General features: G+C 37.3%; 2 protein-coding genes across 2 annotated transcripts; one reads left to right on the top strand and one right to left on the bottom strand.

Moving 5' to 3' along the window:
* Positions 1 to 5139: 5139 nt before the first annotated feature.
* Positions 5140 to 5805, bottom strand: LOC137408054 (uncharacterized). Its single transcript, XM_068094442.1, has one exon. It carries the CDS (start codon positions 5803 to 5805, stop codon positions 5140 to 5142), a length of 666 nt encoding a protein of 221 aa, XP_067950543.1.
* Positions 5806 to 34234: 28429 nt separating this feature from the next.
* On the top strand, positions 34235 to 68532 carry LOC137408355 (probable UDP-sugar transporter protein SLC35A4). Its single transcript, XM_068094851.1, has 9 exons — positions 34235 to 34465; positions 50024 to 50088; positions 51054 to 51159; positions 51332 to 51487; positions 55577 to 55635; positions 56677 to 56739; positions 57396 to 57546; positions 58217 to 58375; positions 66515 to 68532. The coding sequence occupies exons 2-9, from the start codon at positions 50048 to 50050 to the stop codon at positions 66743 to 66745; spliced, it is 966 nt and encodes a 321-aa protein (XP_067950952.1). The 5' UTR covers positions 34235 to 34465; positions 50024 to 50047; the 3' UTR covers positions 66746 to 68532.
* The last annotated feature ends 3557 nt before the right edge of the window (positions 68533 to 72089 follow it).

The raw sequence follows: 72089 nt of genomic DNA, 5'->3' as shown, positions 1-72089 counted from the left end.
ATACGATGTGAGTATTTTAGACAGCGAATATCTAAAAACACAGCTCGTCAGCAATAAGGGCATTTGAGACGCTGATCATAACTGCTTATATCAGATAACATAACCCTAAAACATAATTTTTGAAAGTGTACTCATTTTTTGTTATTCATCTTTGAAACAAAAGGAAATCAGCTTGTAGCAGCATAAGACAGAATGGACGATATATGATGCTGGTAAAAGTGTGATAAGCTTTTTGACTTTATACTCATCTTTTTGAGCTTAATTGGGGCATGAGTTGATGGTCTAGTTTTTGGAATAGTAAAGTCAACATAGACTGAGAATCGTGAATGCTTAATGCTTGTGAGTGTGTATGTGACATGACATAGAAGCACCGGAGCTACTGCGAAAGTTGTGCGTGTAATAAAATATTACAAAATATCTTACTCGCTGATTACTAATCTTCTTTTGTGATAAAAACTGATTCTTCCTCGATTGTCTACCAAAGCTTCAGTTTTGGTTTTCATGGCTTTCTAATAAAATGTGTTCGTATATGATGATATCATAATTCATTGAGGTTAAAGTTGATTATTTGAGATTTATTGATAACTAGCAAACAGGGTGGCAACTCCCAAGTCTCAAATAATAAATTAATAACTATTAAAACTAAATATGACAGTGTCGCTTATGAAAAGTGACGTTGAATCAATGTTAAAATGTCAAAACTGAAAAAGTGCAGCATGGATGTCAAAGCCTTTTATTTTTGTGTTACAATAGCAGTTGTTTTAAATGTACAAACTTTCATGCAATCACAAAATTATATACATGCGATTAATGGAATAATGAAATGACTAAAATGTTGGCCAATGTGGAGCTCAAATCCAAGAAATCTAGCTCATTGTACTCATGTCCCAACCTAATTAACTAAACAACCACGTTGTACCACTTCAGAATAATTGCACCAATCCTTATTCTCTGTGCTTTGTGACAAAAAAAGTGAACACACAGATGGACAACAGCTAATAATTTATATAGATAACCCAGTTATAATGTAGAGTTGTAACCATCTGTTTATCAGTTTCTGTGTGCAAATTGTTAGATGCCTGTGAGACTGCAAATGTTTAGATATCTATGAGAAAGCAAATGTTTAGATATCTATGGGAAGGCAAAGGCTTAGATATCTATAAGAAGGCAAAGGGTTAGATATCTATGGGTATGCACACAAGGGGTTAGATATCTATAGGAATTTTATACTTACTAAGCTAAGACAACAAAATGCCATGTAGTCTTTACTCATTGTGTGATATTGGAAGTCCTTATAAGCATGACAACAGTGACTCTACTGGAGTTATGCTCTTTATTTACTGCCTCTGCTATATTCCTAGTCAGCCAGATTGGCAGGCTCGTTGTTAAGTAGCTGACGACTTATTTGGTACTTGAAGCTATTTGCTATTTGCCATAAAGTCTTAGTACCAAGTTACCAAGGTGCTATATATTTATATGGTCTTTGACAAATTTAAATATTCTAATTGATTTTTAACAATGACATGCATCGTTGATGCCATGTATAATCAAGCCAAAACTACCAGGGAATTTGCTGTTGTCTGTTTCAGGAGGACAAAATAACACCACAACGACTCGAGGTAAGCAATCAAATAATTTGCAGGCTACCATAAATGAGGTCATGACCTACTATTACGCATATACTAGCTAGAACAGATAACTTCAAGTAATCAAGTGCACACAACTCAATTTTTGATCATATTAAAAGATTTTCTAGCTTAAGAGTTACTAGCCGAATGCCCGGCGTTGCACGGGTATTACAAAACAGCTTATAAACAATGGCAGGTAATGTAGTTGCCTGCTACTTGCCATTAGCCTGGCACATTGCCAATGGCTAATTTGAGTAAGCTGGTATCCGTATTACTAAACTTACTAATAAGAGCCATGAGAGCAAGCTTAAGTGACGTAGCGACATAGCAGAGTCGCTATGCATATTTTAACACAAATAGCGACTCGTATCACCCTATGAATTAGTTGCATCTTGCGTAGCTTAATGGGATAGCTTATTGTCTCATGAACAGGAGGTTCTGAGATCAATTCCTTTTTGATACGGGATTTTAATTGCTAGATACTCATCAGCTACAGCTGGACAAACCAAACGACAGACTCTGAGACTTATATATGTAGATGTGGCCACTCTGGATACTTAGATAACTGCCTTTGCAACAATGAGTGAAGTTTAATGTCAACTAAACAAATATTAGTTTCCAATTGGTTGAATATCAACTCCTTCCAAAGACTTATTTTACCTATATGTACTTTATGTATTGGTGCAGGAGCAAGCAGGATGCCAGTTTGGGGAATTGCTGCAATTGTTACCACAGGATGTGTTGCTCTTATTGCTGCCATTATTGTTATCATCATAGCAACTGTAAAACGAAAGTGAGTACAGCGTGCCAAAATATGTTTATACTCACATTTGGTTGTGTTTTTATTGTCACTGTATAACAGCTGAGATCTGGAAACAAGAAATAATTCTAACAGATCTTTTTTAGTACTTATCTGTAAGCTTTGATATTTTTCACTCGATATTGTATGTTTATTTGAGCTGTGTAATTGTGCTAAGTAATTGGTTATACACAACTTAATGCTGGCTGGGTTTAATCTAGGCCCAAGGTTGGTGATTCACAAGATGTCAACTGAGGAATTCAAGTCTTCCACTGCGCAGTCAGTAGTGTGTTAGCTTCAGCCTGTGGATTAAAAGAACTCAGCACTCTTTAAAGGTCATTTAATAAAAAGACAGGTCGTAAAGCCTCTATTTTTAAGTTTATGTGACTCATACGTGCTTCATGCTGGCAATTAAATGCAATTCATGATGATGTCAGACTAACCTGTCTAGCAATTTTTTGATAGCTACTGTCATTCTATATACTTTTTATAAAATATAATTTTATATGATGTATATTTTTGTAGAAATGTAAGTAAATAAAAACTTTTTATTATTCTATTTTTATAGCTTCATTATATAAGTCTATGCATATTCTTATAAATGTGTTTTTATTCATTGGCTGTAATTTTTAAACATTTATAATTTTGATATTATGAATATCATATATGTAGTATTGTGATTTTAAAACACTTTTAGTGGCAGCTGCTAATTATCTAAATACAGTTTAATGTAAAAACAAACTACGGATTACTAAACAGAAAGATAGCAAAAAGTTCCCCAAGAGACCTTGAAGACATCAGTACAGAGAGAAAACAACTACCATCTAAGATCTCGAGTCTTCTTGAGACATTTATCAGCTTATTCCAGCTTTTAGTCCAACTAACTAAACCAACCTAATTTTTTTTAATTCATGAGAAAGAGCTGCATTTATGGGATTTTTGATTGGATTTATTTTTACCAATAAAACAACCAGTCATGAAAGCTTATTGAAATCACCATTTTACTTAGGTATATGTACAGACATTAATAGGCAAAAAATGTGTGACCAATATAAGCGCATAATACGACATACAGACAGTGATGTAATGATACAATTTTATTCTCAAGTAGAATAGCATAGCATGTCATTGAATGTGCTCTAACAAGTGTTAATATTGTGTAATCTGTAGCATTTTGTGTACATGGGAAGATAGCTCTAAAAGTACACACAACAGACTTTCTTGTTTACAAATGCTGATTTCGGTCTCATAGAAATCTAAAAACTCTTTAAAACTCTCAGCAATTTTTGAAACCTTATTTAACGAGGCACTTTTATTGTAGTAGCAAGAGTAAAGTAACGTTAGTTTATGTTTTATGTTTAGTTTATGTAGCATACATTTGTTAAGATCTGCCTTGTGCATTTATGTTTAGTGTTGGCGAGGTTGGGATGTTTTCGTCTAATCACCTAAATCTATATATATATATATAGATATATATAGATTTAGGATATAGATAGATATATAGATAGATATATATATAGATATATTTTATAGATATATATATATATATATATATATATATATATATATATGTATATATCTCTCTCAAAGTATATGTGGATCTGTCTGTCATTCTGGCTATAGCTATAGCCAGAGTTCTCATTGTTTATAAGACAAAACACTTTTCTCATGGTATGAAGTTTGAAAGTTAGAATGGCGAATGCTGTTATATGTTAAATACAAATCAATTTTCTGTCCAAAGACTTTTTTATTACTCGGGCAATGCCAAGTAGCACAACTAGTCTTTTACTAAAGTAGTTTTTAAAACTACCCACAGCATGTTCTTACAATGTTGTTTTAGTGTAAATATGCAGTTTATGGCACCTGAAGTCATTGAGACCTGAGTTAAATTTAAACACAGTGTGAGCAGAATTAGCTAGTATATTTTATTGTGTCTGTGCTTGACCTAATGTAATTGGTTCAAGTGTTTGCAATCATCCTACTTACTACTAATCAGAATTCATTCTATGACAATTTTATCTCTCTCAACAAATCAATCAATATTTAACATTACACGTGTATAACTAACAGAGCGCTTTGAATTTTGTTAAGCAGACCTTAAATATGTCTGAGAATTAAACTTGTTGTTCATCTGATTGCACTTCATTAGCTGTCAAAGACCAGGTCAGCAGTGGTATCCAAGTGCTGACCTAGTTCATACTGATTCATTACTAAAGAACACACGTTTAGCATTGTTAGGTGAAATAATATGTGTCAGCGTTGTACTAGGTCCTAAGGGTTAAAATAACTTGGTATAATAGGGCTTTGAAAAAGTCTCTTTTCATGTACAGAGTTTTGTAGACTGTTTACTTTACATGTGTGAATATAGAAAGCATGTTACACGCTACTTTAGCAGTTTACCGCTGTCATTAGACACTGGGAGGCAACAAGTTTTGTCAGGCGGCAGAAGGCTCGTTGAGAATGTCTCTCCTACTAAATATATTCAGAAACTATGCCGTGTTTGTAAGTTTCTATCTTAGCCTTTGCTCATAGCGAGTATATTTGTTATTGTGCCAGGACTAGTGGCCTTTTATTATACTTGCTCGATCTTTTATTTTTTTACAAATAAACTATTGCAGAAAGTGCTTCTTGAATGAAAGAAATGAGTTTAAAATGATACCCAATAAAATCAAGGGCTACAAGCTGTTGAAGTAATCCAAGTTGTAAACTATTTTAATGATATGTGTAAGAAATAGCGACAGCAATGGCATCAGGAAAGGCGACAGAAATGGTGACAGCAATGGCGATGACAATAAAAACAGCAATAATGATGGCAATAGCGACAGTGATGACGACAGCCATGGTGACGGAAATGGCGACGGCAACGGTGACGGCAATAGCGATGGCAATAGCGACAGCAATAGAAACAGCTATAGCGACAGCAATAGTGACAGCATTAGCAACAGCATTAGCGGTGGCAATGGCGATGGCAATAGAAACAGCAGTAGCGACAGCAATAGCCACAGCAATAGCGACAGCAATAGAAACAGCAATAGCGACAACAATAGCAGCAGCAATAGCGACGGCAATAGCGACAGCAATGGAAACAGCAATAGCGACAGCAATAGCGACAGCAATAGCGACAGCAATAGCGACAGCAATGGTGACAGCAATAGAAACAGCAATAGCGACAGCAATAGTGACAGCAATAGAAACAGCAATAGCGACAGCAATAGAAACAGCAATAGCGACAACAATGGCGACCGCAATGGAAACAGCAATAGTGACAGCAATAGTGACAGAAATAAAAACAGCAATAGCGACAGCGATGGCAACAGCAATGGCGACGGCAATAGTATTATTAATTGGTAACAAATTGTGACTGGTTAGATTTTTCATTAGTAAGTTGACATTATTTGTTATTTGTCATTGATCCGTTCGGGTTTTTTCTTGCTTTACTAATTGTAGCTAGTTTGAATGTGATCCCACGACCAAACATGAGCAAAGCGATTGTTTGGGAGCTTTATGATAAATGCATATGTGCACACAACTCCCGAAAATTATTCATCAACGGCCGTTACCAAACCCTTGTACCGAAATCCCATCAAAAAATTTAACCATTTTTGTGTAGAGTCGTTTAAGTATAATAATGATACAAAACACATATAAAACTATTTAAATATGTTACCAAGTCTTTGAAAAATTGATGCAATATCTTAAAACTAACCCATCTGATCGGATTATACATAAATAGACAGATTAATTTGGCCTAAAATTGCCAATAAAACTTGACAAACTTTTTTTAATCAAAATTAAGACCCGCCAACGAAACGCCGACAAGGCCATGCGACAAAGAGTAGAACCATTAAATCGTGCGCATTTCACCAAAAAAACGTGCACATTTCACCAGTCTATGGCATTGTCCAATTGCCAAAAGTTTCTGTAATTAATGTAGAAGTACTCAAAAGTAATCGTTTTTTTTGCCGATTCTAGAGGACTTTGACATTTTGGACACTTATGAGTACTTTAGTATTTCAACTGATGTCCAAAGCAGTGAAAGTAAAGGAAATGACAATGATATTTTTTTAACGATTCTTATAAGATTATTACAATATTTAATTGTAAGAATAATTATTTGATTTTATAAGATTATTATAAGATTTAGTTATAAGAATAACCATTTGAATTTACAAGATCGGAGTATATAGTGACCAATGGTGTGCAATATGTTACTGTTATTATTTTTCTAAAGATTTTGTTGATGATATTGCGGCTGTGCCCAATATCGCGGTACTGCCAAGCCGTTTTCAATATCTGCAAAATTAAATAATAGGTCTACATTTTCTTATAGATATACATCTATTTCTATGACAACCAGCTAAATTCTGTTTAGATTTTTAAATTCAGCATAGTTATTTAGATATAAATACAGAAATCTAGATAAATATCACAACTTCTTGATATTGGTTGCTATGACCAATGATATACAGCCCCCCAGCAATATATATATATATATATATATATATATATATATATATATATATATATATATATATATATATATATATATATATATATATATTAGAGCTGCACAACAATTATAAAAATTGATCGCAATTAATAACTGGTCTGAACCAGTTAATCTTCGATTAATCTTAGAATTAATCTAGCAAAAACCTGCATATTCAAAAACAAATAAAACAGCTACATATAGAATAATTATATTTTAAACAAATGTTAGCAGTAGTATATGTTATGTACAATGTACGTAAGTTACAATGTAACAATTATTATGAGTATGAAAACTGTCCATGAAAGTCCATAATTAAGTCAGCCAAGAGTTGAGGCAGCACAGTTTATTCACATTATCTGAATAAAGAGATGCCCTCTTCCTACATACAATATTGCCAGCTTTAGAGAATAGCAGCTCACAGGGGACAGTAGTGCCAGTAGTCAGTAGTCAGTAGTATTAGTTATTGTCTGCGACAGCTGGTGATGAATTCTGCGCGGTAGGATGAGAATTAGTTAGAATATATTTTAATGATGATGTGCTGTGGTGGTAAGCAAATTCTTTCTGGCATATACTGCACACTGCTTTCTTGTAAACAAGAAAGCAGTGGAGGAAGACATTTTTCTGCTTTCATGTTCCAATAAAGTGTCAATCTTATATTACTAATATTCTGAAGCCGAAATATGATTGTGATTTTTTTAAATGAAAATACATGTATAATTCACTTATGAAAGTTTTTAAAAATAAACAAAAACAAACTGTAAGATATTAAATAATACTGAAATCACTTTTGTTGTTATTACCTACAAACATGTTCAAACATCTAACAACATGGCCGTTTACGGCTAGATCAGCATGGCGCTTGCGCATTGTATTGTATAAACAAGTTTAATGTTAGCGACTCACTGTGTTTTCATAGTCGAGTGCAAAATAATTGTGGTTCAATTTATTGGTTAAAAAGTGTTGCTTGTCATAATATTTATTTGCTAGTAAATTAAATGGTAGTAACCCGCTACGTTAGTATTACTAACGTATGGTACTAAACAGTACAAAGGAAAGGAACCACATCAAGATCATCACCTCGGTTGCATTTTAATTGAAGATTAATTGGCCCAGCTCAGTTAATCGTTTATTTGTATTGGTCGCCGTTAATCGTTTAATTAACGCGATCATTGTGCAGCTCTAATATATATATATATATATATATATATAATATATATGTATATTACACAGCAGCTTGCCATTTTACTTCTAATATTGCATTTCTCCTATTGCAGGGAGAGAGATATAAACATATAATCTTTTCCTTTCATTATTGCTGTTTGTTGTACATAATAACACCCAGTACATTAAAGCTACCATGCAGCTACCATTACAGTTATCCTATTGCGCTGCGGTGCTATTTGACTGCTATTGCATTTTTCAACCATCAGTACCCTTTCTTTTTCCATTATCACTTTGGTCGAGGGCTGTATGACTGGGGAATTTCTAGTAAATAAGTATAGATATTTGACACTAGTAAAAGAAAGTTATGCGCGAATGACATCTATAGTTGGTATCGTTGTGATAGTTGATATCAGCTAATGTGTTCAAGTTGCGGCATTGCGCACTTTTATTCTGTCAGTCTCTTTGCAATCGTAAATGTGACAATTGCACTTTCCCTTGAGCTGAGCGGTTTAGCTGAGATCAAGTTGATCTATTTTCATCTTGAAACATCCTGGCAATCAGTTCACCTTAAACATCATAAACAATTGTAAATGATAAAAGATATCAATATTTTCTGATAATATTCACTAAAATTTTTATACAAGTCAACTTTTAATTTTGATTTGTAATTTATGTCAGAACTGCTAAACAAAGTGGGATCATATACTTAACACAGTTCCTTATAATCCTTCGAAACTCGGCTTCAGCTGAAAATTGGAATCTAAAGTGTCTTCATTTTTAGTTTTGTAAAGTGAACAACCTTAGACGAGGTGCTAAGATGAGCTGACCTTTACACCCATATTGTAGATGTGTTTATGGAGTTCTTATGCCAGTGCACAGGAGATAGCAACTCCCCAGAATTATGTAACTCCTGATGGTACAGAGTGAGTTTGGTTAAGCTATTGATGTTTGAAGCTTGAATCAGTGAGAACCAAAGGATGGAGGTGAAAAGCAATAAGAATATGAAGTATAACATGAATTTGGTAGCAATATAAGTTTTGTCTGCTCCTGACTGATTATGTAAGAAGCGGTGGCAAATAGTTATTCACCTGTGTCCAACTTTATCCATAAACCGTTGTACAAGGGCAAACCTGATGAAAGTTATTCCTCTATCCTCTGCCTTAAGCGCTCTCGTAATATGAGGTAGCAGCCCACTCCATTCCTTTTGCTACAAGTTCAGTTCAACCGTTCAACTGCCTCCTTGTTATTTGAAGGCTTTTTCAATAAAGTCAAACTATAAAACGGGATGAAACATAAAACAGCCAAGCAAGAAGAATCTCTTAAGGTAGAGTTCTAAAAGGACTTCCTCTCTCTCTCCCTCTTTCTCTCTCTCTCCCTCTCTCTCCCTCTCTCTCCCTCTCTCTTCCTCTCTCTCTCTCTCGCCCTCTCTCTCCCTCTCTCTCCCTCTCTCTCCCTCTCTCTTCCTCTCTCTCCCTCTCTCTTCCTCTCTCTCTCTCCCTCTCTCTCTCTCCCTCTCTCTCTCCCTCTCTCTCTCCTTTCCTCTCACAGTCCTCTCACAGTTCTCTCACAGTCCTCTCACAGTCCTCTCACAGTCCTCTCACAGTCTTCTCACAGTCCTCTCACAGTTCTCTCACAGTCCTCTCACAGTCCTCTCACAGTCCTCTCACCGTCCTCTCACAGTCCTCTCACAGTCCTCTCACAGTCCTCTCACAGTCCTCTCACAGTTCTCTCACAGTCCTCTCACAGTCCTCTCACAGTTCTCTCACAGTCCTCTCACAGTCCTCTCATAGTCACAAAATTCTACTAAAGTCACAATATTTAAATGAGACTCTTAGTCTCCTTTAAATTTTATCAGCAATTTTTGCACATTTTAAGACTTTTAGAGCCTTCTGAAACTTAATGTTAAATACCAAACCCTTTCACTTATCACAATTGTATACTTTTAGTTCTGTAGCAGTAGTTCTGCCTGTACATCAACTGAATATATTCTTTTTGTTGACTCTGACTTTGAACAACTGAGTGCACCACTTGTGCTAGACCACTCCAGCACGTGCATTAACTGCACTCACTTAATGGTGAACACTATTTCAAGCTTTATTCATAGTCTTTGTTAACCTGAAACATACTTCATTAATATTTTATAAATACTTTTGTATATAATTCATTTGAGTATCCACCTTGGATGAATGTTTTTGAATATATTGAATAGGTTGCCCAATAAAGAGCAACAATAACAAAGCAGTAGCCACGTTTACATTAATAGCAAAACCACTTCGATAAGAATGGACTGAATAAACTTAAAATAAATTGGACCATAGACTGTTACCATATCCTTTAAAAAGTCATTAGTATGATGTATCATTCTGTATGTGCATTATAAAGTCTATGCAATATTTTGTACTTTTGTAGACTGAGGTTTGGAACGATGACTGATTTCTCCCGAGACGTACTCGACGATGTTTATGATTTGCAGGCCGATTTGTTCATCCCTGGAAACCTTCTCGCTGCTGACTTTTCATCTCTCAGAACCGTAAACACTACTAGCGTTGAGGTACTCATTGGAACTGTAGGTTTCAGAGGCTTTGCAAATGGAGCAGGGACTGCTGCTCAAGTATCTTACCCTGCGTCTTGCCAGATTACAACAGACATTGTTCTAATAGCTGAGTACTTCAACCATTGTGTTAGAATTCTCAATCGAACTAATGACAACACAGTTTCAGATTTTGTAGGAACTTGTAACATTTCTGGATCTGCTGATGGCGTTGGAACAGCTGCTTTATTTACTCATCCAGTTCGAATAATCCAAGATATCGATAATCCCAATTTGGTTTATGTTGGGGAAGAATCCGGAAACATACGCCTGATCGATGTCGAAACTCAAACTGTTAGTACATATCTACCAGCTGGATTTACTGCTCTGCATTCTTTTCGGTTCGACACATATTATTGTGGATTCATGCTTATCGCTGATGATTACTCATTTAAGCGCCTAAATTTAAACTCATTTATTTTGACAACGTATGGTACCGACAGAAATTATACTGATGGGAGCTTGCATTTAGGAAGATATGATTCTGTCTATGATATGGCAGTTCTCTACAAAGATACATACATCGTCGTAGACCAAGTCAACCACAAACTGCGACTCATAGACACAGCCAGCTGTCAAGTTACCACGATACAAGGAACAGAGACCGCAAATGATTCATATTCTGTGGTGTTCACAAATGGTAATCTTTATATCGGGGGTCAAGGATATATTGTGGAGTTGCCAGGTTAGTAAGCAAGATCTATGTAATTACTAGTAGCTTTAAAACTATGAAATTACGTGTTATGCATATCAGAGGAACTTCTTTTTATTGTCGATGATCATCCTTCACGTGATAAACCGATTAAACGGACTGATTTTTCTGTTTTGGGCAATTCTAAGAACTCAAATTTCACCTCGGCAGTCGTAAATCAAACCAATGGCTCATAGAAATCAAATAAAACAATTTAATATCTTGTTCCTAATAATAAGGAAATTTTTCTTAACAACAAAAGTGTTCATATATGTTATATTAAATAATATTTGCAATGTTAAGCAGATTATAATGTTCTTTAGCATTACAAATTGCCAACATTGTCTAAAATATTTATATGTATATATATAATTCTATATATAGAAATCTCAGTGTCCGTCTGTCCAGTTATAGCAATCTAGTTAAGTAATGAAAAATTTACTCTGCAGAAGATTTGACCTTGGAACTACAGCATTCAACTGAGCATTGCGATCAATAATGGTGAAGATATTCACTAAACCTGTTAAAATACGTATATACGCATTGTGTCACAGGAAACGATTACCAGCTGGTCTCACTAGGTCAGTGCTTGGCGTTGCACGAGTAATAAAAACAGCTTATTAACAGTTGCAAGTGATGTAGTAGGTAACGTGATGTTTGTAAGCTGTTTTTTATTACTCGTGCAACGCAGGGCATTCAGCTAGTCTATATACAGTACATAAATGTCAGTGTCTGTCCGTTATTCAGTCTAGCAAGCTATAGCTATTAAAATGGAATGAAGAACCCGCAAAAGATTTTATCTCAGAACTACCCATTTTCCAGATGACTAGCTAACCAATTGAGCTTTGCGTGATGCATGAATTCATTGGGTGATATAAGTCGCTATCTAGGTTAAAATGAGCATAGCCACTGCTTTACGGCGCAACGTCACTAAAGCTTGCTTTCACCGCTCTTATTAGGAAGTTTAGCAATACAGATACTAGCTTGTTCAAAATAACTATTGGCAATGTACCAGGCTAATGGCAAGTGGTGAGCAACTATATTACCTACCACTGTTTATAAGCTGTTATTAATACCTGTGCAATGCACCTGTTCAAAGCCACACTAAGTACAGTGGAAAAAATACTGCCTTGCACAAGAATCAAGCTGAAATATTCAGCTTCATGGACAGACGCACTAACCACTGCACCACACAGTCACATCCACCTGTTAGGAATAGTTGCGCTTATAGTTATTACACATCATGATAGCTTATGGTGAACGAGACTGCCAGCCTACTAGAGCAGAATATTACTTGTGAGTTACCTCAACTTTTAACCCTTTCATAGGGCTATAAAATGTGGAGAAGTTACTTTTAGTGTATCAAAGCGATGTCTTTGTAACAATTTAGATCTTATGCGTGCCTTTCAAAGAATTGAAAATGAAATGAATCGATATACTTAATAGCATGCCGGCTAACCAGTTTATGATAAATAAGGTAAAAACGTGACTGCACTGTGTCTTCCATATATTTTATGGTATATATCATCATACCTGTTTAGCTTTAACTCAGTCTAAGGAACAGTCTATTACTGCTGAAATATTTTCAAAGCAAAGTCTTTTATTCCACAATAGTTTATAAATGTAGATTATTTCAGTTGATGTAGTTTTGAGTGGAGCTGGTGAGATGACCACTTCTGGCCCTGGATGCTCTCCTGTAACGTCCAGTTCAACAAGGACTGCTGCTGAGTTTGTAGATGACCCGAGCTGTGAGCAGCCAGAGACTACTAGCACAACCACAGGCAGCACCACTAGTACCAGCACCACCAGTACCAGCACCACTAGTACCAGCACCACCAGTACCAGTACCAGCACCACCAGTACCAGTACCAGCACCACCAGTACCAGTACCAGCACCACCAGTACTAGTACCAGCACAACCTCTGCTACAACAACTTCAACAACAACTGCAACAACAACTACTACTGCAACAATAAATGCTATCCAAAGCTCTACCGCTGGTAAGTCATGCATTCTTCTTGATAACTTAGAATATTACAGGTGTTCAAAGTACCCTTGTGTACATATCAGGGTAACTTTTGTGTACATATCAGGGTACCTTTGTGTACATATCAGAGTATCTTTTGTGTACATATCAGGTTACCTTTGTGTATGACCACAACAACAGAAATGATGACAACAAACATCACGCTAAACTCTACCATTGGTAAGTGATACTTTCTTGACGTTGCTGGTAGTGCCTGAGTAATGTCATAGTTTCTAAATGGTCACATTGGTTACTCTTGATTTGATTTTTTAACCATGATTTTTCACAACTGTTAAATGCTGTAAAGTTCGCTCATTCACTTCTTGATGTAAGTGGTATTCTTTTACATCTGTCTGTGTTGGTAATTGTCATACTTTTTTGTTATTTCCTCCATTCAACTCAGAATTTAGATAAATCTTATTATTTGTATGAGAAAGACTCTACATCTATGTATTGATTAACTTGCATTTACAAACTAAAGTAAAGAAATGGAGTAGATAATACCAACTCGTCATAGATATAGATAGTAGCTACTAACAACTAGCCATAGACATAGAGAGTGGTTCAGTCTGGGTAGCCATGGATAATTTCTACTAACAACTAAACATGGGCATGAAAAGTGATTAATAACAACTATGCATAGACATAGGAGTGGTTAGTAACATCTCTAGATAGAGTCAGAGAGTCTTTTATATTTGCATACCTTTTCTGTAGTGCTGACGCAAAATTAAGATGAATGATTATTTTTGATGAGTGTTGCTGAAGCTTTGTGTACAGTACATCATAATATGCATGTACGTATTTATATACACTAAATAAATGCTCTGTGTTAGCCGGGTAATAAAAAAGTTTTTGCACAGAAACCTTCTTTTTTTTAACAAATACAACATTTACCATTCTAACTTTTGAACTTCATATCATGTGAGAAAAGTGGTTTTAAGCGGTTCAAATAATTTAGGAGAAAAACTAACAATTAGTACATGGAAATATGTGTATAAAAAAGGTTACTGTTGTAGCAGAAGCTTATTGTATTCAAAGTTTTCATGAATAATACTGGTACCTCTTGATACTGGTACAAATGTAAAAATGAGATATCAGACTTTCTTTGTCTGATACTTTATCTTACTGAACTGAGGAGTGCAGAGGCAATTACTACTCTAGATACTACAATTGTTCGCGGGAAAAGCATTTAGTTTTTACAGATTTACAGAAACTGGAAATATGAATATAACGGTGCATTTTAAAAACTGAAGTAGCTTATTTGAAAATTACAAATTAACAAAATTGTTAATTGTGAAAAAAAGCTTTTAGAAAAATTTCAAAATTATAGCAAATGCAAAAGGTAATAATTATTAATAATAACAAATGCACATTTAGCGTGTGCAATCTGAAAAAGGATATACTGTACAGTATATGGTAAGAGTGATGAGTGTAATAAGAACAGCTTAGTCTTGTGGTTACGCGTGCCTGTTAGTAGACTTGTTAGTAGACTTGTTGGTAGACTTGTTAGTAAACTTGTTGGTAGACTTGTTAGTAGACTCGTTAGTAGACTTGTTAGTAGACTTGTTGGTAGACTTGTTAGTAAACTTGTTGGTAGGCTTGTTAGTAGACTCGTTAGTAGACTCGTTAGTAGACTCGTTAGTAGACTCGTTAGTAGACTCGTTAGTAGACTCGTTAGTAGACTCGTTAGTAGACTCGTTAGTAGACTCGTTAGTAGACTCGTTAGTAGACTCGTTAGTAGACTCGTTTGTAGACTCGTTAGTAGACTCGTTAGTAGACTCGTTAGTAGACTCGTTAGTAGACTCGTTAGTAGACTCGTTAGTAGACTCGTTAGTAGACTCGTTAGTAGACTCGTTAGTAGACTCGTTAGTAGACTCGTTAGTAGACTCGTTAGTAGACTCGTTAGCAGACTCGTTAGCAGACTCGTTAGTAGACTCGTTAGTAGACTTGTGATTTGAATGTCACGAGTTTAAATCCAGTTTGAAGGTGATTTTTTGTTAAAAAAAAACTTCATTTTTATTACCGGACAGACAAATGACAGACACACAAACTTTGAGATTTATATACCGGTATATACAATGTACGTGTGGTTGCCTAGAGAAATTATGAAGGAAAGTTATTTTGTTACAAGCCTTCTTTGTGCTTTGCAAATGGTAAAAATAATCATTCTTTAGAATGAAGTCGAGGTTCCATCAAATGGTGAGTTGTAAACGGGAATCGACGCTAAAGAAATTGAATCGTAACTATTGCATTTAATAAGTTTCTCTCTCATTTATTTCAGGAGGAGAAAATAACTCAACAACTACTGTAGGTAAGCCAGCACACCAGTAGTTCTTGCAAACAGGTTCATGACTCATATAACTGAGAACTTGGCTTAGCAAACTTCTGCGAGGCCAAAGCATGTTTCAAGTTCCAAGGTTTGAAGTTCATAATTTAGCGCAGATTGATTCGACGCCTGACAGTCTTCCCTTACCAAAATCCTTTTACCTTAATGAATTTCAGTCTCTATGTTTGCATCAGATCATACTGACCTGTGAGTCTATACCTATGTGAGTACCTACGTGACCCATTTTCCCTTCCACTCTCTCTTTTCTCTACTACCATTTCATCTTTATTCTCTGTTTTCTCTTGCATCTGCCCTTTTTTCCATTCTTCCTTCTTTCTTTTCCTTTGTCAAGCCTGTACTTTTATACACCTGTTTGAACTTGTGTGTATGTGTGTGCACAGGTATGCACTAATGTGCCCGTGTGCCCTTGTGTGCGCGTGTGTTCCCTTGTGTGCCCTTGTGTGCCCTTGTGTGCCCTTGTGTGCCCTTGTGTGCGCGTGTGTTTGTCCCACCCACCTGTCCTTCTCCTCGTTTTTATCTTTTTATCTCTCAATCATCTTTTTTCTCTTCCTTTGCTCATATCTGCTTTTCCTTTTACAACTACTTTTTTGTTTATGCAGGGGCTAGTGGGCTGCCAATTTGGGGAATCGCAGCAATTGCTGCCACAGGATGTGCAGCACTTCTGGCAGCCATTATTGTTCTCATGGTGGCCACCGTAAAACGAAAGTAGGTATTATAAGGTACCACAATTTTGCACTCATTTGCTCCTGTTAGTTGCCATTGCTAGTTGCCGTTGCTAGTTGCTATTGTTAGTTTCTATTGTTAGTTGCTATTACCAGTGGAAATTGTTACTTGATGTTGCTAGTAGATAGCATTAGTTGCTTTTCTTTCTATCAACTGAAAATCAATAGTGCAGTTCATACATTAAACGACCAACTCTCACACAGTTCAAAGTTTTACTAGCTTCATTTAAACTTTCTATTTTTGTTTATCCATGTTATTGTCATTGTTAATATTTATGTAGACCCAGAGTTGGTGACTCACAAGTCCTGAACTGATGAGCCCACTACAAGTTCTCTGCGGTACGATTGATAATGGAGACGCTGCACTAAACCTGTGGGCAAAATGAATTGAAGACCCTAATGCTCTCTGTTGACACTGTGGGTTATTGCATTGGATAGCAGGACAGATTTTGTAGTCTAAGATTTGAATTTTTAATTAAGCATGTCTGCTTTAACAAATTAACAGGATGTAACACCTAACTTATCAAACCATTTTTGATTGGATGTTGGCATCTTATACATGTATATTCTTGATATACATTTTACTTTGAAAGCCATATTGCCATACGTGTATTTCTGAGAGCATTCATGTAAAGTTTTATGCATCATTTCATAAAACTATTTGTTTTTTAATTTTGCATTTGATTATTTATAATTTTGGTGTTTTTAAACGTTTTTTTCTATATATTTAAACTATGAAATGGGCTGAAATATACAACAAACAAACAAAAAAGTCCACTTCAGGCAGAGTTCTAAATGGGGCTCCTCTCTGTTCTCCCTCTCTACCTCTCTCTTCTTCTTTTTTCCTCTCTCTCCCTCTCTCTCTCCCTCTCTTTCTCTCTCTTTCTCTCTCTTTCTCTCTCTCTCTCTCTCTCTCTCGCTCTCTCTCTCTCTCTCTCTCTCTCTCTCTCTCTCTCTCTCTCTCTCTCTCTCTCTCTCTCTCTCTCTCTCTCTCTTTCTTTTTCTATTTTTCTCTTTCCCCTCTCTCTCTCTCTTCCTCTCTCTTTCTCTCTTCTCTCTCTTTTCTCTCTCTCCTCCTCTCTCCCTCTTTCCCTCACTCTCTCCCTCTCTCTTCTTCTCTCTTTCTTTCTCTTCCTCTCTCCTTCTCTTTTCTTCTCTCTTCTTCTCTCTTCCTGTCTCTTCCTCTCTCTCTCTATCTCTCTCTCCTCTCTCTTCCTTTCTCTCTCTCTCTCTCTTTCTTTTTCTATCTTTCTCTCTCCCCTCTCTCCTCTCTTTCTCCATCTCTCTCTAAACAGTTTTAAATGGAGTTCTTAGTCTCCTTTAAAATCTAGTAGCAGTTTGTGAGCATTTTAAGACTGAAGAGCCATTAGAATCCAATGTTTGCAATCCTATTAGAAGTAAAATCTAATGTTTTTGATTGCGTAAATAATCATTTAAGAAATTTCTCTTCTAAGTAGTTGATGTTGAAACAGGTTTTTTCTATAATGATGCTACGTATAGCATACATATGTACACATATGTATTTAACCGGCATAGGCTATAAGGTTTATGACGTAAACTAGCGATTACAAAAATCAAGTATGAAAGAAACAAAATAAAAATGAAACAGGAATAGCTAGAAAGGATTTATTATAGTTAGTAAATGTCTTTCATGTAGGACTAGGAGTATTCATAAATCCACCTTGTCATTGTGTGGGTGCATGCGTGTGTGCGTGTGTATGCAAGGGTGTTTGTGCGCATGTGTGTGCGCATGTGTGCGTATGTGTATGTGTGAGCATGTATGTATGTGCGTGTGTGAGTGTATGTGTGTGCATGTGAGTGTGGGTGTGCGCTTGCATGTGATCCACACTTTTGGTCGATTTCATCCAATCTTTTCACGTACAGTATATGCTAGGTGCCTTCTGCCAGGTCATCAAAAATATTTGGATTCATAACTCCATACTGTCTCTTAGACCCGGTTTCTTAAACTCCCTTTTTCTGCATGCACGTGATTCATACAAATGCTTTCGTCACGTAAAAGACTTTTTGCGTGAACTACTCTTATCTAGTTTTTTGTTGCTTCTGCGCCTTAAACCAGGGGATATATCAAAATTAAATTTTATGTATGTTTGCTCATCACCATCCACTTATGTCCTCTCACACGTTAAGTACAATGGCTCTTAATGAGCACATTGTACTCATTCATGATGTGCTCTTAATCAGCACATCCAACGTCTTTTCTATGGAGTACGTTCATGGATGTACTGCACATTCATGAACACACACGTCATGAAAACGCTGTCATGAAAGTGGTGTAAAAATTTGCGCTGATAATTAACACACAGGCAGCAGGCTGACTGATTAAAAACTTTTAGAACCTCTGTTGGTAGAGAGCGGTGGTGGTTAGTGGTTCGGTGGTTAGTGCACTAACATATAATCAGTAGTTCAGTAGTTCAAATCACAGAAAGATCACATGTTTTTCTGCCAAATGGTATGAGCAAACGGTTACAATATATTCTGTACTAGGATATACAAACTGCAGTGGTGACACCTAAATAGAAGAAGAGGAACCATTGATGACGAAGTCCTATAATAGTACTGCTTTGTTTTTAGTATGGATTCTATTTTCATTTAATTGTTAATAGAGTCAGTGAGATTAGAGTAAACTTCATATTTTTGAGTTAGCTGAACAGAGCGTGTCTTGTTGTGTAAACGTTTGGAGTAGTGCAAGTGTTTTCATTCAACCCATCGTCTCTTCAAATTCATTGTATAACAGCTTTCTCTCTCAGCAAATGTATCGATCTTTAACCTGGTAAATTACGTCAGTGCTCTGAGTTTTGTTATGCAGTTCTTAGTTATTCTTGTAAATCAAACATCCTGTTCATCTAAATGCGCTTCATTAGTTTTCATAAGTCGGATTAGCGTTGGTATCCAAGTACTGCCAAAGCCATGCTGACTCATTGTTTAAGGTCACGCGTTTAGCTATGTCACTAACAATAGAATGTTTCAGTGGTTTATTGTGCCTTTTACAATAAATAATTTTACAATAACAACGAATAAAGAGACGTTGTAATAGTTCTTTTTTATGTACAATGCTTTAGAATGGGTTTGTTTACATTTATCAATATAGCAGTTTTATTAAACGCTACTGGGGCAATTTATAGTTGCCTTTCGACATTAGAAGGCAGCAAGTATTTCTTTGGCAGCTGAAAATTAGATGAGAACGCTTCTTCAACTGAACATGTTCAGAAGCTGCATTGTTCTAGTAAGTTAATATCATAGCCTGTGTTCATAGTACATAAATTTGTGTAGGGCACACCATGACTAGTCATAGCCTGTGTTCAAAGTAAATTTGTTTAGGAAACACCATAACTAGTTATAGCCTGTGCTCATAGTAAACTTGTTTAGGAGACACTAAGACTGGTTATAGCCTGTGTTCATTGTAAATTCGGGTAGGAGGCACCATGACTAGTTATAGTCTGTGTTTATAGTAAATTTGTTTAGGAGGCACCATGATTAGTCATAGCCTGTGTTCATAGCAAATTTGTTTAGGAGGAACCATAACTAATGGCCTTTTTGCTCTACTGTTCCTTTTTTGCTACTTTGAACGACTCATAAACTTCAGCTAAAAAAAGAAAACTGAATGATATAATGTTTAAAAGATTACTAGAAAGTGTAATAAGCAATCACATTTAACCACAGTTTAAGAATAGTAGCAGCAATAGTAATAATGATAGCGATAAAAATAGTAATAGTATAGCAATTAAAATAGTGATAATATTATCAGCTGTTCCAACTCAAACAAGTAAAACTAATTTTGTGTTTTGAATGTTTTCAGTATTATAAAGCAAACAAATATGATACTTGATATATTTTTACGATGAGTTGACTTTTTTGATGTCTTGATTTTGCAGCTAACTTGACTTTCTTGATGTCTTGATTTTGCAGATGTTTATATGGAGTGGCTATGTAAAAGCACAAGAGATAGAAACTCCACAGAACTACCAAACTCCTGATGGAACAGAGTAAGTGTTGTTAAACCAACTTCAGTTAGCGATGAGCCTTAAATCTTAAAGGTTGACTTGCAACAAAATTCACATTACAGTTATTTGGTATGAAAAGATTCACCATGTCTTACTCTGTTGTGTTGTAGGTGCAAAATATGTGGAAATGTGATTACAAGCTTTTACACGCTAAAAAACGAGCAGTTAATCGCAGCCACATGAGACCGCTGTAGTTTGGATTCTCTTTTCAAAACGGCTCAAATGTGACGTAGTTGTAGTAGATGGTTTTTGTTTACACTTTCATGCATCCTTATTCGTCGAAATATTTTCACAAATATACTTCACACATTCAATAAAACCACATCTATTGTTCTTACGTGTCTATTTTATCGTCATTGTAATGCTGTCACTTTCTGCAGTGATATCTTATAACTTACCGTAAAAACCCGTTTAATTTTTTAGCCTTAGCTCGAAGGAGTACATTTCATTGTCTGATAATCATGACAAGCCTGTTGGTCACCTGTGATAATCGAAAATTGCTGCAAAAATTATTTGCGAAGTATTGGGTCACATGATCAGATTACAGCTTGACGATTCGATCAAGCCGAAACAAAACTGTAATGTAGCGAGCATCTATATTTGATACGGGGTCTTTGGTAAAACCCGAAGTGTTTGTCATAAACTAGTGCTACGATAAGTTTTATATTGAGCTTTTTATTGGCCTTTCAATTCACGTGAGAACATCCCGTGACAAGACAATAAAAACTGTAATGACTACGTCAGATAAATAAACAGATTCCAATCTACTGCGGCTTTTCGTTTTTGAGCTTTTAAGACCTTGTAATCACATTGCCACATATTTGGCACCTATAACACAACAGAGTAAGACATGGTAAATCTTTTGATACCAAATAACTGTAATGTGAATTTTGTCAAGCCAACCTTTAAAAAAGCTAAAAACTAGACATAGAAATAAATAAACAGTTTATTTATAACGATGATGACATATAGGTACACAAGAGTAGTAGTTGAGGTTTGTTTAGCTCTCACTGATTAGTAATGAAGTATTTCAAGAAGAAGAGCTGGCTTTTTTATAAAATCTTTGACAAATCTTTAAAGGTCAACTTAACATGTTCACTACTGTATAATCTTATTTGGCATAAACCCGGCATCTTAAATATGACTCTTTTATTTGCTGTTTGACCACAAATCTGGTAAGCTAGTCCCTACATCTATTCTATTTATATATATAAATCTCAGCATTTGCCTGTATCCTGTCTGTCTGTCTGCCCAGTTATATGGATAAGTTTTAGCAATAAAACATCTTCTTTGCATGAAGTTTGAACATGGAACCTCCGCTTTGCTGACAGCCATTTATCCCATACACTACGGTATCCAATTGGCTATTCTATAGAATGAATTGTGCATATACTTATTACACCTGCCAATCTTTCATGGCTTCACCCTTAACACTTCAGCTAGTGTTATGCGAGAAACCATACCAGAAGAAAAATCTGGGCCTACACGAGAAGAAAAATGCTCAAACTCACATGACTAACAAAACTGTTGCAATCAGTATAAGTAATAGTAGGAACTGCAGTCGGTATTGTATGATTTACATAACAACGAACACAGTACACAGAAGTAAACACAGTACACAAAAATACACACAGTACACAAAAATACACACAGTACACAGAAATAAACACAGTACACAGGAATAAACACAGTACACAGAAATAAATATAGTACACAGAAATAAACACAGTACATAGAAATAAACACAGTACACAGGTATAAACACAGTAGGCCCTACACAGAAATAAATACAGTAAACATGAATAAACACAGTACACAGAAATAAACACAGTACACAGGAATAAACACAGTACACAGAAATAAATATAGTACACAGAAATAAACACAGTAAATAGAAATAAACACAGTACACAGGAATGAACACAGTAGGCCCTACACAGAAATAAATACAGTACACATGAATAAACACAGTACACAGAAATAAACACAGTACACAGGAATAAACACAGTACACAGAAATAAACACAGTACACAGGAATAAACACAGTATACAGGAATAAACACAGTATACAGAAATAAACATAGTACACAAAAATAAACACAGTACAAAGAAATAAAAACAGCACACAGAAATAAACACAGTACACAGGAATAAACACAGTACACAGTAATAAACACAGTACACAGGAATAGACACAGTATACAGAAATAAACACAGTACACAGAAATAAACACAGTACACAGAAATAAACACAGTACAAAGAAATAAAAACAGCACACAGAAATAAACACAGTACACAGAAATAAACACAGTACACAGGAATAAACACAGTACGCAGGAATAAACACAGTATACAGAAATAAACACAGTACAAAGAAATAAAAACAGCACACAGAAATAAACACAGTACACAGAAATAAACACAGTACACAGGAATAAACACAGTACGCAGGAATAAACACAGTACACAGAAATAAACACAGTACACAGAAATAAACACAGTACACAGAAATAAACACAGTACAAAGAAATAAAAACAGCACACAGAAATAAACACAGTACACAGAAATAAACACAGTACACAGGAATAAACACAGTACGCAGGAATAAACACAGTATACAGGAATAAACACAGTATACAGAAATAAACATAGTACACAAAAATAAACACAGTACAAAGAAATAAAAACAGCACACAGAAATAAACACAGTACACAGAAATAAACACAGTACACAGGAATAAACACAGTACACAGGAATAAACACAGTACACAGGAATAAACACAGTACACAGAAATAAACACAGTACACAGGAATAAACACAAACACCTTCATTTAAAAGTTGGAATGGTATATCTTGACTAAAAGTAAAATCTTTTGGCCAACATTTTTTTTATTATTCGTACAACACCGAGAACTCAGCTAGTCCATTCATACATTTAACTTTGGTTTAAGATGTTATCTGTTATATTATTTAGTTGAATACAAACTTCCTATATGTGTTGACAATGTCTATGGTTTAGCACAAAACCTGACATGTTAGTAAGCGAGGTGTTCTGTTCAATACAATTTTGGCTTGTTAGGTGTTATACTTTTTTGTTTTGCCCAAACCCGGTAAGCTAGCTGCTAGGCTTTCTCTTTTCAACATAAATCTGACATGCTAGTTGCTATGATCTGTTCTTTAACATGAATGTAGCGTGTTAGTTGATGTAATATTTAAGTTTTAGAACAAACTTTAAATTTTAATTGCTTTGTTTTTTTTTTGTTAAAAAAAACTCGACATGTTAGTTGCTGTACTATTTAAATTAAAATTAAAGCTGACATGTTAGTTGCTATAATTCTTCATTTAGCACAAATGTGATATGTTAGGGGCATGTTAGTCGCTACACTATAAATTAAAAAACTTAAAGTTACTTACTTTTCTCTGTTGTTCAACACAAACCTAGCATTATTAATATGATGTATTATTTTGTAAAACCTATTCACTATTTTGTGTTTTTGTAGACTGCGATTCGAAACAATGACAGATTTCTCCCGAGGAGTGCTTGACGATGTTTTGGATTTGCAGCCTGATTTTTTCATTTCTGGGAATCTCTTAGCTGCTGACTTTTCATCTCTTAGAACAGTAAACACTACTAGTGCGGAGGTAGTCATCGGAACTGTAGGTTTCACTGGTTATGTGAATGGAGCAGGAACTTCTGCTCGAGTATCTTATCCTGCATCCTGTCAGATTACAACGGACATCGTTCTAATAGCTGAGTACTTTAATCATTGTGTTAGAATTCTCAATAGAACTAATGACAACACAGTTTCAGATTTTGTGGGAACTTGTTCAAGTTCTGGATCTGCTGATGGTGTTGGAACAGCTGCTTCATTTACTCATCCAGTTCGAATAATTCAAGATATCGATAATCCCAATTTGGTTTATGTTGGGGAAGAATCCGGAAACATACGTTTGATCGATGTCGAAACTCAAACTGTTAGTACATATCTACCAGCTGGGTTTACTGCTTTGCATTCTTTTCGTTTCGACACTTATTACTGTGGATTCATGCTTATCGCTGATGATTACACGTTTAAGCGCCTAAATTTAAACTCATTCATGATGACAACATATGGTACCAACGGAAATTATACCGATGGCAGTCTGCATTTAGGAAAATATGATTCTGTCTATGATATGGCAGTTCTCTACAAAGATACATACGTTGTCGTAGACAAAGGAAACCAAAAGCTGCGAGTAATAGACACGGCCAGCTGCCAGGTTACCACGATACAAGGAACAGAGACCGCAAATGATTCATATTCCATAGCATTCAGTAATGGTAATCTCTATATCGGTGGTCAAGGATACATCGTGCAGATTCCAGGTTGGTAGGCTAGAATTATTTATTATTTGTAGCTTTCAAGGAAGCGCAACTCCGTGACATCACATGTTTGAATATCACGGATACAAAAATTCTTTTAACCACTCTTTAGGACTACGCTACATCATAAATTAATAAACTGAATGATTTGAGTTGATACACTTTTGCTTGTTAAACCAAAATTCTTTCTGACAGAGACGAGATAAAACAAAAAGTTGAAGTGACCTTTTGAAAACTAGTACATTTTTAAAAAGCCAGAGGCATTAATGATGTACAGTTTTATCACAATACAGTATCCTTTAGTGTATAAATTGCCGCTGGTAAAAGTACAAAAACAAGTTATAAGCCTAATTAGATGCATTACTTCATAACCCTTCTCTGGAGATTAATAATCTAGTATGACTATGCTTGGTGTATCAAATTGATGCTTTGATAAAATTTTCATCATACTACGTTTTTGTTCAAAGAATTGAAAACGTAACAAACTGATATAGTTAAAAAGGAGCTGCATACTGGCTGACTCGTTTATGTCTACACGATTAACTGAATAAGGTAAAAAACATGAATGTTTACCATGTCTTACGTTATGGTAAACATCAATTTGTGGCAGGGTATGTGTATGTTTGTCGCAGAACTAAGATTGATAACCAAAGTACTGCTGCTAAAATACTTTCAATTAACAAAGCAGAGCCTTTTATTCTACAATAGTTCATAAACTCTGTTGGACTGTTTTAGTTGACATAGTACTGAGTGGAACCGGAGAGATGACCACATCTGGCCCTGGATGCTCTCCTGTAACGCCCAGTTCAACAAGGACTGCTGCTGAGTTTGTAGATGACCCGAGCTGTGAGCAGCCAGAGACTACTAGCGCAACCACAGGCAGCACCACTAGTACCAGCACCACCAGTACCAGTACCAGTACCAGCACCACCAGTACCAGTACCAGCACCACCAGCACCACCTCTGCTACAACAACTTCAACAACAACTTCAACTTCAACTACTACTACTGCAACAACAAATGCTATCCAAAGCTCTACGGCTGGTAAGTCATGCATTCTTCTTGATAACTTAAAATATTACAGTTGTTCAAAGTACCCTTGTGTACATATCAGGGTAACTTTTGTGTACATATCAGGATGCCTTTGTGTACATATCAGGATACTTTTGTGTACATATCAGAGTACCTTTGTGTACAAATCAGGGTACCTTTGTGTGTGAATCAGAGCACCTCTGTGTTCATATTAGGGTATGTTAGTGTACATATAAGGGTACCTTTGTGTACATATCAGGATACATTTGTGTACATATCAGGGTACCTTTGTGTACATATAAGGGTACCTTTGTGTACATATAAGGGTACATTAGTGTGCATATCAGGGTATTTTGTGTACGTATCAGAGCACCTTTGTGTACGGAAATTGAGCATTGCTGCAGTAATATAACATTTAAAATTACTATGAATCATCATGCTTTCAAAAATATTTCATTGATTACTACTTATTACTATTACTTTACTAGTTTTAGTAATTACTACTACTTACCGTAGTTTTAATCACGATTCTGCCCAGCTGCTCAATGCTATATAAACTGTTCACTCAATTCTTGATGTATTTTAAAGTGGATTTATCCTCAATATGTCTGTGTTGGTAATTGTCATACTTTTTGGTTATTTCTCTATTCAACTCAGAATTTAGATTAATCTTATTATTTGTATGAGAAAGACTCTACATCTATGTAATGATAAACTTGTATTTACCAACTAAAGTAGAGAAATAGAGTAGTTAATACCAACTCGTCATAGTCATAGATAGTAGCTAGTAACAACTAGCTATAGACATAGAGAGTAGTTGGTATCAACTAAAAATAGACATAGAGAGCAGTTAGTAACAACTGAAACTAGACATATAGAATAGCTAGTGACATGTTAGCAAAAACATAGAGAAAAGATTGGAAGCCACCAAGCATAGCAATAGATAATAGTTGGTAACAATTAATAATAGACATAGAGAGTGGTTAGTAACAGCTGAACATAGATATATATAGTAGCTAGCACCAACTTAGCAAAAGCATACAGAGTAGATAGGAAGCCACCAAGCATAGACATAAATAGTAGTAAGCAATCACTAAGCATGTGTATCAAACGTGGTACAAAGAAAAGCGATCTCTTTATCAATCTCCTAGCTACCTGATTTACTTCAAGGGCTTGTCAATTGCAACAGAACTTTCTGGTTCTATTGTCTGAATAGCTTGAAACAATATATTACCCTTCTTGCACCAATCTTGCAAGAAAGGTACTTCTTGCAAGATTGGTGCAAGAAGTATCCTTCACTTCTTTCTGCACTTTCTTCACATCCAGCAAGGTATGAACTGTTGACCTTCCACATAAAATGAGGATTTACTGTCTAAAACTATAAAAATATGCATGCATTCATTCACTTACTAACTTACTAACTTACTAACTTACTTCACAAGATGATTCTTTTTAGAGCCATTTTAGTTCGACATGGAGTTGAGATATTATTGCCTCACATGTAACAAGTCATAATCCTAGTGGCATCAAATGGCTCCTTCAAATACGTCCAACAAAAAATGAATTGTAATCATCACTTGCAACAATATTCTATTTCTAACATAACGGTAAACAAACAAAAAAGAAGTTTTGGTAAATGAGGTCATGATCTATTGAATAGACAATGTCGTTATCTCTCTTCTACTAACCATAAGTCAGTCAGTTCAAATCCTCCAGATTGAAGCAGATAGTGCAGTAGTAGTTTTTGAAGTAGATGCTCTGCTGAAACCTAAGACCTTTGACCTTTAAAACATCAAACTTTAGAGGTCACTTTAATTAGTAAGTTACGAGTGTTTCTTTTTAAATGAAGGCTGGCCACAGATTGCCTACTCCAATTATGTAACATATGACACAAAAAAATTTATTTTTCTAGCACAGGAATGCAATAGTCTGGTAGTAATAATTCTTTTTACAGAAAAAAACATTTTAATAGTTTTGTAAATAACTGTATCAGGATTAAATTTTGGCACCAGCATTCATTCAATTAATAAGCTGTATCCTAGGAGTTACATATAAAAAAACTACTAACTACAACAGACATGAACCAAAAATAACAATCATATTCATAGACCAACATGTTGTGCAAACTTAAATAGGTGGTCACCTATGATTAAATGAAGTGTAGAGTTTTATAGAAACTCCAAACTCATATTTGTACTCGGATTGTTAATGAGAGATTTGAATCACTGATGTTGATTATATTTATTGTTAATCATATAGGGCTGAAGCCTTCACACCGTGAAACCTCTGAAATTACAGACAATTATTAAGTGAGATTAGCATTGGTTATAAATTCATAATTGACAATACATGTGATATCTTCAAGAAATTTATACTTCAAGTAAATTATCCAAGTGCAATCAGTCAGTTAAAAAGAACAAAACACATATATAGTTCAAAACTGTTATTTAAGATAGACTTACCGACCTGTGCCTCTTTGAACAATCCAAGCTATAATACAGGATAAGTAGGTTTACAACTTTACTAAAAGAAGGTTACATTATGTAGTTGACTGTGTGAAAATTGGTGAGAGACTGAACAGGTCAGGTAAAAACATCATCTAAGGTCATCAGGTTAGATTGTCATTGGTCTAGCGGCATATTTCAGTTACTCAAAAACCAATAAAGATAGTTCAAGCTACTTCTGCTGGTGGTTACCTATACCGGCCACAAGAGCTGAGCACAAACATTTCATTATTGCTTCACTGATTATAAAAACATAAACTGCTGACAAGCATCCTGGTAGGTAGCCCAGAGGGCAAATCTTTATTTCACTACATGAAGGGTGGTGTAATAACTAAAACTCGTAATTAGTAAAGAATTGCATTCTTTTTATCACAATAATTTTATACTATCGTAAATGTATAGCTACAAGGTCATGTCATGTCAAGTATGTTTGGCATATAAACGTGTGTGGCAAAATGGCAATAGCATCGTCCAGTCAACTGCCAAAATGAACGCTCAACAAAGTGCTGTTTTTGCTCAAGATCGCCCACACCTGCAGTTTGTGGGAGAAAAACGTCCAATAAAAGAAGCTGTGACAAATAATACGTATATGATACCCTAGTCTCTGTTAGCGCTTTGGCAATGTTTGCTTGGTTATTTCCTTGTAGATTTGTTTTCTTTAAGCTTACAATATAGTAACTATTCTACCGGTATATCTCACTACAGGAGGAAATGGACTGCCGATTTGGGGAATTGTTCTAATCGCCATAGCAGGATATGTGCTTCAGGATGGTGAGCATTAAAAAAAAGTAAGTTTGTAAAATAAATAAATTATATTATTTATGGGCATTAGTTATTACTACACTATAGTTGCTCCTGGAGTTAGCATTGTTAGTTGCTATTGTTGATTACAATGGTTAGATGCTATTGCTCGTTGCTATTTTTACTTACTATTACTAGTTGCTATTGTTAATAAGTATTGCTAGTTACTATTGATTTTTGCTAGTGCTAGTTGCTATTGCTAATTGCTATTGCTTGTTACTATTGTTATTTAGTATAGTCAGTTAGTATTGTTAATTAATATTGCTAGTTACTATTGCTATGTGCTATTGCGACTTACTATTGCTATTTGCTTTTGCTAGTTGCTATTGGTAGTTGCTATTACTAGTTGCTATTGCCATTTAATATTGCTAGTTGCTATTGCTATTTGCTAATGCTAGTTGCTATTGTGAGTTATTATTGCTAATTGCTTGTTGCTATTGTTAGTTAGTATTGTTAGTTAGCATTGTTAATTATTATTGCTAGTTACTATTGTTATTTGCTATTGCTAGTTACTATGGCTATTTGCTAGTTGCTTTTGCTAGTTGCAATTGGTAATTACTATTACTAGTTGCTATTGCTAGTTTTTATTGCTAGTTGCTATTGCTAGATGCTATTGCTACTTGCTCTTGCTAGTTTATATTGTTAGTTGCCATTGCTAATTGCTATTATTGTTGCTATTGCTAGTTAGTATTGTCAGTTAGTATTGTTAGTTAATATTGCTAATTACTATTGCTAGTTATTATTGCCAATTACTATTGCTATTTGCTATTGCTAGTTACCATTGCCATTCGCTTTTGCTAGTTGCTATTGGTAGTTACTATTACTATTTCTGATTGCTAGTTGCTATTGCTAGTTGCTATTGCTAGTTGCTATTGCTACTTGCTAGTTACTACTGTTAACTACTATTATTAGTTACATTTGTTTCTAACGACTAGAAATAAGTGCGACATTTGAGGCATCAGGTAAACATTGTCAGCAAAAGCACTTATCTTTCTTGAATTCAAAGTTAATTTATAATCATTTAGATTTCATAGTTCTGTCTATAGTACGAACAACTTGCCACTACTGTTTCTTTAGAGCCCGAGTTGTTGACTCATCTCTACAGTAGATCAGACGAACACACTATTAACCCCGTGAACCAAAAGAGTTGAAGACTTTAGCGCGTTCTGCTGACACCCGTGGGTATTACAAATGACAAGAAATAAACTCCAAGTCTAATATAATAGTTTTAATATAATGAAACAGAACTAGTGGTCTCTGGCTGACTCATTCTTAATGTTCATGCAGAATAATTTTTACACTTATTCTACACAAACTGCTATGACCTCATCAACTTTTATTTTTATAGCAACTTGTTGCAAGTTCATTTAAACTTTTATAAATTTATGTGCTGTTGTTGGTTTCATTTTGCTAAAGAACTCTTGTGTTTTACATGTATAGCTGAAAATACAACTTGACTATTTTACGGCATTCTTGTAGTAGCTGGTAGCATCGCATATGTTTGAAATCTAACAAATTAATGGCACCTCTGAAATAAGAGAGTTCTAATTTTTAAGCTGAGTTCTAACTGGCGGCTTATACAAATCAGCTTTTTGATAAAACTTTCATAGATTGGAATAATATTTCTGAAATACCATTATTTAGCTCTATTACCAGAACTATTTTTCTATTCGTTGAGTGGAGAACAAGTATGTCATATATACTTGTCCTCACTTTCTTCTACAGTTGTACCAATCATTTAGCCTTATATATATAAGTAGCCTAAGTTCCTTCAGAACTCATTTTATGGAAGGTAAACAGTACATAGCCAATCCGTTATTTAGAGGTGTCAATGCTGTAATAAATTAAAGAATTTATGAAAAAATCTAAGCTTCATGAATCTGACAAAAGGTTTGAGTGTATACAAGCACATACATACACACTCTCTAATCACGGTCTAATATATACAAGCACATACATCATACAAACTCTATCATCAGGGTCTAGTATATACAAGCATATACATCATACAAGCTCTTCAATCAGAGTCAAGTATATACAAACATATACATCATACAAACTCTCTCATCAGGGTTTAGTATATACAAACATAACCATCATACAAACTATCTCATCAGGGTCTACTATATACAAACATATACATCATACAAACTTTCTCATCAGGGTCAAGTATATACAAACATATACATCATACAAACTCTCTAATCAGGGTCAAGTATATACAAACATATACATACATTTGCAATGATTATTTGACGCAGTTTGATGATTGATGACACAATTGATGATTTTGTGTCATTTTTGTGTGCTTATTCCACTTTTTTGAAGAGAGCAAACTAAATTCATAGCAAATGGCTGGACTTCAAATTTACCTCTATCAACATGTTGTTGACGCAACCAATAATTGACAACTACATGTATTTGGAATTTTCGAGGATTTAGATTTTTCTCAAATTCCTCTCTCAACTTGTTGCTACTATTACACCGCACGCAACGGCGTTTATGTTGTTGTTATGAACAGTTCCTGTCACGTAGCAGCTATTCATACAAACCATTCCAGTTGTATGGCTTCTGCGATACAAACGGAAGAACAAAGCTGCCAAAGAATGTTCAAATAAAACCCTAAGTTTAAGATGTTATTTGTTTTCTATAAACACGATCTATTGATTACATAGTGTAATTTGATTTTCTAAAGAAACTAGCGACCCTTGAAAAGGGGGTTAACAAAACTTTTGTTCGCCTTGGCATGTTAACAGCTAGCAACACTCAATACAACAACAATTATAAATGCACTAATCTGATCAATAGTTTATAGGTGCAGCCACATGTTGGTTCATATATAGAATTTAGCGAATAACAACCAGTCCTTGTTTGTGTACAGTAGGCCTACTTCTATTTAAACAATTTCCGTTGAAAATGAAAAAAAAACTAAAACTGAGTCCTCAAAAGGCTTACAGTAGTTGTTATTTTTTCTGTTTCATGTCAATTTACCGAAATACTATCACTATTGTATCAGTACTTCTTTGCTTTTGTAAAGTTCACCCCAGAGACCTCTATTATACTACAAAGACCACTCAGACATCCCAGAGACCATACATTTGAACTACACATCTGTAGAAAACCTCATCCAGAAAGCTCAGCCTGCAGATTTCTGGGGCTATATATTACAACAAATCGTACAATCCATGAGGAGAAAGTTCACTCCCACTATGAACATTGTCTGTCTTAGGCATAGAGTGATCTTCCCCGAAAATAACTCTATGATCCTAGGCACACAGAATTAGTCATAAAAAAGTGTATCAGCTGTGTGCACATGAAATGCAGTACACAGACAGTGATGGTATGATAAATAACAGTTCACACAACTGACACAACAATAATAATAATAATAATGATACTAAGAATAATAATAATACTAAGAATAAGAATAATAATACAGCACAATACATTGTGAAATGTACTCTAATAAGGATTAATATTATGTAAGGTGTAAAAGTTAATGTTCATATGGAGGTTATTCTAAAAACCCTACAATATAATTGTTTACTTTGCAGCTTGTAAACTATGATAGTTTACTGCTTGAAGGAGCAGCGAGGCCTGTTAAGTAGTTTACAATTAGAATAGCAACTATCTGTAATATACCAAAAGAGGTTAAGAGATTATACCACTTCCTTTTTTCTTTTGTTTCAGGCCATAAATAGATAGATAGACAAATATATAAATGGATACATAAATATATAGATAGATATATAGATAGATATATAGATAAATATACATATCTAAACTACTATGTGTACTGCGATAGCCTCTAGACAGTTAGCGCAGAACATTGAGTTCTAATGATCATTTTATCGAACAAGAAATACTAAAATCCATGAGTCTATTGATTAAAGGTTATTGAAAAATACAGCTTATAGTCTTTAAAGTGTCTCAGCCTCTTCCAAAGTAGCAAAGACCACGGAAGTAGAGACTTCTATGATCAGGAAGTCATGAATGAGCCAATCTTCCATCCAGGATGGGCAAGTCTTAAATTTTCTCGTCATGATTGGCAAATTTAAGATTGATGATTAGGCTGACCTAAATTTGAGCTGAAGTGATTCACGCCTGCAACAAACACCAAGACTATGAATTCTATCATACTATTTCACCTCTGTCATAAGAGTGGGAATGCTGCCTTGAGAAGTTATTTTCTCTTATCTCCACAGCTGTTTTCTTACAAAGCATTTAGTATTTCTGTATTTTCTCAACAGCAATACAATTGAAACAACCGCAATCCGCCAAGGTTTTCGAAGTAGCGCAAACTGAACCAAACAATCCTTCTGGTGATTGTATAGGAGTATTTAACACAATCTCTTGCTCATAGCGCTCCTTTTGTTCCTAAAAATAGTTTTTTTTATTACTGGTTAATATCAACTCATTCAATGGGTTGATCCTATTCACAGCCTTATCACATCTCTATGTGTCAGTAATGCTGTCAGGCTTTGTTTTGCAAAAATGAAAGAATTATCAGACTTGTAGAGTAATCTCCACTAAAAGCAAGAGTTATTTTTAGTACACTAAAAGTGATTTGAAGGTTTTAATCCTTCATTGTAGTCCCATTGTAGGGCATCGTGGTGTTATCTACATGTTCACGTATTTGTTTCTTTTAGTGGCAAGGGTTGTTAATGGCATGAATTATTCAGTTCATGCTAATATTGAGAAACTTCAAGATTTATTGTTCACCCATTTTATTAGTTCATCGAAACTGTCTAATATCCGTATCTGAGAGGCGAGAGCATCCATTGGAGAGAGATTGTAGGTAATGGAAATTGGTCTTCAATCGTGCGGGCTGACAGAAGTAGCTAACTCCAAACATTCTAGCGAGTATTCGACGAATAGCAAGGTAAAACTGCCTCCCCACAAATAGCTTTCACTCGTCAGTTCATTGTATGTACCGAGGACCTTAGCTACCTCGACGTTAACTTTATGGCCGTTTTAACCTTTTGTGTTATTTACTGAGTTCGCGGACTAAGTTAGCTATACAATGCCTTTGCGCTGCATCGATATTTTATTGCGCTGAACTATACCTAATACGTGTGATCGTTTTGTATTGTTTGTTTATGCCGAGCAATTAATATGGGACTCTATTTTAACACAACATTTAATAAATCAAATTAATGTGAAACTAAAATAGATGTTGTAGTAAGATCGCTATCCTAAAACAAGATCTGTGTGCATTGGAAGCCTCGGCTAATACATGGCAAATGAAATCTAATGTTGACAAGTGTACCTTTTTACAGGTTGGTAAACGGTATCATTGACTAGCGTGGTTCAATTTTTTGTGGAAAAGAACTTACTAGTGTGTCTTCCTATCTTTATTTAGGTATGATATTACAGTTAAATCTAAAATGGAATGAACATTAGATAAAATAACAAGAGCTACCCAACAGCTAGCAATGATTAGAAGGGTTTTAAAATCGGCTGACACACCAACTAAAAATAGATTATTTTTGGTCAGGTCTTTGATTGACTGTGCTTCTCAAATTTGGGATCTTATGAAGAAAATACGTTATACAGTTTGAAAAGTTACTAAATAGGCCTAAAGCATTAGGCCTACGTTTTATTTTCATCATCAAATGACAGATAAGCTTTAAAAAATCAAGAGAGGATACTGATATTGGGTCTCTGAAAGAAAGGTGAAAGCAGGAAAGGCATAGACTGTTTGTTAGGTGTGTGGCTAAAGGTGTTGAGCCGCAATTTTAGTGTGCTAGCATAGGGTATTGTGATGGAAACATGCATTACCATCTCCTTTTTGGTTATTGTCATTAGAGTTGTGTTCTCTTGTGTTATTTTATATAGTCACGCCCCTAGAGGAGGTTGGCCCTAGCCACCTCATTTGCATATCTGGTTATACTTAAGGCCGTGTTTCGGCCTAGTAAGTTCGTTCAATACATGCTTTGCATTTGGACCCACACTCTTCTGTTACTTTGCGCAATAACAGAATCACACTGAGCACTTACGTACTCCAAGCCTCAGTCTACGGACGGTGCTTTGGGAGTAGGGTATAGAAACACTGTCGACCCCGTCGACCTCAGGTCGACCCTGTCGAACGAGCATAATATCCCCCAGGGAGCAATTCCTGGTGTAAGGTGGTTGTAATAGGCCGGTGGTGTAAGTCGACCCAGTCGCCTCCGCGTGTTGGTCTACGGGCAACCCTTACACGGCCCCCTGTGGAAAGTGAATGCAGACCGGTAGAGTAAGCCGACCCAGGTCGCCTCTACGTGTTGGTCGCAGGATCCAACACACTGGTGGCAGCAGTGGGATTGAACTGCGGTAATTAGGACTTATAAGACGAACCTAGTAACCATGCCAAACAGCCGACGGAATGCTACCAGAGATCTGGCTGAGGCAGAGTTACAGCAGGTCGACCAGATTGGTCAACTGACAGAGGCTATCACTAGAGCCTTACAGATACCCAGAGGGGGAGCCAGCTTCAAGCCTCCGAAGTTCGATGGGAGTGAGGATGTAGAGTTATTCATCTCCCAGTTCGAAGAGGTTGCGGAAGCAAATGAGTGGAGTGAGAAGGCCACGCTCCTCCACCTGCGGGAGACCCTGAAGGAGGGAGCCAGAGGTTGCAGTCGAGGGGACTCACCTGCCTCCATCTTCTCGGCTTTACGCATGAAGTACGGGCTCTCCCCGAGAGAGGCTAGGAGTAGACTCCACCTAAAAAGGGAACCCAAGACGAACCTCCAAGAACATGCCACAGAGATGGAGCGTCTGGTGAAAATAGCATACGCTGACCTCCCAGAATCCTACCAGTCCAGTATGGCCATGGATGCGTTTTCTCTGACACTGGGAAATACGCCCCTCCAACGCCACCTGTTGGCAATGAAGGCACAGAGCTTGGAGGAAGCAGTGCAGGCGGGGAACGAGTTCCTGCAAATTCAGCCCACTCTTCCTCGGCCTGGTGCCCGACCCCTAATAATGACGGTGGATGAAGAAGAAGTCACCCCCGCTACAGTCGCCCCCGTCCATTCGGACCCCCATCAGCCACCTTGAACGACGTCCTGATGGCTATAAAGGGGTTAGCAGATGGACTGAGGGAAGGAAAGCTGTTGGGACAACGGGGCGTGGACAAAAGGGGACCAAATTGTTGGGGTTGCGGCCAGGCAGGGCACACCCAACGCCGGTGCCCCCAAGCCTCCCAAAGACAACAGCCTCAAGTCACGAGGCCGGGAAACGGTTACCATCCACAGCAGTAGGGGGAAGTACTGACTGTGGATCAAATATACCCTTGCAAGGACAGTGGCAACAGCCACGACGGACTAGGCGACACAGGCTCCCCCCCTGCTCGCCACCGGTCCCCTTGCATAACCAATATCAACCCTTACCTGAGTGTGCAGGTCTCCCACTCTCAGAAGCCAAGGACGAAACCTACGTCTGGCCAAAGCCGTCTCGGCCTTCCAAGAAGGGCCCCCAGAGGACTAGCAAAGCCAGACGGACCCACGGAGACGAGTCATGGAAGCCGCATAATAGCAGCTATTTCTTACCAGGTCGCATCGGAGGCCAGCCCGTCCAATTCCTCGTGGACACCGGATGTACCTCTAATTTGTTGGGACGACATGTCTTTGAGCGGTTACCTAAAGATGTCAAAAGCAAATTGGAGGTCCGGGAGGACTATGGACAAATGGCAGATGGTACCCGGCTGCAGTTCCACAGACTCATCACTCTCCCGGTCAGAGTCAGGAGTGTCCAGGTTACTGTGTCTCTCGTGGTGTGTGCCCTGAAGGAGGATGCCATCCTGGGCATGCCTTTCCTGGTCGACCACCACTGCGAGATGAACTTTCAGCAACCCACGTTGGTGTTAAATGGACAGAAGTTGACTTGCACTGACCGAGAGGGTCGACCTCTGACAAGCAGCGTGCAGATAATGCGAGCCACAACGCTTCCCCCTCGAACCGAGGTCCTGGTTGCCGGACGTCTCACGTCCTCCTCCTATCAGCCAGTCGGGTTAATTGAGGGAACGAAGAATGGATATATGGTGGCCGCCAGCCTACACCAACCCGGTGAGAAGGGGAGAGTGGCCATCCGTTGTATGAACCCCACCGACCATCCCGTCAGCGTGACGGCAGGAACGGTCGTGGGGCAATACACTGGGGTCGGGCCGGACGAAATAGGGGCCCCCTGGACAGCGAAGGGAGACGCCGAGGTTTCCAAAGAAACTCCCCCTCCTGTCTCCAACGTACCTCCCCACATGCTGGACCTGCTCCGACAGGCGGCACCACATTGCTCATCCCCTACCGAGCACCGAAGGATGGAAGACCTTTTGACCCGTTATGCGGATGTATTCAGCCAAGGGAGTGAAGACATGGGGCGTACCACCCTGGTACAACACGAGATCCCCCTCCTCCCAGAGGCGCAACCCATCCCTCAACACCCGTACCGTGTAGGACACGAAAAAGAAGCCGAAATCGAACGACAGGTTTCGGCCCTGGAAAAGCAAGGCATGATTGAGCCCGCTCACGGGGCCTGGAGCTCTCCGGTGGTCTTGGTGAGGAAGAAGGACGGGGCGTGGCGATTGTGTGTAGACTATAGGAAACTTAATAGTGTCACTCGCCAGGATGCCTACCCCCTCCCCCGGATTGATGAGAGCTTGGACGCCTTGTCCGGTAGTAGGTTCTTCAGTACCTCGGACATGATGAGCGGATACTGGCAGGTACCCCTCTCCGCCGAAGCCCAGGAGCGGTCGGCGTTCGCCACACGCAGTGGGTTGTGGAGGTGGAAGGTGCTCCCCTTTGGACTGACCTCCGCCCCAGCTACCTTCCAGCGGCTGATGGAACGTGTCCTCCAAGGGCTACACTGGAAAACCCTGCTGCTGTACCTCGATGACATCATCGTCATGTCAGCCGACTTCTCTAGTCATGTCACTAGGCTTGCCGAGGTGTTGGAGCGATTGAGGCAGGCCGGGCTGAAGTTAAAGCCCTCCAAATGCAGCTTGTTCCAGACCCAGGTCAAGTACCTGGGCCACATAGTCAGCAACACGGGGGTGGCTACCGACCCTGAGAAGATTCAGGCCATAAGTGGATGGGCAGCACCCCAGGACGTGACGCAGCTAAGGTCATACTTGGGTACCACTGGGTACTATCACAGATACGTGCCGGACTACGCCTCGATCGCCAAACCTCTCACCTTGTTGACCAGCGAAGGGGTCCCCTGGAAATGGGGAGAAGAGGAACAGGAAGCTTTCCTTAGGCTCAAATGGTCGCTGACACACGCCCCAGTACTGGCATATCCCGACCCCTCCTTGCCCTACGTGCTAGATACCGATGCTAGTAACGTAGGGACTGGGGCTGTGTTATCCCAGGTCCAGCAGGGCACGGAGCGACCCATAGCCTACTATAGCAAGACCCTCTCCTCCGCCGAACGCAATTACTGCGTAACCAGGAGGGAGCTACTGGCAGTGGTACAGGCTGTCCGGCATTTCCGGCCCTACCTATATGGCAGAGAGTTTACCATCCGAACCGATCATGCCTCCTTGGTTTGGTTGCACCGGAGGAAGGAACCCTCTTGCCAGGTGGCCCGGTGGCTGGAGAGCCTGGCCGAGCACAAGTACCGAATTATCCATCGAAAAGGCGATAAACACGGGAACGCCGATGGATTGAGTCGACGACAGTGCGTCGACTGCCGGCAGTGTGCTGCTATTGAGAGGCGGGATCAAGGGCCAACGAGGTCGCAAGTATGCGACTCTCTAGTAAACCCAGGAACGAATTGGGAAACTGCTGTGCCAGTGGACCAAGTTCCGGTACAGCCGCCAAGAGGCACCGGAACATCCAGTCCCAACCCCCGTCAGCTGGATGAGGATGAATGGCCTCGACTACCGGGCAACAGACCTGTTTTAGGGCACGGCCTCCCGACTCCCACACCAACCAGTCCAGTCCCAGTACGGCTGCCGGGCGGTGCAGGGACACCCAGAGTGTCGGACCACCCTCCCAGAAGGCCTCAGGATCCTCAGTTACAAGCCGTCAAGGTAACTAGCGAAACCAAAATTGTGGATGGAATTGGTGAAAGTGTAGTCCAAAAGGTTCCAGAACAACTGACGGTGGTACAAACTCCGCTGGATGAAGTACGGGCACTACAACAGAGAGCCGCTACCGACCTAGGGGTCATTTACCAGGCCGTCAGGAACCGGAGAGGGGTGGAAGAGGCCGTGCTACGAGTAGGCAGCCCCGAGCTGCAGCGATTGGCCTGGATGTTTCACCAGCTCCGGCTCGACGAGTCGGGCGTGTTGACCCTCCATCTCACCCAGAATGGGCGAGAAAAGGTGGTGGTGGTATGCCCGAAAACATTGAGACAGGAGATCCTGTGGAAAGCCCACGAGCAAACACACTGCGGTGTGGAGAAGACCTTGAAACGCGTCCAATTGGACTGGTATTGGCCGGGTATGGCCGGAGATATCCGGAGAGCAGTCCTCTCTTGCGAAGTTTGCCAGAGGGCCAAAACAGGAAAGGGGCGGACCTCCGGGAATAGACAACGGTTGTACGCCGGGAGGCCATGGCAACGCCTAGCCATAGACTTGGTGGGACCCCTGCCTCCGACCCCTCGAGGAAATGGTTGGGTGTTGGTGCTCACTGATCACTTCACTAGGTGGTCAGATGCTTTAGCCATTCCCGACTCTACAGCCCCAACGGTAGCCCAGATCCTAGACGAGAGGATATTTAGTTACTTCGGGCTACCCGAGATTATCCATACCGACCAGGGGAGCCAATTCGAGTCCTCGTTATTCCAGGAGCTATGCGACTTGTGGGGAGTCGATAAATCTCGGACCACCCCGTACCACCCCGAAGGGAATGGGGTGGTTGAGAGAAACAATCGTGTGTTGGGTGACTCCCTACGAGCTCTCTTGCTGGGCAGAGGACAGGAAGATTGGGACCAGTTACTGCCACAAATCATGCGGACGCTGCGAGGGTTACCACACTCCGCCACTAAAGAAACACCCAACTATCTGATGTTGGGTCGGGAACTACGTCTTCCTGACCAGTTGCTGTATGGGAATAGACTAGAATCATTCGCAAGCATACATGAGTATGTGCAGACCGTCCACGACCGGTTGATACAAGCCCACACTCTCCTCCGAGATAGGCAAAAAGAAATTGTGTCAACTGATGCGAGAGAGCCTCCGTTATTCAATGAGGGTGACCTCGTGTGGTTGCTAAGCAAGCGGCGGAGAAGGGGGGAAAACCCGAAGCTAGCAGCCAAGTACTTGGGGCCCTATCGCGTGTTAAGGAGTCACGAAAACCATACTTACGAAATAGAGAGGTATGGACAGCGATCTATCCAAGCGGAGGGAAGGTTACGACTCTGTCGCCCCAGTCCGGTGCAACAAGGACGAGCCCCGGTTAAAGTCGAGCCTGCTCGCCGTCCCAACATGAGGGGTCGACCCAGAAGGCAAATCGCACGAGGAAACGATAACCCAGAAGTCGTTATTCCAGAGTTGCCCCTGCCTAGCCAACTGACGGAGTTGCGAATACCTCAGTCGCCAGGAAGGTCAGAAGCACTTCGATTTCCCAGGAGAGATTCCTTGGTCCCCCCAGGGGAACACAATCCTACCTCGATGATTTACCCCGGCCCTGGCGGCGAGTTGATACCCGAGGAGGAAAGAGCCACGGAAAATACGGGAGCCCAGGCTAATGATACCGGGGCTGGGGATGCGCCACGGCCCCAACGAATCAGGAGGCCTCCCGCGTACTTGACCGATTACGACACTAGCACCGTCCAATCGGGAGAAGCCCTCGGAGTTCAAGGTCAGAAGGCGGCCATTTTGGGTCCCAGACAGAACGCGCTCATTACTTGTTACCAACTCGAGGCGCACACACCTATATCTTGTCTCAACATGGAAGTCACTAAAGAAACCGTAAAGAAGGCTGCACCGATCATCGGAGCTTTACCCCTATTGCCCGAAGTAAAGATCATGCCACTGGAGCTCCACCCAGCGCCGGGTGAAACCCTAGGTGACTCAGAAACGGATTCTTTGGATAATCACGTTCCACACTCCCCACTACCGACCAAATGGATCGCGGCAGAGACAGCTAAAACGATCTCGAAACTATGTCGAGAGAAAGGTACTAGCTGTCCATTATGCCAACAACTACTCTCTAACCCTCGGCGGCGCAGAATTCACATCGCCCAACATTTTACACGCTTCTTCTGCAAATGTGGGAGAAACTCCACATCTCGAGATACTATTGCAAAACATCAGGCTCGGATTAAGGATGCCGAGGTACGGAAGGCTCACGGTGGAAAAGGAATTACTATATACGAGGTCGACCGAAATAGCTACCCGGCCTGGAGCACAAAGGTACAATTAAATAATCCTCCAGCCTTCGAAAAGCCCACACCCTACGGGCCAGTTAAAACCAAGCCGCCTACGCGAAGAGGGCTCCAGGCACCTCTCCCCTCTCCCCCGAAGAAGAAGTGGTGCAGTCCGCCCAAGCTGGAACGACCAGTCCCAGCCCCTAGAAGATTGACGACGATAGGCAGTATCCAGAGCCGGCTAGGGGACGTACGACCCCGGGTCACAGTGGACGCTTTGCGAGAGGAGGCCTCCAACCTCCGACGGGCGGCTCGTCGTCTGGAGGACCTGGCGAATCGCGTGTCGACCTCCTAGATGACACGGTTGACATGGTTTATCAATATTTCTCTTGGTATGTTTAGTAATTGGGGTCTCTCATATTATTATACTTCCTTTTCTTTGTTTGTTTTGTTGTAGCTAGTTGGTGTGTTCCTATATTCTTGTATCTTTTTTTTCTTTTCTTGTGATTTTTATATATAGCCGGTAGTCGTCTATAGGGGCGGCGTGTGTGATGGAAACATGCATTACCATCTCCTTTTTGGTTATTGTCATTAGTGTTGTGTTCTCTTGTGTTATTTTATATAGTCACGCCCCTAGAGGAGGTTGGCCCTAGCCACCTCATTTGCATATCTGGTTATACTTAAGGCCGTGTTTCGGCCTAGTAAGTTCGTTCAATACATGCTTTGCATTTGGACCCACACTCTTCTGTTACTTTGCGCAATAACAGAATCACACTGAGCACTTACGTACTCCAAGCCTCAGTCTACGGACGGTGCTTTGGGAGTAGGGTATAGAAACACTGTCGACCCCGTCGACCTCAGGTCGACCCTGTCGAACGAGCATAATATCCCCCAGGGAGCAATTCCTGGTGTAAGGTGGTTGTAATAGGCCGGTGGTGTAAGTCGACCCAGTCGCCTCCGCGTGTTGGTCTACGGGCAACCCTTACACGGCCCCCTGTGGAAAGTGAATGCAGACCGGTAGAGTAAGCCGACCCAGGTCGCCTCTACGTGTTGGTCGCAGGATCCAACACAGTATAATACTCGTCAAAGAGCAAACACCTGTATCCCATATATAAGAGCCAATCTGTTTATCAGTCGTTTCTGGCACTAAGAGAGTTAAAATGTTGAATAGTTGACACATATCCTTCAAAATTTAGAGACAATGAAAAAAAACATGGACACATCTAAATAAAATTCTTATTTGCGACCGCCTTTTTTTAATTACTAAGACATTGTGTTCCTACGCCTTTTTACACACTCACCAAGTGCGGTTTTATTGAGAAAATTCAACAACAATACTTTTTTTTATTCAAAAGGCGCGTATAACATAATCTAAAGTTCTAATATGAATCCAAAAATGCTTTCCATGACGAAAATTTCCGCTCACGTAACAGTCACAATGAAAAGACATTTTTCTTTTCTCTGAAGACTATTGCTTCATTTTTTCCTTTTGACTTTAAGCTAGACTATATAGAAAAGTTTGAAACATACTGTTTTGTGCATTTTGTGTGAGTTTCATAAATAAGCAGTAGATGAATTAAAGTTTTTTCGATTGACTCTCAGTTTGTACTTCAACTTCGCTCTCAGTAGTATTCGCCAGAAAATTTACTGAAACACAAATGCGGGTTATTAGTATGCCACGTGTTGAAATGAGTAACAAATAACACATAAAAATGAACAATAAGTGAACATAGACAAATGACTGTTCTGAATATTCATGCTTGTGAATAGAAGTATTTGTTATGAGAAGGAAATCGCATGTTTGTAGATATGGGAGAGATCGGAAGCCAATTCCAATGTCCAAGTCATGAACACATACTAAAGATACTTCATGGGTGGTTAATAACCTGTTTAGGCATATGTTGTCATTCGCGACCCAGTTGCAGAGTAATCGAAAAACAAATAAAACATACATTGTTAAACAGCTGCTCACAATCGTTTGTGAAATTGTAGAGTTTCGAAGCTTCAGTCAGTTGTGTTTCAGGAAGTGTTAGTTTCAGTGCTTCTGTTGGTTTTAGTGGAATACAAAGAGTTGGTATTGCAGGAAGCATTGGGTTCAGCACATTATGTAGTCTACCACAAAACATTAGAATTAGTAATTTTACTCAGCTCACAGTTGGAGTTGTCCTCTCACTCTACCAATTTAAGAATTTGATTCACTTTATTTGAAGATTTTACTAAGGAAATAACCAATCTGACCCTGCATGACAGTGTAAGATGGTTGCTTAATTGTTAAATTTATGAATGGTTTGCTAGTTTATTTTACTGTTAAGTTGTACATTGGTAAAGGCCTGTCACTAATCTAAAACAATAACAAAATCATTAACATAAACTAGGTGTAAGAAGTGCAGTATGAGGAACAATAAACAGAACAGATATTACATGTTTCCCTTCTAGCTATTATAGTCACACCAATTTGCTCGGTTTTGCTGAAGAGTGGACTACAACCCTGCTAGAATGTGCAGTTATATTATCTGCAGCAGCCACCTTGACTGGTTTGAAGTGATCACTACAACAGGAAACGGAGGTTGGGACAATAGAGATCTTAGGTAGATTTCAATTAGGCAATTGAGGAGAGTCAGCGTAGTAGGTACTTTTTGTGTGTGTACACACAAAAAGTACCCACTATGCTGTTGGTACCCACTTTTGCACTGGGTGTAGTAGTGAGGTACTTCAGGCCCCTTGAAAGTGGCATCGGTTCGGAGGGTGATCCTAGCATCAAAGTGAGTACGGTGGATGTTGTATCTGCATTAGTTGCTTATGGTTTTGTCTCAAAGAACCACCATCAAGTGTGGGAATGATATCAGGGCTATTCATGGCCTTCAGATACGATCTTGGCCGGAGCGCCAAACTTTTGATCTGCCTGTACCCTCACAGCATCTTCCGCCCTAGCCTCTTATTCCTAGACTTCCTCGCAAGATTAGTGTATGCTGTTAACTTTTGTTTGCTGTTAGGACAGTGAACTCTATATTTTCTCAATGTCTTCAATAGATAAAGTCAAGAACTACTTGGATTGGGAAGGAGAACGAGTTTTTTTTGCGCCAATTTCTCTGATCTCTGTGCAAGAACGCTTACCTCATTCTTTCTCCTATTTTATGTTCATAGGTTGTAGAGCCGTACATATGTCTCTATATCTAGATAAGTAGGTCTCTTACATCAGCCTCTTCACAGTCTGAACTGCTTAATCAGTGAGGCCAATGACTTGAGTTTGTAAGTGTTATATATAGATATACCGTAAAACCTCTAATTGAACGCCATGACGCTCTATTTTTCAACCTCTCCTCTGTTAACCTCTCCTGATTATCTGTACGTCAGTTGTTTCTCCTTCATAAGTCGCGCCCAGAATAATCCACTTCTTGTCGTACCTCTGGTCCTCCTCTTTCAATCAGCCGTCCTCTTCTAACTGGAAACCTCTCCTTCCCTCTTTTGTTCTAGATCTCCTCCACCCGTGGTGTCGTAAATACAGATAGTAATTCCTGTTCGGTATTCTTTTACACTCTATGGTGGCGGTGTTCAAATAGAGGCTGGCGGTCTATTTTTCAAATAGCTTGTCAGAATTTTCGCAAGATAAATTTAGCCCTATTGCGGGCGAAGCTAATGTCGCCTATATTTTGCCCTCTTTTTTCCGATGGACCTACATTAAACATTTTGAATGCAATAAATATGCTAACTTACCTCTAATTTGTTTAATATCTCTTAATCAATATGCATCAAAAAAACCAAGAAATATCTCTACCAGTTGAGATCTATTGCTTGCGATTGACCCTCGATGATATTATAGCCTGTGTCCTTTTTTGCAATTTGTTGGCATTTTCAATTTTTATTTCATTCTAAAGTTGAAGATATATTTTCATTTTATATTTATATTTAGCAATCTTACATAAAAGCTCATTGCACTCACTGATATGTTTGCTACAGTTTGGAGCCAAAACTAGCTTTTTATGTGCAATAGAAATGGAGTTATGAGCATCGATCCATTGTAAGCTGTGTTAAGATAGCCGCAAGGATGCTATTAAATAAAATGCTATAAATTTGCTTATTTATAAGGTATACAGCGAAAATCTATTATATGATACAAATATATATTTATGAACAAATGACATAAACGAACCATACTTATATTAGATGCAGAAACAAAATTAATGTTTTTAAAACAGAAATATTTCCATCATGTGCTCGGATAGCTGCGTTCTGATTGTTGCTTTCGTTGAAACAAACATCTTCTAGTTGTCCAATACCTTCCACAATATCTTCTGGCCTTAACTCTTCTTCTGCACTGCTGAACTAGTCGATACTAGCGTCCAAACAATCCTTTGGGAGAGCAAACTCATGCGCTGCATTTAACACTAATGCAACACGTAGAAGTTTTACTCACAATAAACATAACCTTTGGTCCAAAACTTGCGAACCGGTTTTTATATGCATGTCCTTCAAAGTATTAGGACCGCGTTAAACAAAAGACTACTATTAGCCTGAGACAGTTAGTAATTATTTCTATGGCGTTGCTTTCAAAGTTCCATCTACCATCGTAAATTTAAACCGTACTTTGTACTTTTTATAACATTACTTCACAGTATCAGGACCACGTTAAATAAGGAACCACTATTAGCTTGAGACAGTAATTATTTCTATAGTGTTGCTGTGAAGGTTCATCTAACATCGTAAATTTAAGCCAGTTTTTTTTATAAACGTAGGCTACTTCGAAGTAGAAAGACCGCGTTAAACAGAGAGCTAATACTAGCCTGGTACCGTTATTGATTATTGGTACGGTGTTGCTTTCAAAGTTTTAACGAAAAAACGAAAAGTTTTGGAATTGGACAATGGAAGAATTAGCTGATATTGATATAAACGATTCATTGTTAATACGATTTTGTGGACACTTTTCAACTACTCAGATGATATTATAGGCTCATAAAGATCAAATAATGTCAAAGCAGCGGGCAAATGGAGGTGGCGTTCAATTGGAAAGTGGCGGTCTATTTTTTAATCCTTCTCTTTGGGTGGCGGTCAATTGGAGGTGGCGTTCAAATACAAGCTGGCATTTCATTTTTCAAATGGATCGTCAGAATTTTGGGAAGATAAATTTATCCCTTTTACTGGCGATGCGAATGCTACCTGTATTTTACCCTCTTCTTCCAGTGGAGGGATATTAAACTTTTTTGATGCAGTAAATCTGCTGACTTACCTCCAACTTGTCAAAAATCTCTTAATAAATACGTATTGAGAAATCGAAAAATTTCTCTATCAGTTGATAGCTATTGCTTGCAATTAAACTGCGACCATATTATAGCCTGCGTCCTGCTTTGTAAATTGTTGGAGCTTTCAATTTTTACTTCATTCTAAGTATGAAGACATAATTTTATGTCTATTTTTACGAATGTTGCATAAAAGCTCATTGCACTCATGGATATGTCTGCTACAGTTTGCAGCCTAAACTAGTTTTTATGTGCAGTAGAAGAGAAGCTATGATCGTCGATCAATTGTAAGATCAGATTATAATGTTGCTATGCTGAATGATGCTATTAAATAATATGCTATAAATCTACCAATTTATAAGTGATATAATGATAATCTATTAAATGCTACAAATAAATATTCATGAACAATTGACGTAATCGAACCATACTTATAATACATGCAAAAACAAAAATTAACGTTTTTAAAACAAAAATAATTGCATTGTTTGCTCAGATAGCTGCATTCTGATTGTTGATTTTGATGGAGCGAGCTTCTTCTGGTTGTCTAATACTTTCCACAATGTCTTCTAACCTCAACTCTTCTGCATTACTCGTTGCATTGAGCACAAATGCGACACGTGAAAGTTTTGCTCGCTAAATGTATCCTTTGGCTTGAAACTAGTCGTTCATCTACCATCATAAATGTAAACCATTTTTTACCAGGATCTATTATTAGCCTGAGATAGTTATTAATTATTTATATGGTGTTGGTTTCGAAGTTTTAACAAAAAAAGTGAAAAACTTTGGAGTTCGACAACGAAAAAATTGATTGTTGTTGATGTAAACGATTCATTATTAATATGATTTTGTGGACGCTTCTACTGATCACTTAATATTGCGAGTTCTTCAAAGTCAAAAATTGTCAAAGTGGCGATCAAATGGAGGTGGCATTCAGCTAGAGTGTGGCGTTTTATTTTTCAACCTTTCTTTCATAGTGCCGGTCAAATAGAGGTGGCGTTCAAATAGAGGTGACATTCAATTAGAGATTTTATGGTATATATACAGGTGTATATATATGGTTAGATAGATTTATTGTACAGAACAATCAAAACATTATTACGCTCTTTAAACTGACACTGAGGAATCATAGAAAATAACCAGAAAGCTGCAGTTATTGTGAACATGGTGATTAATAGTACCAATGCTAATATCAACGGTCTTACAAAACTAGCAGGGTTACTTCAAAATATCGCACATCCTAATCATTTGTTGAAATATGTTGACTTCTTATCCAATGTCCTCACTTTCGGCATCCTCTGCTACTGCTTGTTCAGTTTTGTTGCAGAGCATGCATGTGCCAAGCTTTGTGTAAGGCACATACTGCAGGTACATACCTGCACATCTGTTCCTTCGGCATCTGGGTTTTTGACATCAGCAAGTTTTGGTATCAGTAAGTTGTGTAAATGTTGCAGGAATAATTATGGTACACAGAGCTTGGATAAGCGCTGCATCTACAATGATGGCTCCACACACTCAATAGCTTGGAGTCACTGCATTTTTGTTAGTTTGATCATGTCTGCCATAGATATGAACTGGTCCTTTGGGTCATGGCCGCTTGCAGGGTGATGTGATGCCAATCATTAGTATTGTACCAGTGCAAGCTAGTCTGCAAAGCAATACACAAATCCTCTTTTGAATTACTTATCATAGTCAAAGCAACAAAAGGAATCGTGTTTCAGAATTAATTTACAGGATTGATGGACATACCAGCAGACTCAGTTTTGGCTAGATGAGGGACAGCTTTGTGAGTAGTTGATTTGTGCGAGTAGTATCACATTTTTTTCACAAATTTTGCATCTACGTTCAAGTGTAGGTCTTGATGCGGAGAAGTGAACAGCATAACTGGTTCTTGTGACTTTCTTTCGTGGCTCGTCTGCATCTTTACAAGGTGTATCATGAGTTGCGGTTTTCTGAATTTCTTTATATGGCTAAATGAATGCCAGGACAACATAAATGAGTAGGGAAATCACACTACCACTTAGTCGATTATGACCAATAAACCAGAGTGAATACATGCATGCTTTGTCCATTTGATAAAAAAGCAAGACTAATGGTTAGTGCCTGGCTAGATTAGATGTCCGTTATTTTTTAAACTGAACACAAGCACCTTGTTCGATAGCCACCGCTACTGGTCTGTGCGGATTCTCATGTCAGCATTCCTTTCATTTTAAGAATAATTATTAATCTGTAATTAAATCAATCATTATGTAATTAAATTACATAATTACTTTTTAGAACCATTATAAGTAACATTATCTCACCTTAAATGCCTGAGTGGTAAAGTATCTTAAGTCTAAAAATACTTCTCTGTGTTGTTTCTAGCAAGCTCAATCTTGCTTTTGTTAGTCAGTTTGTGATAGCATACTGTGTGAGCCTTGCAGACCAGTTGAAGACATAAACCATTGGAAACAGACCGTTCAGGATATTAAAAAAGTATTAGCGAGCTTTCTAGACAACGACTAAATGTTTGGCTTGTGTGTTCAGTCAATTTTTTCAAAGTATTTTCTTGAGAACTATTTATATAGGCTGCACAAGCTACATCAAAGCTCAAACTCTGCTTGTATGACAAAAAGATCAATTTTTGGATCAAATAAACAAACCGTGACTCACATAATAAGGAGCCAATTGCATTTTGGTATAAAAGGAAACAACTCCCTAAAATCTACCAAACCTAAAATGTGAAAACTCTCCCATTAGTGGGAATGGTAAACATGGCAGCTCATTGGATATGAACTCTGCCCGATCAAATCTATCCAGTAAGTGCAAGAAATTGCCACTGAAAAGAGGTGCCATGTAAATGCAAGATAAACTGCCGTGGATCACTGCCTATAACAATGTATCTATATAAATGGCTCATTTGAATCTTTATCTCCGCTTTATTAATGCAGAATTATATATATATATATATAGTACTTTATTGGCAATAATTTCATTTCACAAATAGAAATATTTTTCAAATTAGGCCATACAACAATAGTAAAACAAAAAAAAGGAAAAAGAAAGCAACAGTTAGCCATTAAAATTGAATAAATAGTCTGACAAATAGTGTTTAAAATGCCTTTCTCTGCTAAGAGAATGAATATTAGGTGGAAGATTGTTAAAGCAGCTGGCAATGATATTTCCAAAATAATTGTTAGTGGTTGTATGCAATTTGTTCCTATCATGTAAGTTGAAATGAGTTGAGAACCTGTAACTGTCATTTTTGTTCAAACCTATGACAGTGTTATTGAAAACGTCCAAAGGGATATTATTTCAAGTGTCTGTGTATTTTAGAGTTTCAGGACATGCCAGTGAGTGATGCGCCAGAAGGCACTGTGGTGCCTGTTATTTGCTGTAAGGTAGGTAATTCTATTGCTCTGTCACTCTATTTTTTACACATAGTAAAATAAATTCATATGTTAGCTTCCTTCACACAATGGTGGTGTTAAACTAGAAACTACAAAGAATTGTGAGAAATGATTGATGTGGAAACATCAGATGATTGTACAAGGTCCAACATTGTAGTAGTGTTTTTTGTGGTACTATAATTATAATAAAGTTAACTGCAAAAGCTGGTGGTTTTTTTCAGTGATGACAGAAATACGCAAATAATTCCTTGCTTGAGCTTGAGAACATTTGTGGTCAAAATATTGATTAATATTTTATAATAAAATGACCAACCTCATAGATCGTACTAGGATGCCTCTACTAACTAGCTAGCTAATAGTAGGAGGCGTCAAATTCGGAAATGAGTTCTGTGAGACTGTGAGCACCATTCTATTCTTTGTTTACCATATTTGTCATTATATGGAGATCATCACATGTTAGTTGCCGCATTAACAAAGAATTAATACCAGGGTTGGAACAATTCATGGTTTTTGAAAAAATTGCATTTTCTTCAATTTCCATGTTTTTTTGTTGAAAAATTAGTGATTCTTTGCTCATCTTTAGTTTTGCAAATTCTCTGTGAATTGAACATCAGAATGCTAGTATTTTATTATTTCACTAACACTCTTCGGTATTAGTGACTCACATGCTTCAATTTGACGAATTCTTTCATTCTTGCATTCAATCATAATTTGCAAGCGATATGTATGTTAATGGAGTAGAGCTAGTAGCGATTTCACATAAAAAGGCGATATGAAATATTTCAGTACATTCGTCCTTGGTGGAATCGATGCTGTTGCCAATATGTTGGCTGAAATTTTATGATAAAGTGAAGTTTATTAGTTTGTTGATTTAATAAAATTTGTTTGTTAATGAAGAAAATGAAGAAATTGATACTCAATTTTGAAAATAATTGTGTGTTGTGTTTTGCGTGCAGCATGTGTACGGGTGGCATGTATGGCCCCCTTGTCCGACTGAGTCACACTGATGGACGTATTGGCTATGACACTACACAGGTAGTCTTCCTCAATGAACTAGTCAAGGTTAGTCGGTATTTTTTTAGAATCTATTTATTTGAATGCGTAGGTCATTACGTGACAAATACAAAACATTTTTTGGTGTCACCACTACCAAAATATAGCTTTCAGACGAAATTAGTTTGTACATGACCAGCTAAAAAGGTGTCATATTTTTTCAATACTATTTTATTTACAGTTTACCATATCTTTGGTACTACTGGCAAAGACATCTTCTATATCTGGATTTTCTCTGCAGGAGTGTCTACCGTATTCCATTCCTGGTTTCTGCTACTTCATCAACAATAACCTCAGCTTTTATATTCTCACAGAACTTGACCCAGCTACTTTCTCTGTATGTATAAGTGATTGTCTATTGAACATTTTTATCTGTCCATACATTAGGACTCACTGACAGCAAGGGTATATATGGGTCATGATCACAGAAACCATGGTTAAGTCGGGATTATAAGATTTAGAGTTATCTGCATTAACAGAAGGAGAAAATTCTCACAATTATTTTGCAAAAAAAAATTTGATTCTAGCTTAATTACAGCAGATTTTATGGTCAATAAACTGAATGCATGTTTACCATCAGTGCGAAAACCTAGTTCCGAGAAAACTGGTGTTAAAGCCTGAGAAACGAAAACCGATGCACAGTTTTGTTTACATTTCAAAACGTCATAGCAACCAATATTAAGAGGTTGTGATATTTATCTAGATTTCTGTCTTTATATCAAAAACATTATGCTGAATTTAAAAATTTAAACAAATTTTGGCTGGTTGTCATAGAAATGGCTGTATGTCTATAAGAAAATGTGTTACCTAATTTTGCAGATATTAAAAACGGCTTGGTAGTGCCGCGATATTGATCACAAACGTAGTATGATCAACAAAATGTTTAAAAAAATAATAACAGTAACATATTGCACATCATCGGTCACTCTATACTTTGATCTTGCAAATTCGAATATTTTTTCTTATAATCAAATCTTATAAAATCGAATAATTATTCTTATAATTAAATATTGTAAAAATCTTATAGGAATGGTTAGGAATATATCATGGTCATTCCCTTTACTTACACTGCTTTTGGCATCAGTCAGAATACCAAAGTACTCATTATAAGTGTCCAAAATGTCAGAATTATCCTTCAAATCGGCAAAAAAGAAACGATTACGTTTTTCGGACGCCATTTTTCAGTACTTCCTGTTTAGCATAGCAACGGTTTTAAGGAGTTTTCCGAGGTTTTAAGACATTTATTATCTAAACCGACTTCAGATTCAGAAAGATCACTCTTTGATTGGTCCAGAAGCACGTGTTACAAAAATCCTTACCAAAATTATAAATTCAGTTAGTGCAACTTTAAAGTCGAATAACTCAACTTCTTGATTTGCGACTTAACCATGGTTTCTGTGACCGTGACCCATATTATAATGGAAAAATTCAACTTATATATCCGAGAAAACCCCTACATAGGTTTGTTAATTATTACATCCTAGCTGAATGCCTGGCATTGCCCGAGTAATAAAAAAAGTCTTTGCCCAAAAAATTATTGTCATTCAACATATATAACATTTACCATTCTAACTTATAAACTTCATATCATGAGAAAAGTGTTTTCAGCAGTTTCAATAAATTGAAAAAAAACAACTGTAAATATGGAATAATTAGCAAATAATGGCTACATAAAGTCTGTTTTGCAACTATTACAATGAAAAATTATTTGATACCGATACAATTAATACGAACTAAAAAACAAAATAAAAATCATGAATATGTTGAATTAATATTAGCAATGACTACATAGAAGTGTTTGTATACAAAAGGTTACTGTTGCAGCAGAAATTCGTTGTGTTGAAAGTTTTGATAGACAATACAGGTACCTCTCGATTCTGGTTCAAACGTAAATACGAGATATCGGACTATCTTTGTCTGATACTTTGTCTGACCGAACGGAGAGAGAATGTAGGGGCAATTTCCACTCGAGATAATATAATTGTAAACGTGTAAAATATTTAGCCTTTACATATTTAATGATCAAACCTCAGGAAAAATCGGAAATAGAAATGTAACAGCACATTTGAAATTGAAATGGCAGATTTAAAATTACAAATAAAAATATAGGTAATGAATAATGGTAAAAAAGCTTTCAACAAAATTTCTAAAGAAAAACAAATGCAAAAGGTAATATTAATGATAAAAAGTACAAAGGCAATGCGATATCCCATTTTGGTAACGTTGCATCTTAGGTCGGTACAACGCGCATACAACGCATGCGCAACGGACGTACAAGGCACTTGCAACGCACAAACGTTGTGGATACAACGCGCATACATTATCATCACAACCCACATACAACGGCCAATAGAAAATAAATAGAATACTTTGTGTAATGTTTAGACCTGTTTTAATAACAGACTATAAATTGAATATTGAATAGTAATATAGTATTATTACTACTATTATTATTACACATTAATAGTATTAATGTGTTAACAGTGTCACGTTGTGGCGCATGCGTTGTTAATTACTTGTGTCGGCGTTGTATCCACAATGTTTGTGCTTTGCAAGTGCCTTGTATGTCCGTTATGCATGCGTTGTATTCGCGTTGTACTGACCTAAGATGCACCGTTACCCTCATTTTTACGTTTGTATCAGGATCGCAAGCGTCCAAGTTCTTCGTATTCAAAGTTTTGATGGATAGCTTCTGATGGAACAGTAATCTTCTTTATACACACATTTCTATGCACACATTGTTACTATTAATTCAACGTATTCAAGATTTTAATTTTGTTTTGTCAGTTCGTATTAATCATAATGTTCATTACCAAATCATTTTTCACTGTAATCGTAGCAAAACAGAGTTTATGTAGCCATTACTTGGTAATTATTTCACATTTGAACACCTTTACAGTTGCTATAACTTTATCGCTATAGCTTCATCGCTATAATTTGACAGAGGAATGACAGACAGACAAACACTGAGTTTTATGTAGGCCTATATATCAGCTAAATGCTTGGCGTTGCTCAAGTGTTAAAAAACAGCCTATGGTGAGTGATGTAGTTGCCATTGGCTAATTAGAGTAAGCTAGTATATTTATTGCTAAACTTACTAATAAGGGTTGTGAGAGCAAGCTTTCGGGACGTTGCGCGCAACACGGAGATGCTATACAAATTTTAACCTGGATAATGACTACCTGCCCGATGTCACCATTGTATCCAGTGCAGCTTAATTAGTTAGCTAATCATTTTGTGAATGGGAGGTTTCAAGATCAAATCCTCTGCGATACAGATATTTCATCGCTAGGTTTTAATCGCTTTAGCTGGACATACGCACAACACACAGACTTTATATAGCTGGACATTGGGTGTACAAAAAACAAACTAAAGTTTATATATATTGATAGATGAAATAAATGAATGAGCAAAGACTGTGGAAATTTTATTGTTCCGAGCTGTGTTGTTTTTGTTCATTTTTCATAGCATTTTAATAATTCTGTTCTCAATGATCTGGCAAACTTGTAATTTAAATGCAAGATGATTAAACGGATTGTTGATTCAGGATTTTGGCAGATGGTTGAGAGCATCTGATGAATAATATGAAGCAGTGATTCCGTATGGCTCTGTCATCTTTCCTTGTTGGCTTACTTTATTAACAGAACTATACCTACAATCGAAACTGGACCTACAGTCAAAATTCTACCTACAGTCAAAATTCTACCTACAGTCAAAACTCTACCTACAGTCAACAATCTGCCTACAGTTCAAACTCACCTACTGTCCAAACTCTACCTTCAGTCAAAACTCTATCTACCGTCGAAACTCTATCTACCGTTGAAACTCTACCTACAATCAAAACTCTACCTACAGTCAAAACACTACCAACAGTCAAAACTTGACCTACAGTCAAAACTCTACCTACAGTCAAAACACTACCTACAGTCAAAACTTTACCTACAGTCAAAAATCTACCTACAGTCAAAATTTTACTTACAGTCATCGACGCTTATGGATTTTCCAACGGGAAGTTTGTGCATATATGTTACACAACTCTGAAGTAATTTTGAAGATATGACGCTCAAAATTTCTCAATGCACCCTAAAAAAGCTAGAAGAGACAATAACTACGGATCAAAATTAAAATGCCAGAAGTATCAAATATAATAAACAATAGAAACAATCCAAAATGTAATAGCTACTTTATTTACATGTAACCTGAATGCATCGAAATATTGTAATTTATTTGTAAGTTTATCATCTACACTTTATATTATCTATCATACTTATATATATGTTTTTTTATTACATTATATACATTATATTAAATTATTGTTGATGCAATGATGTGGTAAGAGGTTCAGTTCTTGCATCGAGTAGTTTTGAAGTTGACTTCTTCCTCATTCATTTGTTTTTATTACCAACAAGGCGCTACAATGTTTTAGGTGCTGTCAAATATTAAGATAGTCACAACGACAGTTCTTTATGTCCTTGTCATGAGAAGGTGAGTTATAACTTCACTACATGGAATGCTTGAGGCACACATAACCTGATAGAGTCACTGATGGTAGGATTTAATAAAGTTATTTGTAAAGGAAAATGTATGTGCCTGACAGTCTGTTTGTCATAATAAAGGAGCTTTGTCATTTTTACAATCTTTTTTCCACGAGTGCAAACTCTCGCTTTAGATGACGAATAAATAATTGAAAATGGTGTATAGGTGTTGAAAAGACTTTTTATAATCTAATTTGACAAATGGCAATGTCCAATTTCCTCAGATGGGTGGAACAGAATAACGCGGACTGAATGCGGACCACAAAATTACTTTTGACAGCACTAGATATGTGTGATAATAGGTATTTAGTTTTGCAGCGTCACATTTATCTTCCTATTATTACTCATGAACTTTACAGAATCCCAGTTCCTGATGATTGACTTTTCGAATGCGCAAACTACTATATGATCTAGAAACATTTCAGAGTTGTCATTAGACTGTTTGCCTGTTCAGAGTTGTCATTAGACAGTTTGCCTGTTCAGAGTTGTCATTAGATAGTTTGCCTGTTCAGAGTTGTCATTAGACACTTTGCCTGTTCAGAGTTGTCATTAGACAGTTTGTCTGTTCAGAGTTGTCATTTGACTGTTTGCCTGTTCAGAGTTATCATTAGACAGTTTGCCTTTTCATAGTTGTCATTAGACAGTTTGCCTGTTCATAGTTGTCATTAGACAGTTTGCCTGTCCAGAGTTGTCATTAGACAGTATGTCTGTTCATAGTTGTCATTAGACAGAATGTCTGTCCATTGAGATGCAAAAATTTCAGGTAATTAAGTTTTGCCTGATAATATGGAATCGGCTAAATTAAATTACATGTAATTTATTGGATACTTATTTCTGATAAGTCATCTGCTAAGTGGTTTCATAGATGACTTTACAGATGACTTAATTAATGCCTTAATAGACTTAATTTACTTATGCTCTCGTTTTTAACTTGAAGTGTATTATATTTGGCATATGTCAGGTTAATTAACTACATTGCTTTCTGCTTCAGATACCCCAACAGGCTGCAGCTCCTGGCTCTTGTCATGCTGACTGCTGCCAGTGTCATTCACAGGTTAGTGATGTTGATACATTACTCTAATCTTCTGCCCTCTAACTCTTGTTCCGTAATACTGACAGTGTCAGGAAGTTGTTCAACCTGGTTGTTCCCAGCATGTTCAGTTCTCAGGTTCGTGAGTGGAATTCATGAGAGGTATCAGTTCTTTAGTGAAGGAATGCAGCTCGGCTTGTCCTTGGTCCTCTTCATGCCGTAATGTTCGCATATCTGTGTTTCGCTACTCAACATGCTTCCACCGCTAGTGTTTCTTTGACCCACTATATGTGGTTTGTGATTCAGCATGTCCGTATTTGGCATTTTAGAGTCAGCGTGTCTGTATCTAGATGATATACTGTAACGTCAAAGTGAGCACGTCTGTATCCTTTCACTTGTTGTGATCGCAAGGTTTATCGCAAGGCAATCTATGTTTCACATTGCATGTCATGTTCTCAACTTTAGAATTTTGTGTCAGCATGCTCGAGTTATCAGCACGTCAAATTCTTAATTTTAGCATATCTTTGTCACATACCTGTTATGATTTTAAAGTTAGTATGTCCTACGTCCTTAAGATCTCATAGGGAGTTCCAAAAATCCCCGTCAGCCCTTGATCAACCTGCTATGACTTCTTACTCACCAAGGAGCCATCCATCTGCTAGTTCTTGTTATGTTTTCAGCTATGGAACATCCTTCGAGACAATCAGCGCCACTGAAAACTCTATGCATATGAAGGTGTCACTCTATGGAATTCTAATGCTTTTATTTGCTGTATCGAACAGCAGCTTTGCTGCCATCTACACAGAGTTTATAGTGAAAAAAAACTTCCATGTGAGTCTCCCCTTCAAGCATGTGTGGCTAGTTTGGTTGTTGCAACCAACTTGATTGCCATTTTTGACTCCCGTCAATAGTTCAAATTTTAATGACTGGTTGACTTTTGTTAAACCCTCACACTGCCTAGTGAAGTCATTTTTGTATGGAGGCTTCAGACCTCGGTGTTTGGCAGCAATGAAAGCAGCGGTTTGAGCAGTACAAGTTTCTGGTGGTGTTGTCACTAGGACCAACATGCTTTTGCAGTGCTCTCGTCTCACTTTGGCTTATTCTATTGTTGATAAATGAACCTGTTGTGCCTTGAAAATTATAATCCTACTAATGTGGTAAATTCCTGACAAAATTGTCTCAGATGTGAAAAACGAATGATATAAAATATATTTCAGCGATAAAATAAAACAGGCAGGAAATATTGCTTGTTAAGACAGCATTGCTAACACAGCATTGCAAAACAGCATTGCTAAGACTTTCTATTACTCAATGGCTTTCAACTTGTATGTGAAGTTGGTGTACAAATCTTGTTACCAAAAACTGCTGTGCAGCCCTTGCACGCAACATCAGTCTTCATTTTCACTGACAACCATTTAAAAATTTATTCTAGATTTAAACACTCTGCAAAGAGAAGATAACTCAAGTATGTTGTAAGTACAACACTTTTTATTGTTTACAGGTATCTTTGTACAAACAAAACGCTTATTTATATGTCACTGGGATGATGTTCAATTGCGGGCCGATGATTTGGAGATCTGCTGCTGCTCCAGAGCTATCAAATAATTTCATCACATTCACTGGATTCAATCTGTACACATGGCTGATTATTGGTAACACTGTGAGTTATGCCCCCTTTCTTTTACATTTGTGTTGCTTGATGACTAGCGTTTGAAAGGGTCACCCAGGTGACATCTGGTCCGAAGCTTCACAGCTCAGCAGATTCGGTTAAAGGAGTTAACTGAAGTAGCATAAAAATATGTTTTAGTTGAGATGTACATACTGAGTAGGCCTACATATATTCAGTTGAGATGTACATACTGAGTAGGCCTACATATATTCAGTTGAGATGTACATACTGAGTAGGCCTACATATATTCAGTTGAGATGTACAAACTGAGTACATATATTGTGTTCAGATGTACATACTGAGTACATATATTCAGTTGAGATGTACATACTGAGTACATATATTGAGTTGAGATGTACATACTGAGTACATATATTCAGTTGAGATGTACATGCTGAGTACATATATTGAGTTGAGATGTACATACTGAGTACATATATTCAGTTGACATGTGCATACTGAGTAGGTCTACATACTGAGTAGGTCTGCATATATTCAGTTGAGATGTACATGCTGAGTACATATATTTAGTTGAGATGTACATCCTGAGTACATATATTCAGTTGATATGTGCATACTGAGTACATATATTGAGTTGAGATGTACATACTGAGTACATATATTCAGTTGAGATGTGCATACTGATTACGTATATTGAGTTGAGATGTACATACTGAGTACATATATTGAGTTGAGATGTACATACTGAATACATATATTGAGTTGAGATGTACATACTGAGTACATATATTGAATTGAGATGTACATACTGAGTACATATATTGAGTTGAGATGTACATACTGAGTACATATATTCAGTTGAGATGTACATACTGAGTACACATATTCAGTTGAGATGTGCATACTGAGTACATATATTCAGTTGAGATGTGCATACTGAGTACATATATTCAGTTGAGATGTGCATACTGAGTACATATATTGAGTTGAGATGTACATACTGAGTACATATATTCAGTTGAGATGTACATACTGAGTACATATATTGAGTTGAGATGTACATACTGAGTACATATATTCAGTTGAGATGTGCATACTGAGTAGGTCTACATACTGAGTAGGTCTACATATATTCAGTTGGTGTGTACATACTGAGTACATATATTCAGTTGAGATGTACATACTGAGTACAAATATTCAGTTGGTATGTACATACTGAGTACATATATTGAGTTGAGATGTACATACTGAGTACATATATTCAGTTGAGATGTACACACTGAGTACATATATTCAGTTGAGATGTGCATACTGAGTACATATATTCAGTTGAAATGTGCATACTGAGTACATATATTCAGTTGAGATGTGCATACTGAGTACATATATTGAGTTGAGATGTACATACTGAGTACATATATTCAGTTGAGATGTACATACTGAGTACATATATTCAGTTGAGATGTGCATACTGAGTACATATATTCAGTTGAAATGTGCATACTGAGTACATATATTGAGTTGAGATGTACATACTGAGTACATATATTGAGTTGAGATGTACATACTGAGTACATATATTCAGTTAAGATGCGTATACTGATTACATATATAGTCAAACATGGATAACTCGAACTTCACGGGACCGAGCAAGTGTTCGAATTATCAGAGCGTTCAAGTTATCAGAGCACTGTCACAAGTCCATGTATTTACTTATTTATTAGTAGATACATGTACATATACAAACTATAATATAAATCAAAAGCTCAAATGGCTTGTTTCAAATTAAATGCTTCTAATGTAAAGTTTAAAACGTTTTTATCAAAAAGTATAGAGATTTTTCTATCACTTGAGATTGGTTTGTTGTTTGAGGTGATGTTATTGCCAGGACGTTTTGTAGATTGACATTGGCAAAACTTGATTGTTGTTGAAATGCTCAAAAGAAAAGACATCTTTTTCTTTTGAGCGTTTCACCCACGATCAATTTTGCCGAATTTTCTTGAAGTTTATGCAAATATTACCTTACTTTACCTAGGATTCGTTAAGAGCAACACTCCGAGGCAGTTCAATTAAAAGTTTTACGAGGTTTTACGGTACATTGTATATCACTCACGCTTTTTGAATGGATACTTATTGAATGTACACACGTATTCTGTGTTTAGGTCAAACGATGAATAGTTTTTTTTAGCTAAGACAACGTATACGTTTAATTACAACAATTTTTAAACATTCAACATTCCGACGTTGATTCAACATTCCGACGTGACACGGGCTAGCCGGGTCACGCACTCAAGGATTTTCGCCACGCGCATACAAAACAAAAACAACATGCTGTTTTTGTTTTGTATGTGCGAGGCGAAAATCCTTGCGCGCGTGACCCGGCTAGCCCGTGCTATTCATCGTATAGCAGTATAAATCAAATTTCACCAAACCTCTAGAAAAGTCGTTGACAAAAATAGTTTGCCGATGGTGGTAATAACGACGCTTATGAATTACGAAAAAATGAGGTTTACCTCTATGGGTTTGAATAAACTGATTTTCTAAAGCGATAACAACCGTTTCGGTAGCCGTTGGGCAAAAAAACAGTTCGAATTATCAGTGTTGAGTTCGAGTTATCTATAGCAATTTATGATTACATGGGAACGGACCAAAGAAACCGTTCGAATTAACCATGTGTTCGAGCTATCCGTGGGCGAGTTATCCATGTTTGACTGTATTCAGTTGAGATGTGCATACTGAGTACATATATTCAGTTGAGATGTGCATACTGAGTACATATATTCAGTTGGGATGCGCATACTGAGTACATATACTCAGTTGAGATGTGCATACAGAGTACTTATATTGAGCTGAGATGTACATACTGAGTACATATATTCAGTTGAGATGTACATACTGAGTACATATATTGAGTTGAGATGTACATAAATTCAGTTGAGCTGTGCATACTGAGTACATAAATTCAGTTGAGATGTGCATACTGAGTACATATATTTAGTTGAGATGTACATACAGAGTACATATATTGAGTTGAGATGTGCATACTGAGTCCATATATTCAGTTGACATGTACATACTGATTACATATTCTCCGTTGTCGTGTGGCCAGTCCCTAATCTGTTCATAAGATGCGTTGTAACTCAAACTTTAGTGTGTCCTTAGGCATCGTGATCTTAGTGCGTAGGGATATCCATATATTACTCTGTATGTACATGGTGATGTCTTCCTTTCTTAAATTCTATCACTATATGTCATTATCTATTCTAATTTCTATTACCATTAAAAGGACCTGCCTTGTTTTCTGAGTTATAAGGAAGACCAAAAACCTAAGAAAACTGATCAAACAGGCAAGAGGGAGAACTGGCAGGCGAGAGAGAGACAGGCACAACTAAAATGGTGTATCGCTATAATCGTGACACACCGATCCCATTTTCCTTCTAATAAGCACAACAAAGCATATTCATCTCCTGTGCGCTGGGTACTAGTTCCAAATCGTTCAAGTCGCTTACTATGCTAAGATGGGAACTGCGTTAAAAATTTATTTTGATATTTAAATGGGGGGTGGTTTGTAATCATGAAACAGCGCAAGTCAAGATTGTTGGAACCCGAGGATTCCCTCTATTATCAGTAATGCCTGTTTACACCAACGTGCTTCAAGCATTCAGATGGTTTTTAGCATTGGATTGTCAAAATTTGTTTACTATATGTACAGACTCTAGTCAGTGGTGGCTTTCAGTCATGTTCTGTTTGTCAAACAAGGTACTGTAGATGACTCTTTCACTAGCATCAAGGATGTGCTTCACTTACAATTTATGAGGCTGACTCAGTTTCGTAAGATAGCTTATTAATTACTGTGGCTTTATGCTTTGAATAGTCAAATGATCTCATCCTCCAAAAGAAGAGCAGCTCTGGAAAGTTGTTCGACTAATCAAATTTACGATATTTGTAAATATCAGCCATTTTATGCTCCCGAATATCCATTTTGGATTTATGGCCTCTTGCTACAATCACTACCATGATCGTTTATATTCATTTAAAATAATTTGAATTGAATATTTCAAATACTTCTTTGTTTTTCAAATGGTTTCTGAGCATTAAAAGAGTAAATGGAAAAAGAACATGGAAAGTTGCTTTGTAGTTATATTTAGGTTACACGCAATCTGCTCCAACTACAGCCAAATAATAACAGCTACTGCGAATGGTATCTTCAGAGCTTAGAAACCCAATGATTGCTATTGGAAGCAGATCATGAACATCACTACAAAGTTAATATCTATTTGTATTTGTTATGGTAGAGATCAGGTATTCGTTTGAAGGTTGACTTGCAACTAAATTCACATTACAGTTATTTGGTATCGAAAGATTCACCATGTCTTACTCTGCTGTGTTGTAGGTACAAAATATTTGGAAATGTGGTTACAAGCAATTAAAAGTCAAAAAATGAACAGTTAATCGCAGCTATCACGAAAACGCCGTAGGTTAGAATCCCTTTATTTCGGTGACGTACTCAACTCAACATGGTTATTGTTTTGACACATGATGTTATCACGTGAATTGAAAGGCCAATAAAAGGTTCAATATAAAACGTTTTTGAGCTTTTAAGAGCTTGTAATCACGTGTCCACATATTTTGCATCTACAACACATCAGAGTGAGACATGATGAACCTTTTGATATATATCAAATAACTGTAATGTGAATTTTGTTGCAAGTCAACCATTAACATGTGGTTAGTGAATCTTTTATCATGATATAAAGCTGTTCAAGGTGCATAGGAAATACACACTAGCTATGAATAAGGTTAATAGTCGATATGTATATGAAATGCATATTTAGACATAAAAATACCACGTCAGGCTTGTCAGAGCTTGGTCGTTACCAGAGAATTGTCTGCAAACTGAATTGAACTGAGTTGAACCCATGACTAAGCTCTTAGCTTATGATGTCAGTCTGACTAGCATTGATGTGCCTGACTTGGTTTCCGTTTGCATTTTGTAAACATGTGGCTTCCTTTTCTTTTTCACTCCGGAAAGAAACTGATACGAATGAGATAGATATTAACTTTATTACCACCAGTCGATGCATTTTGAAGCAAATTAGATCATGAGATAAAAAATAACTAGTAAAATACAACTACGAGTGTTGGAGTTGGCTGGAGTTGGCGAATTCCGATTTTGTACTCCAAATAATCTCTATTTTGAGTCATACTTTAGTCTCTAACTTTTAGCTTGCAATGTGCATTCTGTCTTTGTTATATACATTTAATCTCTTTATCTTGAGCCATTGTGTCTAATACAAGGTTGTGTATTTTGGATACTGTATTACAAACAATAGAGCAAAATTTTAAGTATTGGAAGTAAAAGCTCATTTTGCATAAAATATGGATTGGCAAGGTGTTGGTGTTTGTATATTAGGTAGGCAAAGATATTTCAGTCTCACGACTGGCTATATGGCATTCACCAGCCATGTCTAGCCACAGTGTGTCATTATGGGCCATTATCCGAACCTTGGAGTATGTATAACTCTTTAATTTTAAACCTTGTTTATGTCAGAACATTGCTGAACTGGCAAGACCTGTTTATAATCATTACCGAAAGTCCTCATGCTCAAGCCGCGCGGCTTGTGCTCAAAAACAGATGTCTCACGAAAGAAAAAATAAGCCGAAAAGCCGCGTATGCCCACAGTCCGCGGCTAATGACTGAGGTTTTGTCATCCTAGACCCCCTTCGGGAGCGAGAGTGATAAGATGGGTTTCGCTATACCCCCCCCTCCGTCCTCTTGAATAAGAAACCAGGCTACATCAGTACATTTGAAAAGAATTTTCTTTTACTTCCAAGTTCGAATTAAAATTCCTAAACCCTTGCATCAATAACTTATTTGTCATGCCTCAGCTAGATTTTTATTGCACTGTTAGAGGGTTTCATGTTTATGGAAAGATGCTGGTCAAGAATGAAAAGGTGTTAATTACCTATGATTGCGGTGAGTTAAACATGAGCGATAAATTCTTCTTTATTCTTAAGTATTCCATAAACATGACCTGGAAAATAAATGAGTAGGTCGCGAAAACCCGGTACATAAAAGTGTATCATGACTGCGATTCAATGGTTATAGTGCGGAACTGAGCAGAGGCCGCATTTATCGAGAAGCCGCCCTGAGCCCCACGTAAGTTTTAAAAACTTGGCTTTAGCCGCGGCTTATGACCTTGAACCCGAAGCCGCGCCCAACGACAGGCCGCGCGGCTTGAGCATAGGGACTTACGGTACATCATCATTGCTTTGGCTTGAAACCTTTTCAGGCCTGTATCTGCTTAAGCAGTCACGTATACAGCAATGTATACTTGACCCATTTAGTAGCCACATGTACAGCAACGTATACTTGACCCATTTAATAGTCACATGTACAGCAATGTATACTTGGCCCATTTAGTAGTCACATGTACAGCAATGTATACTTGACCCATTTAATAGTCACGTGTACAGCAATGTATATGTGACCCATTTAGTAGTCACATGTACAGCAATGTATCCTTGACCAATTTAGTTCTCATCTTTTATTGTGCATTTAACATTTGAGTGTAGCGTATTTATTTCAGTATAATATATTTATACTGTATAATATGTATAATAAAAGTGCAATCTTAATTTTTGAATGGAAATTTTGAAATTCTTTTACTTTTTCTGATTTGGTTCTGTCATATTCAGACAGCATATCGTCAGAGTGGGAGACTGTATTATAGTTGATATTAAAATATCTATAATACATACTTAACTATTAGCAGACAATGAACAGTTGCGCATGCCTCTGTATTCATATAAATGTTGTGACAATAAAACAATTTTGAATGAAAAATAGTTTTGGTAATAATAATAACATTAGTAATTTAGAATTCACATGGATTTTTTGTAGCAGAGAAGCGTTTATGATTTTGGCTGCTTGTAACCCCAATCTGTAGAGAACATTTTAAATTGCCATTGTGTTGTCATGAAAAAAATCGATTTTGTGCTCCCAAATGACCAAGTCGCAAACAGTCATTTATTTGACCAGTTTTACAATTGGTGAATCATCAATTTTGAAATACTGTTTTACCATACTGACTTTTACTATCACTATGTTTCCATGGTGCGCAGTACTGCGAAGCAGCCCCCTCCGAAGTCGAGGGGATTGTACGTTTCCATGCTGCGCAGTGGTTTTCAGCAAATACCGCAAATTAGCCAGAGAAGAGAAATTGTATAAATCGAATCGCCTGATGGAGAAATAGAATCGATCACGGATACCGAACGTCATAAACAGTCTTTTTTATTATTCTGTCGTCATTATACTTTTATTTACAATACACATTCACAAGGTTTTACAAACCTTAACATACTTTTTACATAGTAATATATTTTTAATAAGTATTTTTAAGTAATATATTATTTAAACGCTAATTTAGGACTTGCCACCTATTTTTCGAAGTGTTGGCATCGATAACAAAGTCCAGGAAAGTAATCACCTCATCATCCTCGTGAATGCAGACTATAATTAAATTTATGTGAAAGAAGATCGGAAGAATAGTGAAAAAAACAAGATTAGCAGGACAACCTTTGTACTAGTTTATGGCCATCGTAAAATCTGTCTCCACGGCATGAGAGCTATGCACAGCCACTGTTTCCTTGCTGCGAATTTGCACTGGCTTCGCACTGATCAGTGCGCAGTGATTTCAGTGCGAAGACGCCGTTTCCATGATTCGGAGATAGCGCAACTCCGAAGCACTGCGCATCATGGAAACATAGTGTATGTGAGTTGCCAAGCAGTCCATACAAAACTCATTAGGTAGTGCCTATGTGTGCACTATGCAACTACCGTATTCACGCATATTAGGCACACATTCTTAATTTTTGATTGAAAAAATTTGTAAAATTTTGTGCATTATACTCAAATAAATATGGTAGTTGTCATTTTACATGCTGTAACACACAGATACAACAATAGATGTAAATGATAAAAATATCCGGGTGAACGCAAAAGTTGTTGAATATACTTGCCCATGGCTGTAAAAGAAACTTGTGGAGTCGACAACTCCAGGTCATTGATAAATATCACCCATTGCTGTTGCAAATCCAGCGTAGGTGGTGATCTAAACCGAATAGCTATAATTGCGCATATCTACTTGATGGGTTCTGTTTTTATAGGTTCTACAGGGACTTTCCATATCAGTGTTGATGAAATATAGCACCAACATCACGCGTCTGGTAATGAACTGTTCTTCGCTTGTCATCAGCTCTTCCATGTCTATTGTTCTCTTCAATTTTTCTGTTTCTGTTTTTTTTCTTATTTCTGCTACACTTGTTGTATTTGCTTTAGTTCTCTACAATCTTGCTAGCCGTCCTGCTGAAGTCCGACCTTTTAAATTTATTGTATGAAAACTGGTGGTTATACTGTTTGTCTGGCTTTGCTTCTGTGATACGGTATCGTATGAGGATACTGCTGGTGGGCGAGCTTTCAGATTTTCTTTATTTGGTGTACGCAATGGAGTAAACATGTGACTTTCAAAAAATTGAATGATGCAGGATACGTTGACAGTGGATATGCTCCGGTGTGTCGATGCATCCCTAAGAACTTGGCTGGAGTTCTTCATATCAATAGCTAACACTTTTAGGCTATGGTAACTATATAGCTGCAGCATGACAAACACATATAGTGTAAGATGAAGATGTTTTGTGTAGTTTACTTGATGATTACGTATTGTTGAAAACAGAGTGTGGAATACAACTCCAAGTTTTCGGACATGCACAGATGTAAAGGAATGCTTATTATATAGTTGCATTCAATGATAGATAGTTTTAGTTCTTTTATCACATGTACATGTAGATGTAAAGGTAAGACTGGGCCCAAAAATTTTAGTCCTACCAATGCCCGCAAGTGTTAAAACCTGGATTGATCATTAAACTTGATTTGCACGCCCGCGCTCGAGAAAGCCCAAAATTTTGTATCGAGCTTTCTCAGTGTTAAAATGATCTACATATTTTACAATCATTTTAAATGCATTTACACTGAAATAACAATGAAGAAATTTGTTAAATAACAATTACCGTACCTTTTTGTTTTAATTAAGTTATTTATTTTATAGTACACAACCTTTTAGCTTTATACCCATACATCATTTTATTGTACAGTACATGACATAAATATATATTTATTGAGAAAATTAGCAAGAAAGAAGCTCGACCCAAAGTAAATAATTGATATTTTGGACCTAGCCCGGAATTAGAGTCGGCTTGGTTTAAGATCTTACCTTCACACACCCCAGAGTGGTATAAACAGGGAATCTGACAGCACAATATTTTCTAGCCAATTAAGCTTTGCTTTTTATTTAGTCTAATGCTGGAGATATAGTCAAACACTAGATGGGGTCTTTTTATTTTCTTTTGTTCAAAAAAGGTTTATCAATTATTATGAATTAATTGCAGCCATATCATACTAACAATAAGTAATTTCTAAGATAAGACAATTTTTATTCAGCCCTTATAGTTTATACTCTTAATCCATTACTGTCTATTTGGTTGTCTGCAGCCTTCTTTGGACAGACTGAGTGAGCTGGTACCGTCAATATCTCTTGTGGTTCCCTTTATTGCCTGTCCCACCAACCACTCTGTAGATAATATGAAAAATAGTCGCCGTCTATTCTCTGGGTTAAACTAACATTGTGGTTACCTGCTGTCAGACCAAACCTATGAGCATTATTGATATGCACTCACGTAGCATATATACTTCTGTCCACAATACTCAATAGCGTTACAGTTTTTTTTTAATTTCTGGTCAGTTTATGATGATTATGCCATTTAAACCTTCTGTATGCGCTTCAGAGCAATAAACTTCAAATATTGTCTGTAATTTTCAGCCAAGTCAATTCCATGAAAACTTGTATGCGGTAGACTATTTTCATATGGACTTAGGCATGGTTCAGGAATTGTTTGCACAATTTCACTGTCCAACTGTCTTATTTGCTTGATTTAACCTTAGTCTTTGCATCTTGTACATAAGAAGTGTTTTTGAAAAGGTTATTTTACTTTGCAAGTTTTTCCAACTCATGTCATAACCCAGTCAAAGCTCAATGAAGAATCTGGATTCAATTACAGTTTTTACGCATAATCTCTATATTATTTTTGTTCGATTTTCAAATTGAATTTATTAATTGGGTTTGTTTCTATTGTTGTTGTTCGTTTCTTTTTTTTCCAAGTTTGTTTTCTTGTTGCATATTTAATGTTTGGGAAGCCATAATATAGTTGTTTGTAATACTCTTGTGATGCATACTCGGCAAGCGAACCATATTAAGTCTTTCACCATTTTAAAGGCACACTTGTTGGTAAAGCTTAACCAACTATTAATGTGACATATTAATCATCAGTTACACATCAGTGTCAACATAAATAGCCTTCACTTGTCATTTTGATTGCAGCATTAACTGCCTGTCAGGTCAAATTTTGCCTTACTGGCCACTAGTTAAAAGCTAAACCATGAATTCTGGACATGTTGACTGGATTTGATGCTATGATTTTAGTAAGACACTCGTCTCTCATCTGCTTCACGTTGATTTTAATGAAAAATTTGAAATACAGCGGGTATTTAGGTTTACATCCATGATGGACCAAATAAATGTCATCACGTTAACAAGCGGGGTTTAACCAAAGCTTTTGTTACAAGGTATACAAATTCCATGTTTGAATCCTTACTCTAATACTCTCCACCAAATACTTTTTACAAAAGAACATACTCTCAAGAGACGAACTGCGAATGTTTTTTCTCTTAAACTTGTAAATGTAGATTTGTACGCAAAACTATTTAACAATTTTTCCTGCTGATACCTTAGTTCAACTCTTTCACTACCGCAAGCCGATGTATCGGCTCGGGTTATTTTATCTTTGTGGCCGGAGGCCGATACATCGGCTTTTAGACAATGCTTTAGTTCATTTATAACTACTCAACTTTCGCTTCAAATAGACCAATAAGATCTGGTCTCCATGAAAACAAGCTTGTTGCTAACAATCTAGACTAATTAGCAGGCCTCTCACTAGCGGCTCACTGATTATCAAACAAAAAGTTCACCGCGGAAAAAGCACGGACAAAAAAAAAATAACGTAATCGTTTAAGCTGTAGAAGCTTCTAACATTCTTAGCCTTTGGAGACTCCAGTAACTCTATATCGAGCGATTCTGACTCTTTCTAGTGCAGGTATTTTATGTGAAAAATTGTAATAGTGACCGAATATTATGGCGACAGTAAAAGTACTACTATCGAAATTGCTGGTAAAATATTGTTGGTAGAGTTTGTAAAATTTTTTACCCTTTTTATATGAAGTTAATTTAGGATTTTTATTATTTATTAATAAAGTTTCTTCTTTTCAACAACCTGTTTTTTAAATTAATTGGATATCTTCATTCTTTCTCAAATTGTTACAAAATTAGTGACGCTATGTCAACATTTGCGTAAATAGAAAAAAATTCGGTCAGAGCTAGAAATAAATTAGGTAGCGAAAGAGTTAACGCCACAAAAGTCTGTTTCTCATTCACTGGTTTTTAAGTGATTAGCATGATTCAATACAGCTGTTACAATTTTTTTGTATTTGTAATAGCTTGCTATGCCTGCATTAATCCTGCTTTTACCCTATTCTAGATATAGCTTTGTCACGCCTCAAAATGTCGGATATTATTGTATGTTTGTTTGTCAATATGATTGTTAACTGAAAATGAACAGTTCGTTACTGCTACTAACTCCATTGTTAATCATTACTTATTGTTAATGGAGTTAGTAGAAGTAAGCATTACCTATTTCTACAATGAATAATAAAAAATAAATGTAGAAACCTATGCTATAAGTTTTGTTACCTCCTACATAAACATAAGCTCATTTGCACTAATAAGATTACCCATGTTTTAAGACTAACACAACGCCTGGCATTTTGTTTATACAGACAACTGACAATGTTTATACAAACAACCCTCATTAGTTCAGACTAATACAGGCTGGGCCATGTCCGGATAGTGAAAAATTCTGGACATGGAAAATTAAGTACTGTACATTAAACAGCCTATATTGTCTCACATACATACTCCTTGGTTATAATATGGTACAATATGCATATATTATATACATGAAAGAGTAAAATAGCGTTATACCTGCAATGATAGTATAATATTTGTAGCAGCAATAATAGCAAACAAAAATTATAGTACAACACCCTGGCGGGAAGCTAGCGCACACTATTGTTGGGCCGGTATATAATTTAGTGTTGGATAAGATATCTTTGCACTTTTTTATCGGTTTTCCCGTTGTCGGTATCCTCGGTATTTACCATCTTCGGTATCCTTTGCCAACTAAGAAAGTTCGGTATTGTTGTTATTGCAGTTCGGTATATGGTTTTCAGTGTGTGTTTAACTTCAGCTTACCTACTGCTCATTTTTATATAACGCAGATGGGAGGATAAATCAAATATAAAATGTATAAATATATCAAACGTATCAAATATCAAATGGGGGTTTTATAAAATATAAAACGTAATATACGTTTCATATTTGATAAATTATAAAACGTATATTACGTTTTACACTTTATCAATGTAAGACGTAATATAATACTAGATACCTATAGGTAAGCGTGGTAATGATCGTTGAAGAAAGAGTTATAATATAATTCGTATGTGTTGTGTTTTCAGAATGTTTGAGAAAAAAGTTGTGATTGCCAATGTGCGCTGAGAGCGTCTTTTTGATTAGCGTGTTTATTAAAGCTGCGTTTTGATATTAACCATAACATCAATTGACGCGCGATTTTTCTCATTCCGTTACATAGTGATTGGGCGCGAGATGTCAAATGAACTCTTTCATAAGCAGCTGATTGTGCGGTAATGCTGTAGCCTGTCAAATACAAAAATCTATCCGGATAACCATTTACTGATCGGCTTTCACGGATAAATACTGATCATATCAAACCAGCCGCGGATAACTAGCTGTCACCAAAATGATTGGTTTTCCGGATACCGAAAACCTGTGTCGGTAAGAGCGGATAACTCCTTACCGGCCCAACACTAGTGCACACACACATCGCTCGCATCATCTGTCGTGAGAACCACCTATCGGTCAATTAATCGTCGGCATTTCTTTTATAAATTTTCTTCTGATGTACAAACAACTCTAGGTTGGTTGGACTAATAAAGACTGGGCCATGTCTGGATATTGAAAATTAAGTAGTATACATTGAACAGCCTATATTGTCTCACATACATACTCCTTGGCTATAATATGCATGTACAGTATGGATGAGAGAATAAAAATATGGTTATACCTGCAATAGTAGTATAATATTAGATTATTAGTAGCAGCAATAATAGCAAACAAAAATTACTGTACAGCACTCTGGCGAGAAACTCACGCAAATGCGAGAGCTACCTATTGGTCAAAGCTGTCTTTCTTCAGAGACACAGACAGTTGCATCAGATAATTGTCCAGACCCCGGATGTTGTCTGAGGTCTGGACAACTGAGAAAGCAATGTCTGAAGGCGCTGGGCTTGAGTGTACGGCGAAATAGTCTTATGCATTTGTAATTGACAGACTAGATGAGGAGTTCGTTTGTTATGCTGAGAATGCCAAGAACTTGCTTGTACATGTATACCGTTTTATGTTCAGACAGTATCTAGGCTCATTAATGTAATGGCAAGTGATGAGCTCAGTTCCTGAATTTTACACGGTCCTGTATAGCATGTCTGCCCGCAATG

This window comes from Watersipora subatra, chromosome 11 (genome assembly GCF_963576615.1).
Source record: "Watersipora subatra chromosome 11, tzWatSuba1.1, whole genome shotgun sequence".
Lineage (NCBI taxonomy): Eukaryota > Metazoa > Bryozoa > Gymnolaemata > Cheilostomatida > Watersiporidae > Watersipora > Watersipora subatra.
This window is presented reverse-complemented; position numbering and strand designations above follow the sequence as displayed.

Excerpts from the sequence above, each read along its gene's own strand:
- LOC137408054 (XM_068094442.1), bottom strand. The coding sequence starts at position 5,805 with ATGAAAAATCTAACCAGTCACAATTTGTTACCAATTAATAATACTATT.
- LOC137408355 (XM_068094851.1), top strand. The coding sequence starts at position 50,048 with ATGCGCCAGAAGGCACTGTGGTGCCTGTTATTTGCTGTAAG. Across the intron at positions 57,547-58,216 it reads TAGTGAAAAAAAACTTCCAT|GTATCTTTGTACAAACAAAA; the intron begins GTGAGTCTCCCC and ends TATTGTTTACAG. Across the intron at positions 58,376-66,514 it reads GGCTGATTATTGGTAACACT|GTTCTACAGGGACTTTCCAT; the intron begins GTGAGTTATGCC and ends CTGTTTTTATAG.